The sequence below is a fragment of the Oreochromis aureus genome, linkage group 4 (genome assembly GCF_013358895.1).
Source record: "Oreochromis aureus strain Israel breed Guangdong linkage group 4, ZZ_aureus, whole genome shotgun sequence".
Classification (NCBI taxonomy): Eukaryota; Metazoa; Chordata; class Actinopteri; order Cichliformes; family Cichlidae; genus Oreochromis; species Oreochromis aureus.
Window position 1 is genome coordinate 19,746,969 of NC_052945.1, and position 72,089 is coordinate 19,819,057.

A 72,089-nucleotide genomic window follows, 5' to 3' on the forward strand; every position below is an offset into this window, starting at 1 on the left:
GAGTCAGGTAATTCTGATTTGAGGCCTTAGTTTTCACTGAAGCTACAGTGTCCAAAGTCGTACGTAGTGAGGAGGTAAAATTATTAACAAGATGATCGACCTCTATTGGAGTAGTGTTCAGGTAGCTGCTCTGCTCTGTGTTGGTACAGGGCATTGAAGATGATAACAGTGGGTGGATTTTATTCTTAAACTTAATTACAGCATTTAAACTAACGTAATCATCCTGCTGTAACCACGTTTCTGTAAGGCAAAGTAAATCGATTTGTTGATCAATTATTAAGTCATGTACTAACAGAGACTTGGAGGAGAGAGACCTAAGGTTTAATAATCCACATTTCACTGTTTTACTCTTTGGTTCAGATGTGGATACTGTATTGTTCTTTCTTTGTAATTTTTTATGTTTAAGTTGTTTATTGCTGGTTTTTAGTTTGTTTTTTGTCTGTTTTGGAGCTGACACAGTCTCAATGGAGATGGGGTTTGGGGGGGATAACAGGAGGAGAGAAGCTGCGGAGAACATGTACGACTGCTTCCTGGTCCCAACTCTAGATAGTCATAAAACATTAAACATGTCACTCCTGGTCCGACATTGTTTTGGTGAACACCAAGTGACAGCGCCACCCCTGACGCAAGTGATAAGAAAAGTGAAAGTAGCCAGAACAGTATAAAATTGGCTCTGTCTGCCTGCACTTCAGTCAAACTGTCCAGAGCCACACTGGAGAAGGTAAGGACTTTCAGAATAACTGTGACATTATTCTTTGCATTTTAATGAAGTTACTTCTTTCTATTCTTTCTTATCTGTTGTATAAATCTGCAATTTTTTCCACAACAATGTAGTTTATTATTGTTATTTACATTTGGTGGTGCTACCTAAAAATGCTTCCTTTCTCTCTCAACCTTTTTTGTATTTTCTATTTTCCTGTGAAATTTTAAAGACAAAAGAAAACAATATCAGACTTTCTTTGTAGGTGAGTAATGATTTCATGAAATTACAACATTTCTGTCAGAGATATTTTTTATGTCAGTTTGATATTTGATAGTTGACCTTGTTTTACACATATGGGATCATGTAAGTACTGACTTGTTCCACTTTAATCTAACAGCAAAATGTGTAAAAGCTATAAAAGTGCAACACTGTGTCTTTACATTAAACCCTGAAAACCTGTGCAGCATTTTGAAAGCAGAAAATTGTTTCCTCAACCTCAACATTTTACTGTGAGACTGGAATCTTCATTTCTAACTTCTAATCTGATTTTTCCCACTATTGCAAGTCAAATTTGAATAACCCTAACACTTGATGACACTTTATTAGTGAAAACAAGGGATGGTAAAAGTTGATTAAAAGTTGATTTTGAAATGTTCTGATGTCTATATTTTATTTATGTGTTCATATTATGTTACCATTATGTGAACATATGTTACTTTTTCTTTAGCAACTTTTAGTAAGCCATGGAGGCCTTTTCCAGAGTGAGTATGATGGATATACAGTTATTCATTTAGTTGTTCCTTTAGTGCGCCTCTACTCCTTTACATGATTTATGTGGTTTGCTGCATTAACTAACTGGTGTGTGTAACAGCATAGCATCAGTCACAATGTTGTGCATATATTATAAAAAAAAAAAAAATCAAATATTAGAAAATAAAAGTCAGGCAGTATTTTCACATGTGTTTGTTTTTCATTGATACAGGAATAATGAGGACATCCTGGAATTTCTGAAGAAATATAGACCTCAAAATCAGGAAGCAAATCATCTCAGAATTTTGTTTTTTGGACCAGATGGTGCAGGAAAATCAAGCTTCATCAACTCTGTTGACAGTGTTTTGCAAGGTAGAGTTACTGGTCGAGATTTGGCAGATGCAATCTCTGGAAAAAGTTTCACTCGAGAGGTATCAATCTACCTTATCTATCTACAAACAAATCAAATACTGATTAATTGACTGATTATAGTTGGTTTAAATGAGGATTTGTTACCTCCATATTCTGCTTTCAGTACAAAAGTTACAAATTCTCCGAAGGCAGTCAAGGTCATTACTCGTTTGTTTGCAACAACATCATGGGCATGGAGCAAAAGGATGGTGGCGTTCATGTGGACGACATCAAACTTGCCCTGAGGGGACATGTTACAGATGGTTACGAGGTACACTGTTCTGAACTTTAATATCAAATCAAATCAAATCAGTTTTTCTGTTATTGTCACATCCCATGTGCTGGTACACTGGTACAGCACATGTGAGTGAAATTCTTGTGTGCAAGCTTCATAAGCAACAGAGGTTTGCAAAATACAAGAAACATAAGAACAAGGAAAATATAAAAATGGGAATATAAGAATTATAAGAATAAATATATGTACAAATATAAGAATGTATGCACATTACTGAATATGTATACCAAATATACTGTTGTGTTCGGGTCAAATCTGACCGATTTACAAATTAGTAATAATAATAATGTATGCTTTATTGATCCCCGTGGGGAAATTCCTCTCTGCATTTAACCCATTCACTCAGTGAAGCAGTGGGTAGCCACTGGGCGCCTGGGGAGCAGTGTGTAGGGATGGTACCTTGCTCAGGGGTACCTCAGGGTAGCCGTTCAGTGGATTCGCACTCACGACCTTCCGATCATGGGGCCACCACTCTACCTACTGAGCTATCCCTGCACATAAAAAACTAATAAATATTGTGTTTTACATCTGATTGTCTCAAGGCCTCATGACATCCTCCACACTATGCACTTGAACATATAACAGTAATGAGCACCTCTTGTGTTGAACTTTGAGTGGTTTAATCAACCTTGTTACATCTGTGGTGTTCCCAGTCAAAAGTGATCGGGAACACCACATTCATAGAAAATGAATATGTGTGTGTGTGTGTGTGTGTGTGTGTGTGTGTATATATATATATATATATATATATATATATATATATATATATATATATATATATATATATATATATATATATATATATATGTATATACAGAGGTTAGCAGTTGGATATTGTGCAAAAGAAATGGCATTTATATACATACATACCAAGGGCGTAGATTTGGCATGGACGGAAGGGACATGTCCCCACCAATATACAGCAATTATTGAATTGTCCCCACCAATAATTTGATCTCTTCGAGTGAAACAACCAAAACCCGATAGAAAGAAAAAAACGATCCGTCAACATCTCATTCACCCAGCGGTGCAGAAAGAGTTAAATTACGTTCTCTACTGGAGACCTACCTCATGTGACAAATATGGCCAATGTGATTGGCTGTGCCTTTCAGGGAGCTCTGTTTAGTTTTAGCAGCGGCAAGCCTGCGCTGTGAGGACCTGCAAGGAGGAGAGGAGGATGGGAGCAAAAAGGAAGAACCTGGATATAAGAAAGTATTTTTCAAAGAAACCTGTAAGTCACTTAAAGTCAAGTTCACTCATAAAATGTGTCCGTCCTAATAACGTTACAGGCTATGTTAGACTTTGGCCCACATCAGTCTAAAATTGTATGTAACCATGAATAACATGTTTTGGAAACTAACTGCACAACAGGCAGCACTATTAGTTACCTCAGTCTCCCAGAGCAGCATTTCTAATTTTGATTGAAACTGTCAGAGAAAACAGCAGCCTCGAGCAAGCCAGGATATTAGTTTACAGAGGCTGTTAAAATTATATGTCTAACGTTAAAATGTTGGTGACACAATAATTTCATTGTAACGGTACTGATATTTTCATAGGGTTAATTTTTGAGACAAAATATCATGAGGTAATCATAATTTTGCAAATATTCCACCTTGGAGTGCAGTTTGCACAAATTGTTTTAAAAATCACCCTACAGACATTACTGATGAGTCAAGATCTCCACACATTAACAAAAACACTGAAGCAGCGACCCATTTTATTCTTATTGTCATGTTTGTCCTATTTGTCAGGTGGCTTCAAACTTTCCTTTTTGGTAAAGCATATAGTTAGGGCTGGACCAGGTGACCCTGAATCCTCCCTTAGTTATGCTGCAATAGACGTAGGCTGCCAGGGGATTCCATGATGCATTGAGTTTTTCCTTTCCAGTCACCTTTCTCACTCACTATGTGTTAATAGACCTCTCTGCATTGAATCGTATTTGTTATTAATCTCTGTCTCTCTTCAACAGCATGTCTTTATCCTGTTTTCCTTCTCTCACCCCAACCGGTTGCAGCAGATGGCCGCCCCTCCCTGAGCCTGGTTCTGCCGGAGGTTTCTTCCTGTAAAAAGGGAGTTTTTCCTTCCCACTGTCGCCAAAGTGCTTGCTCATAGGGAGTCATATGATTGTTGGGTTTTTCTCTGTATCTATTATTGTACGATCTACTGTACAATATAAAGCGCCTTGAGGCGACTGTTGTTGTGATTTGGCGCTATGTAAATAAAATTGAATTGAATTGAGACATAGTTGACAGGTGGCATTTTGAGGGACAAGGATTTAAGTGACACTTTGTAGAGCAACTCAGACTCGTCCTTTATTGTCCAAATCCATGCAAGCCATTTTATTTTCAGCAAGCTGCTGGTTCACAGTTGAACTTTCTTCCCCTTAAGCCTTTCACAATAAAACAGGTCACACTAAAACAGATTACACCACATGAACGTTAGGGTTACTGCTTTTGTTACCTGTTGAAGAGCTTCTGAGATGAGGTTGGGATGCAGCCAGTTTTATCATCGCTCTGCGTTCTTTGCCAGCTTTGTGTTAGTATCTGTGTAGGAGCTATAACTAAATGTATTGGATTTTGATGATCACTGGGTTTTCATTTGTTTGGTTGCTATGGTATGTGTAACTGGAGTCACGTGGGTGCTAGCGGTGACATTAAGAGGGCGTTGTGAGTCTGTCATTTACTGATTTGAGTTTGACAGAGAAGAGGGCTGGGTAGCCGTAGTTTTTGTTGACCGCTGCACAACGAGTTCCCCCTTGTTGCATTAGAGCCTGTGATGTTTTAAGTGTCTGGATCGGGAGCCAATCACATTACTTTGTAAACTCTCAAAGCACTTTAATAAACAAGCAAGCAATTCCACCTCTCGCATTATTGTTTAATAAAATAAAAGTAACATCTACATCTCCCCTTCTCAAAGATTATACACCACTCTGTCATTTTCCTTCCTGGACACTCAGGCCTAGGAACCAGTTAGCAACCACTTATGGTCAGTTGCTAGTATGAAACTTGTCAGTGCTGGATTGGAAACCTCTTTGCAGATTGCTATGGTTGCTGAAGATGCCAACTACTTATTGATTGGCAGTGAAACTGTGAAAAGCAGAATAGAATAGAATAGAATAGAATAGAATAGAATAGAATAATTCTTTCATTGTCCCACAAGGGGGAAATTTGGATGTAACAGCAGCAAGAAAGACACATATACAAACAAACAGTACACAAGACACAGTACAGAAACATACACACGTTTTAAATATTTACATCAAGGGCAATAGTTACCAAAACAGAGTACCATTATTAAATAAAATAAAATAAAATACAGATAAGAGGCAAAGCCAGGTTGTAGTGTGAATCGGTTGATAAAATAGTGCAAGTTACACCACTGATGTAAACATCTGTGTTTGTTGGGAGCAGTTTTGATTGTACAGTCTGACAGCTGCAGGGATGAAGGACCTGCAGAAACGCTCCTTCATGCATCAAGGATGCAGCAGTCTGTCACTGCATCCGAGAGCTGCTTTCAACACCATCCAGCCACGACTTCTGAGGGACAAGCTGGAGCTATCGGGAGTGGACCACCACATGTCCCGGTGGACTACCTCACAGGAAGCCCACAGTATGTGAGGACACAGGGCTGTGTCTCTGATACGCTGGTCTACAGTATGGGGGCCCCACAGGGAACTGTGCTGGCACCGTTCCTCTTCACCCTCTACACTGCAGACTTCTCCATCAACTCCCCACGCTGCCACCTACAGAAGTTCTCTGACAACTCTGCCATAGTCGGCCTCATCACAGGTGAGGACGACTCAGAGTACAGACAGTGGACTCTGGACTATGTGGACTGGTGCCAGCAGAACCACCTGCTGATCAATGCCGGGAAAACCAAGGAGTTGGTGGTGGACTACCGGAGATGTACACCCACCACACTGACACCGGTGGACATCCAGGGAGTGGACATTGAGATAGCGGACTCGTATAGGTACCTGGGTGTTCACCTGAATGATAAACTAGACTGGAGCCACAACACTGATGCTCTGTACAGGAAGGTCAGAGCAGACTCTACCTGCTGAGGCGGCTGAGGTCATTTGGAGTTCAGGGAGCGCTTTTAAAGACCTTCAATGACTCTGTGGTGGAATCTGTCATTTTTTACAGTGTTGTATGTTGGAGCAGCAGTCTATCAGCAGCTGAGAGGAAGAGGCTGGATAAACTCATTAGGAAGGCCAGCTCTGTTCTGGGATGTACCCTGGACCCAGTGCAGGTGGTAGGAGACAGAAAGAATAAATAACATCTCTGATGGACAGAGTCTCCCACCCCATGCATGTAAATGTTGCTGAACTGCAGAGCTCCTTCAGTGACAGACTGCTGCATCCTAGATGCATAAAGGAGCGTTACCGCAGGTCCTTCCATCTGCAGCTGTCAGACTGTACAATCAAAACTGCTCCCAACAAACATATGTTTACATAAGTGCTGTAACTTGCACTATTTTATCAACCTTTTCACACTACAACCTGGCTTTGCCTCTTTTATTTTATTTACTTTAAGAACGGTACTTTAAGTACCGTTTTAAGTACTTTAAGTACTCTGTTTTTGGTAACCATTGCCCTTGATGTAAATATGTAAAAATTGTGTATGTTTCTGTTCTGTGTCTTGTGTTCTGTTTGTTTGTATATGTGTCTTTCTTGCTGCTGTTACACCCAAAATTTCCCCTTATGGGACAATTAAACGATTATTCTATTCTATCCATGGCTTGTTGTTAGAAAAACACTGTACCTTTATGATGCTGTTGAGGTCATCCTCCAAAGGGCTACAGAGGTTGTCCCACACAACAGAACGGAAGCAGTCCCTCAGGGCCTCTTCAGTCTCTGCCGACCATTTCCTTACCGTGCGTTTCACGACTGGTTCTCTGTGTACTAGAGGTTTATACACAGGCTGGAGATGAACCAGGTTGTGATCTGAGCCCCCCAGGGGAGGGAGAGGTGATGAGCAATATGCCTCCTTGGTGTTAGCATAGAATAAGTCCAATGTTTTATTGTCTCTGGTGTGGCAGGTGACATGCTGGGTGAAGGTGGGGAGAGTGGAGGACAGGGAGATGTGATTAAAGTCCCCAGAGATCAGGAAAAGGGCCTGAGGGTGCTGTGTTTGGAGTCTGCTGGTTACAGTGTGCAGGACCTCACAGGATGCTGCAGCGTTAGCAGAGGGCGGAACATACAAAGCTATCACAATGACGTGTGTAAACTCTCGCGGTAGATAGTACGGGCACATTCTAACCGCTAGCAGCTCAATGTCCTTACAGCATAGAGTCTCTTTGATAGGTGGTGTAACTCTGGGCATTTATCTATCGTTCACAAACACAGCCAAACCACCTCCTCTCTTCTTACCACTCTCTGTTGTTCTGTCTGCCCAGATCAGATACAGAAACAGATCCTAGCAGACTGGGTACCCAGTGGCTGTCATGACACAGTTGTAAAATTGTGATCTGTTGCAGAGATGTGTTTGTGTCATTTTCATGGGATTCGGGGCCCCATTAAAAAAAGATATCACTTTGGGTCAAACCATCCCAGCCCCTAAAAATATAACACTGTGCAGACATGGATCAATAATGATGATTAGATAAATGTATTTTTTTGATTTTGTGCAAGATTGGTTCATCAACTCTATTGTCAGTAATTTTTATTTATTTTACATTAATTGGCATCTTACACCAAATACAAAAAAAATATGTGTTAAGTTTATGAATGGAAGTAAATACAGAATCTCATCTATAAAATTGTGTTTTATTGTTTCAGTGTGTCTCAGTGCAATCTGCAGCGTGTTTGATTTTTCAGGGCTGCTGTAATATTGCCATCCACTGCAATATCCTTGGACAGCAGTTTATCATTTAAGGATAGCCTATGGTAGGCAGCTAGAAAGATAGATAGATTAAGGCAAGACCTCCGCCCTTGACATTGATTTTCTGGATTAACTTTTCCTTACACTGGTGGTCCAGATGACCAGTCACATGAAGCTCATTATCAGCTTGATAAATTAGATGGTGGCATTTTCAGTATCTAACCAGTCACAGTTATTGATACTGGCAAAATAGTGGCTGATTTTTTAAAAGAAAAGAAAAATATAAGAAAAACTGAAAATAACACAGCTACTGCAGAAAAAGCTGTGGCGTGTGTATGAGAGGAAAAGTATAGTAGAGTAATATAACAGGAAAGGTTTGAGCATTTGGACAGTAAGACTGGAAAAGAGTTGCTAAATATTAATAAAGTTTAGCTTATTTGAAGGCAAGAAGAAGCTGGCAAAAATGAAGACTGTAACACTTAACAGACTTATTAATTTACCAACTCTTTCATTCAAATTCTTTTATTAAAAACAACTGAACCCATGAAATCCCAAACACCAAAATACCAACGGAGGAGATAACATAGAGGGAAACAATGAATGGACTAATCAAATATCATACATACAAACTAGAAGTGAATAATTTGAATAATTTTACAACAAAATGACATAACCCATTAAAAAATTATAGAAAACATAATAAAGATTTTTGCATTTTAAAATAGAAGGATAGCTTTGGCTAAATAGGTTTAAAGTTCTCCATACAGAGTAAAATAACAAGACTATTATGGGCAGACATCTGTGCCATCAGAAACTGAATTTGAATAAGTTAAATTTGAATTTGAATTACTCGGATTGAATCTGAATTGTAACTTGAATGAAAGCTTTTGAAAACTGAATTTGAATTAGTCTAATTTGAAATTGAATTTATGGTTTGAAACTGCATTTTATCCTTTAAAAATTCAGCTCTCAAATAATTTCACATTCACTTCTCACCATTCAGTTTCAGTTCTACAATTCAATTTCAGTTCCAAAATTCAGTTTTTTGGGACTTACATCCGGTTCCGGTTCAAGCGCAGATTAATAGAACTACAGACTGATAGCGTTACTGACGGAATCTACAGCGTCTTGAGCTGAATTAAGACTTCAGAAGTCATTCGTCATGTCGAATGACCAGCGGATAAACTCTCAGGTTGGTAATAAATGTATTACATGTATAAGAACAAGCGTCATGTTAACAAATGATAGCCGTACAGTAACCTTTATGCTTATTGTAGCTGCTAGCTAAAACGCTAATTTAGCCTAGTTTGCCCTGGATTCAGCTTTGACAAACAAATATGATCGACTGTTTCTAGTAGAATTCCAAAGTTGTCATCTTGTACCCTCTCAGAGCCCTGTATGCTTGCAGAGACCCCTACAGTAAGGAAACATGCAAAACGCTGTCCAAACCTTTGTATTTGAGCTTTATTTATGTCTTACACAGCATCCCAACTCTTTAGCGAACTTAATAACTTTAGCTAAAGTGAATAGTTAGTCTTATTCATTAGTGCAGCGTTACTGGATCACCTCTGTTTGAAGTGATATAATATGATATACAACTATCACTGTGTTTAACTATCATAATAATTCTTAGGGTACTGAGTGCATGCTTAATTAGATTTTTTTTTTTTTTAAAACATACTGCTCCATTGCTATGTTTGACAGGCTGAAGTTGTCGGGTCACCTCCTAAATCGACCATCTTTTACAGGTGTTTTGTGCCAGAAATGGAGTGTCCACTGAAGACTGAAGATACTGAATCTCTACGCTGTGCCATTGATCCCTCCTGTGCCTTCATCTAGACAAGAGACATTAACTTAACCACTCTCACATGCTCTGTACCTACATCACCTTCCCTGACAGTCGTAGCTTGGCTCATCTGAGGGTGAAATTATAAGAATGTGTTATTTTGCAAAGTGCTCTCTAGGGTTCCTAAATAAAATATGGCATTGAGGTCATTTCTTTTGAATTAATCCCTTCTTCTGAAATATAAGAACCTCTCCTGGTTTAAATGGCACTTTCTGTTCCTTACTTCCTGTTCCACTCCCAACCCCAAATAGATGCTGACAAGCTGACACAGTAACATGGAAGAGGGAAAGAAGCTGGAAAGGACTACTACAAATAAACCCAATGCCTAACAATGAAAAATGTAAAATAAGAACAATAATAATAATAATAAAGATAAAAGATGAAGTAACAAGTTTTTTGTTTTTTTGTTTATTCCAAATGATCATCCAGATATCTGTGACATGTGATGACAAACACCATAATGGAAGGCCTTAGTCATCACATGCTTAAACTCATCATATTTTTGCATATGCTGAACAGGCAGTCAGACATGCTGTAACTGTGGGGTAGAAAACTGCATGAACACCATACGGCAGGGGTCTCAAACTCCAGTCCTCGAGGGCGCATGGAAAAGTTGCATGACACCGGCCTTCGAGGAATGGAGTTTGAGACCCCTGTCATATTCCATATGACAGGTGTGGTTGAACTTCATGAAGACTCTGAAGTTTCTCTTCTCTTCTGGCAGGACAGGAATGTCGCCTTGTCCTGTGAACCACCGTAAGGATGTACTTAGAGTAGAACTGGACTGTCACCGGCCTCAGGCTCTTCACCTTTTCAAAGACAAAGCAGTCATTTAGATAAAATATTAGATATTGTTTACCTGTAAATGCACAAAGAGAATTTAGAAATGTAATTATTGTCAAGAGTGAACAAGCACTGATAGTGTAATTTACATCTGTGGCCAAACGTTTAGAGAATGAGAAGTGTTGTTTATTTACAAAGTTTGCTGTTTCAGTGATAGTTGTATATCATATTATATCACTTCAAACAGAGGTGATCCAGTAACGCTGCACTAATGAATAAGACTAACTATTCACTTTAGCTAAAGTTATTAAGTTCGCTAAAGAGTTGGGATGCTGTGTAAGACATAAATAAAGCTCAAATACAAAGGTTTGGACAGCGTTTTGCATGTTTCCTTACTGTAGGGGTCTCTGCAAGCATACAGGGCTCTGAGAGGGTACAAGATGACAACTTTGGAATTCTACTAGAAACAGTCGATCATATTTGTTTGTCAAAGCTGAATCCAGGGCAAACTAGGCTAAATTAGCGTTTTTAGCTAGCAGCTACAATAAGCATAAAGGTTACTGTACGGCTATCATTTGTTAACATGACGCTTGTTCTTATACATGTAATACATTTATTACCAACCTGAGAGTTTATCCGCTGGTCATTCGACATGACGAATGACTTCTGAAGTCTTAATTCAGCTCAAGACGCTGTAGATTCCGTCAGTAACGCTATCAGTCTGTAGTTCTATTAATCTGCGCTTGAACCGGAACGGATGTAAGTCCCAAAAACTGAATTTTGGAACTGAAATTGAATTGTAGAACTGAAACTGAATGGTGAGAAGTGAATGTGAAATTATTCGAGAGCTGAATTTTTAAAGGATAAAATGCAGTTTCAAACCATAAATTCAATTTCAAATTAGACTAATTCAAATTCAGTTTTCAAAAGCTTTCATTCAAGTTACAATTCAGATTCAATCCGAGTAATTCAAATTCAAATTTAACTTATTCAAATTCAGTTTCTGATGGCACAGATTTCTGCCCATAGGACTATATTCAACTAAATGTCACTCTACAGGGATTTAATGAAGCCTCACATTTTAATGTATAATGAATACAACTAGGGATGGGTATCGAAACCCGGTTCTTGTTGAAACCCGGTTCTTGTTGAGAACCGGTTCCCACTGTTTCAATTCCTTGGAATTGTTTGCCATTTTTGCAAACGATTCCCTTATCGATTCCAGTCGCCCCGAATGACGTCACCACGTTGCGGAGCGTCATTTACCTGGCAGGTAACGCTCAAAAGTTTGGTTATACTTTACGAGAACGGATGACAACAGGGCAATTTGCAATACTTGCAAAGTATTTATTTCATTTAAAGGAGAAAACACTACGAATATGCAAAAGCATTTGCTCACAAAACACGCAATAACCTTAAATGAATGTCGTGTTTTTAATTCCGCTCCGGACTCGTGAATCTCAACCCAGCAGCAGCGGTAACGTTTGCACGTCCTCTCCCGTTAATACGGCAGGTAAATAATCAACTAACAGTGCATATTATGTTAGCGCGATCTGCCTTATTACAAACCTGCCATTACAGTGCGCTGCATTTAGGTGACCATGATGAGAGAGACAGACAGAGTCTGGCTGGCTCAGATGCTGGCAGTTCTCGCTGCAGTCTACCGTTAGCGTCTCCTTTCAGGCCAGGATAGACGAATGTCACCGAGCAGTGACTAAGTTTGTGGTCAAAGGCTTGCACCCATTTGCCACAGCAGATGCCCCCGATTTTCGGTAAGTGAATGTGTTTAATTGTAGGCAGGGACATTACTGGATATTCTTGTGTAATTGCTACAGAATAATTTATGTTATACTTTGTTAATGCTACAGAAGAATATTTATTTTATTATTTTACATTTACAATTTTTTTTCCTGAGGACCCTGTGACACCCCATTGAAGAGCCGTAGGCTGTGGATCTCTTAAGATCTCACTGTTTGGTTTGTAAGGCCATGTTACTCCTAAATTTCTATCTTGTTCAAAGAGAAGATATAAAACAAAGTTATAAGCTAATCGACCTTAGTGTTCTCCCTTTTAAAAAAGAATCGATAAGAGAATCGATAAAGAATCGAATCGTTAAACAGAATCGAAAATGGAATCGGAATCGTGAAAATCTTATCAATACCCATCCCTAAATACAACATTCAATGTTTTGTTTAAATGAAGGGATGCATATTTCTCTTTAGTCAATATCATTTTTATTTTTTGGTTGTCATTATAGTTGTTACATTTAATACAGACAATGTTAACAGTATGACAGCATGACTGTGTGTCAGCTGACAAATACTGATAAAAAAAATAAAGTCTGGAGACAGGCATTCAAGAACTTCCTTTTTTCAAAAATGAATGCTTCAAATCCAACCACATGTCTTTATCCTAAGTACTTTATCCTAAGTTATTCATGCAGTTTTCAGTCAATTAACATAACAAGACATGATTTATATTTTAGTCAGTACTGCGTTCAGTCTCACATCTAGTCATTCAAGTGGTTGAGGAAGTCGTCTCCATAGACAATCATTTGCTTCAGTGCACACAGGATATGAGCATCAGTGGCGTCATCGATGCTGATTTCTGAACTGTAGTTCTTTACAAGAAAGATGCAGTTCACTGGGAGTCCCAGCAGCTGGCTAAATTTGTCGACCTGAGTGTTAAATCAAATTCAGTTAATTAGTAAGCATAAAATGATTTTGGCGCTGAATTTTAAAAATGTACCTTAACATTTTGTAAAAGGTTTCCAAACTAAAAGCAAAACAAAAATCAAAAACTGCCAACAGAAAAGATTTACCTGTTCTTTCAGGTACTTGCTCTTGTAGATGTTTTTGGGATCCTGTTCCGCCGCAGGACAGGCTTCATCAACTTTGGTGAGAATAGCCAGCTGGGGAATGTCTGTTAACACAAAAACTTAATAAGATGTCATGCATTTGTTGTTGTTGTTATTTTTTTTATTATTACTGTCTATAGACTTACATGTCAAAATTAGTTCACATAATGTATTACAATTTTAAAACTGTTACTGTACCCATTTCACTGGCTGTCAGTCTGATATCTCTCAGCTTTTTCACAACTTCTTCACTTAGTAGAGACACTGAGCCAGCAGGAACAACAGTGACCAGAACATGAACTCTGTCATTCAGGCTGGGACATGAGCGGTATCCCAGATCGCCCTCTCTCAGTTGTTGTTGTGGAATGAACTAAAAAGCAATTCAATAAGTAGAGATTTGAAAGATAATAACACTGTGTGGTTGTGTAAGAATTTGAGTAATGCATTATTTTGTTAAATCAAGTCTAAATTAATGGTGGTTTTAAAGTGGCGACCAAAATGACAGTAGAAAACAGAACGGAGCCCTCAACAAGCGTGAAAGCAGTCTTATCATGCCAGGAAAGTTATATCTTATATAAGATATCATATTTTGACAAATAAGCAGCTACATAAAACTTCTGTTTCATAAAATATGAGTGGAATGGACAGCTATATTTCAATGCTCAGCTCTCTCTTCACTAAAACAGACCAGCGTTTGTATTACTGCAGACAGGACCTCAATCCATCTGTCAATCTTCCCCTCCCCTCAGTCTCTAATATACTTCAACTTCTCCACGTTGGCAGCATCTCATCCCTGACACAGAGTGGGCACTCCTACTTTTGAACTGAGCACCATTGCGTCAGACACGGAGGTGCTAATTCTCATTCCTCCCTTTCAACCACAGCCCTCCAGGTCTCAGTGTCGTGATTTTTTCTATCCTATGTTTCTTTTCTATTGTGAATAAATTAATCATTTATTAGTTTTTCAAATCATTACATTCTTTTTTTTATTTTTTTAATTTGGGTTTGTGTTTCCCAATCATGTGCATTGAAAGTGAAAAAATACAAAGAAAAAAAGTGTTACAGATTATGCATTACATGAAATTAAAGTTCAGAACAGTGTACCTTGTAACCTTCTGTAACATGTCCCCTCAGGGCAAGTTTGACGTCGTCCACATGAACGCCACTATCATTTTGCTCCATGCCCATGATGTCGTTGCAAACAAATGAGTAATGACCTTGACTGCCTTTGGAGAATTTGTAACTTTTGTACTGAAAGCAGAATATGGAGGTAACAAATCCTCATTTAAAACAACTATAATCAGTCAATTAATCAGTATTTGATTTGTTTGTAGATAGATAAGATAGATTGATACCTTCCGAGTGAAACTGGTTCCAGAGATCGTATCAGTCAAATCTCGACCAGTAACTCTACTTTGTAAAACACTGTCAACAGAGTTGATGAAGCTTGATTTTCCTGCACCAACTGGTCCAAAAAACAAAATTCTGAGATGATTTGCTTCCTGATTTTGAGGTTTATATGATTTCAAAAATTTCAGGATATTCTCATTATTCCTGTATCAATGAAAAACAAACACATGTGAAAATACTGCCTGACTTTTATTTTCTAATATTTGGTCATTTATTTTTTTTTTAATAATATATACACAGCATTGTGACTGAGGCTGTGCTGTTACACACACTAGTTAGCTAATGCAGCAAACCATGTAAATGATGTAAAGGAGTAGAGCCGCACTAAAGGAACAACTAAATGAATAACTAAATGAATAACTGTATATCCATCATACTCACTCTGGAAAAGGCCTCCATGGCTTACTAAAAGTTGCTAAAGAGAAAATGACATATGTTCACATAATGGTAACATAATATGAACACATGAATAAAATATGAACATCAGAACATTTCAAAATCAACTTTCAATCAACTTTTACCATCCCTTGTTTTCAATAATTAAGTGTCATCAAGTGTTAGGGTTATTCAAATTTGACTTGCAATAGTGGGAAAAATCTGATTAGAAGTTAGAAATGCAGAGTCCAGTCTCACAGTAAAATGCTGAGGTGAGGAAATAATTTTCTGCATTCAAAATGTTGCAAAGCTTTTCAGTGTTTAATGTAAAGACATTCATAGCTGTTACTCATTTTGCTGTTAGACTAAAGTGGAGCAAGTCAGGACTTACATGATCCCATATCTGTAAACAAGACAATTACATGGACAGGTCAACTATCAAATATCAAACTGACATAAAAAATATCTCTGAAAGAAATGTTGTAATTTCATAAAAGCATTACTCACCTACAAAGAAAGTAATATTGTTTTCTTTTGTATTTAAAGTTTCACTGGAAAATGGAAAATACAAAAAAAGGTTGAGAGAAAGAGAAAGGAAGCATTTTTAGGTAGCACCACCAAATGTAATGAAGTAACAATAATAAATTACATTGTTGTGAAAAAATTGCAGATTTATACAACAGATAAGAAAGAATTGAAAGAAGAAGTGACTTTATTAAAATGCAAAGAATAATGTAATAGTTATTCTGAAAGTCCTTACCTTCTCCTGTGTGGCTCTGGACAGTTTGACTGCAGTGCAGGCAGACAGAGCCTATTTTATACTGTTCTTGCTACTTTCACTTTTCTTATCATGGTGTTATTTTTATTTGGTATTTTCCCACTACTTTTACTTTTACTTTCTTCTTTATTTTTCTTGATTGTTAACTCAGTTTACAGTATACCATATTACTTGACATGACTGGCAGTTTCACTATGTTGACTTACCACATGACAAAGAAATATGACAGAGAAAGTGTGCCAGTCAGTTTGAATCCTGTTCGGTGTGATTTCTTGACATCTATTTTTAAAATTATTATTATTTTCCCCTCCATGAATCGCTACCTTATTGTGGTGGAGAGGTTTATGTGTCCCGGGGATCCCAGAAGCTATGTTTTCAGAGGGCGTTTTCCCCGTGGTAGGGTCTCCCACGGCAAATTGGTCCTGGGTGAGGTACCAGACAAAGAGCGATTTAAAAAGCCCCTATGAGCAGAAGATTGAGGGAACGGTTCGCCCTGTCCAGGATAGGGTTACTGGGGCCCCGCCCTGTAGCCAGGCCCAGGGAGAGTGTCTGAGGGCGAGCGTCTGGTGGTTTGGCCTTAGTCCATGGGACCTGGCTGGGCACAGCCCGAAAAAGGGACATGGGCCCACCCTCCTGTAGGCTCACCACTCGTAGGAGGCGCCGCAGGGGTCGGGTGCAATGTGTTACTGTAATCCGATTACTTTTTTCAAGTAACGAGTAAAGTAAGGGATTACTATTGCAAAAACGGTAATTAGATTACTGTTACTTTCCCGTAAGCACGCTGCGTTACTGCGTTACTAAAACCGTGATTTTTTTGCGAGAGTGTCTCATGACAATGACGTAAGCGAGAGCGACGTTCGTGGCAACAGCTGTGTGCAGATCAACAATGGATAATATATCGAGTGCGGAGAGAGTATGAGCGTGCAGCATTTAAAGCGTAGAAGTACTGACCTTACTTTGAGTCTGATTCCGTAAAAAGTGACAAAAACATTAGCGTCCGCTGTTCACTGCGTGGGAAGAAAACTTCTTTTTACAGCGAAAAAACCCCTTAAATTCTGAGCAAGCGCCGAGTACGCTGCCACGGAATGAGAAATTCACAGAGAAACTCGCGGATTCTTCCACTGACCGCTGCGGCACCTGCACCAGGGCAAACATCCGCCATCCCAGGTGAAAATAGAGCAACAGGACCGCTAGTCTTTGATTTTATTTATTTTCTGCTGTGTTTTACTTTCATCTATTTGAAAGAGTGAGTGTAAACACAAAAAAATATTTTATTTTATGTGCTGGAATGTGCAGAAAATAGGTTTAAATGTTAAATAAATTTCTTCCAGTCAGAGAATGTTGCATATAATGTAATTTTTGCTTGATGCATAAAGTTACAAGATTAAAACTAATAAAACCAAGTTTTAAAAAGAGACTTTTCCATTTGATTACATTTTGTATGATGGATTATGCAGAAAAAGTAGAATTGGGCTGAAAGATCTATCGGTTTATCACCTATTCAGGTTGTAAATCGTGTTTTTAAAAAGTAACTAAGTAACTAGGTAATTAATTACTTTTGAAAATAAGTAATCAGTAAAGTAACGGGATTACTTTTTGGGGGAAGTAATCAGTAATTAGTTACTGATTACTTTTTTCAAGTAACTTGACCAACACTGCTGACAGTTGGTAACTGTGCAGGGGCGGGTCTAGTAAAGTTTTGCCAGGGGGCCAGGTAGGGCATTAACAGGGAAAGGGGGGCACAAAGAAATATGTTTCTTTCTTATTTTAATTTAAAATGTTTAGCTTTTATTAAAACCGGTCAGAGTGGGCACGCTCCATTTTGCGTAACTATTTTTAAATCTCTGTAGAACTGGGACCACGTAAGGTAGTGCAATAATTTTTTTTGCATATGAAACCAGAGGAGTTGTACTTACATCTTATGCATTCAGCTTGTCCTAGGTCACGGTTTCCTTCCACATATAGCTTTGCAAAAATTGCATAAAAAGCACTTGCAGCAACAAAACATAATATTCCAGAAACACGCTTTGCCGATCCGATCAGCTGTTCGCAACACTTCCTACGTTGGAATAGACATCAGTGCAAACTATCGCATGTCCGCCATTACCTGCCCGAAACCGGAAGTGACGTCATTTTCAGGGGCTTATAAGCCTATACTGGTGTTTTTAAAAGTCATGTCTGACTTTATGCTTTTCTGCATAGTTTCTGGGATGCTTAGAACTCAAATTGCACTGCTGGAAATTTTTTATTTTGATGCACATGCTGGTTTTTTTTTTTTTTTGCAAATTTGCATTATAATATTTTTCATTATTTTCATTTTTCCTGCAGTATATAAAAATTGGTGTATCTCAAAAATAAAACTATGAAGACACTCAAAATAAATTTCCTGTGGTTAGAAACTATTTTGTGCAACTTTTTTGGATTTACAGTTTTGAGGGATAAACCTCTTACATTTCTCAAACTAGAAATATATGTAAAAAAAAAACAAAACAAAAACGATTTTCAATTTCTTTGTAGTTTATTGCACTTTTTTGCAATTAATGTAGTTACTATGGACTGTATGCATACATATTATTAAAATTTGGGCTATAACGGTTGTATTGATGTATAGCAACTTGAAATGCTCCCAAAAATGGCACTACAGCATGTAAAAATATAAAGATAAGCTCTGGCGGACTTGGTTCTATGGCAGGTCTTACAGGGTTAAATAATTATCTGAATCTTACAACCAAAGTTTTTATCTGATGTATAGAACTCATACATATACCAACAAGACAGTGTACACCACTGTCACAACAGCGTTTGCTTTCATTCAAAGGCTTTATGACTTTAATACCTGGTGGGCCGGTCTCTAGTGAAAATGCCCGGGCTGATTTTTTGTCCCAGTCCAGCCCTGGGCATGACACGCAGTGAATTAATCTGAGAAGGTGCATTAAAAAATAAATGGCCGGGCCAGCGGTGCACATCGCAAATTAGCTCGCATAGACACATTAGTTGTGCCACTTCTTAATGACGGTATCTTAGCTAACAACCCCAACTACCAGATTCAACTTGTAATTGGCTAAAAATAACTTAGCCTACGGAGAGGGGCGTTGGTAGCTGGCAGGTTTTTTCAAGCGATGTTGAAATTTCCACATTCCGACACTTCAAATGCTTCAGGAGCTGTCCGCTCAGCGCAGCATCAGCACCACGGAAATACATGTATATATCCGTAGACTCGAGACTGATCAAACCAGAAAGCTTTAATGAGCAGCTGGATTTGTCTACATCAAAATGCAGCTGATTGAACTGAAAACCTTGACTCTGTGGGGGTTAAAGTTTGCAGAAATACGAACGCAGCTGGAATCCATAGCTGTGCGTGTTCATGGAGCTTGCATTTTCACCTGCTGGACATCACTACCTGACAAGTGTAACTGTCTTCAGAACATTGCAGAGGCCTTATTGACAGTATTTTGCTCTACATATTTGTGTGAGCAGATTTTCTCTCACATGAAGAGTGTCCTCAGGTAGCCGTCTGAATGCTGGACACTCGGAGACCTGTGTCTCCAAGTGGGAGACCAGAGATCACATTAAAATGTATATCTCTGTATTAACAAACATGCCATATTGGCCCAGTTTATTTTTCTTATCATTGTTGTGAGGAGACCATAAATAGCATTTGCATTTTCTGTTGTACAGTTCATTTGCTGTTATGGAGTTCTTGTTATGGATAAAAAAGTGTTTTGTCGTTTCAAAATAGCTGATAACTACTTGCTGATAGCTGCCAACATCTGTGAACAAATATAATTCTATAAAGTTGTTCTATATAGTGTGTAACTGTTAATATAGACCGTTATTAAATTTATTGCTAATGCAATCATATGGCACATTGACTTCTGAGAAATTTTAGATGGCACTCATCATCAGAAAGGTTGCCTGCCTCTGCATTATTCAAACCTCAGATACAGGAGGAACGATGCAGTTTTCGTTTGGTTTGGCTCATTACTACAGGCCATTGGATCCTTATACAGCTGTTGCAAGAGCTTGGTCCGCATAGCATAAGTCGGGCTCATTTCCGGTAGGTGTTGAACTCCGCCATGGTTGCACTATGTCATGATCCTGTTTATAATTTTTACGGACAGAATTTCTAGGTGTAGTCAAGTGGCAAAGGCTTCCACTTGGGTGGTCTCAGAATCTCATCTCTGCTTTTCGAAGATGATGTGGCTCTGTTTGCTTCATCAGTTGATGGCCTCCAGCTCACACTAGAATGGATTGCAGCCGAGTGTGAAGCGGTAGGAATGAGATTCAGCACTTCTAAATCTGAGGCCATGGCCCTCGGCCGGAAAAGGGTGTGTGCCCACTAACAGATAAGTTCCTGCCCCAAGTGGATGAGTTTAAGTATTTCGGGGCCTTGTTCACGAGTGATAGGAGAGAAGAGCGGGAGATCGACAGATGGATTTGTGCTGCGGCTGCAGTGATGCAGACACTGTACTGGTGCGTCTAGGTGAAGAGAGAGCTGAGTGTAAAAGCGTAGCTCTCAATTTACAGGTCGATCTACATCCCTACCCTAATCTATGGTTGCGAGCTTTGGGTAGCGACCGAAAGAAGAGGGGTTTTTTTTTTTTTTTTTTTTTTTTTTTTTTTTTTTAAACCTGTCCCGTTTGGTTCTTTTGCCATCAGAATTATTGTCTAAAGGCGAAGAAAGATGCCCAACGGATTTACTTTACCAAATTGACCATCCCAGCCTTGCCGTAATGGTCCATTTGATTCACCTTTTATTGTTTATTTTATTTTCGCTTGCTGAATACGGGACAGACTTAACTGGGGAAAGAAAGGGAGAAAGAAAGAGGAAAGAAAAAAACAGCGGGGAAGAGGGACGGGGAAAAAGGGCAAAAAACCAAAAACCAACAAAATAAGCAGACAAAAAAAAAATACATATATTGATCATCTGGTTCACCTGTTGAGAAAGAAAGAGAAAGCAAGCAGAAGAAAACGAGGGTAATAAACAACATCACAATGATCTATGGGAATATGACAGTAAATGCTAAATGTTAGACATTATTGTGCAGCACGTAAGATCGACAGCGCACAGTGTGCTTTGAGGTAAGAGCCAAAAAGGGTGTAGTTTGTGTGTGATCACCTGTGTGTACACCTGTGAGCATGAACGCGCTTGTTTTTAAAAGGTTCCTTCATGTAATGATCTGCTAGAGGGTGTGGGGGGCCACTGCCCCGTCCTCCAGGGCATGAAGCAGGTATGGAGGAGATCAAAACTCCAGACATCCAGAGGCCCCCAGAACACAAGAGACCAAGGAAGACCAACAGAGGGGCAGCCGCGTCACTATCCCAGAAAGAGATGAGGAGAGTCCCAGATGAGGGGTCATTCAGCAGCCGCGGAGCAGAAGCCGGGGGGGTTGCAGTGACGTGCCCGTGAGCTCCGCCGGCAGCCAGCTGTGCCTGAGTGACCGAGCCCCGGGCCGAGAGGCCGAGGGCACCCCGCCTCCGAAGTGGCCCGAGCGAGCCCCAGGCTCCAGGCCCCGATAAGCAGCCGCCAAGTAGTGAGCCGGTGTGTACCTGGGCGCCCACCCCCGGACACAGAGAACCACCAACGCACCGATGTCTGAGGGCGCCCACCACCGGCAGGGGAAGTGGTGGGGGAGATAGGCTCCAAACCTTGGAGGGCCTGAGATGTCCCCAGAGAGGTGGCGTCTGATACCCAACCTGACATATAGACACAGACATACAGGCACACACAGATACAAACATCCATTCCCACCCTCATGCTCTCATAGGCAATTATTCCACACTCAACCAACGCGGAGACAGACATAAAGAGACGCTGTACACACAATCACTCTCCCCAAGCGTACTCTAAGAACCGGGTCCGGGTACCCTTGCCCCTGGAGGGGGAAACTGCACCCAGACCCAGGTGGTGTTACCCTTTTCCCTGCGGTGGGGAGAAGCAGACCGCCCCGACTCCGCAGCAGCAGGGAGGCCCCACATTCCAGACCCCAGTCGGACGGCCAACTCCTCCTCCTAGCCCCCCCGCTCCAGCAGGCCGCAGAGAACGGGGTAGCTGGTACAAGCAGCAAAAATTAGCTTCCTCCAAAGGCTGGTTGGCCTTTCCTTGATCATCTCACACTTCTGTTTAATCATTTTTCTTTTTGACGTTTATTCAGCTGTGTGAAAACTGTAACTTTAATCTCAGCCAAACTGATTTACTCGCGAACAAATAAAACACTGAAAAAAGCCAAACAAAAACATTTTTAAGTTATCTAAGTGACTTATATATCATGCTTAACCTGAATAGCGAAAGCCCGCGGGGGGTTGAAAACGATGTGCCGGGAGTTTGTTTTTCTCACCCTGGCTAGCTATCGAGCTGGTGGGTAACAGAAGTCTCCAAAAATATCGGAGCACCTTTGCAAATATGTGATGTCGATTAGACATTTGAAGTTTACACAGCTACATTCTCACCTGAAAATATTTTAAAAGTTGATTTTGTGACCCAGAAAAGTAATAAGAGTAATATTAAAAATAAGTAAGTTCTGCCATTGTTGGAAACTGGAATTGGCTTAGTCGCGCTATGAATTCTGGGATACGATGGGCTGCGAAGGATACACCTGACCCATCCTTCAAATCTGGGGAAAAGGAGGACGCATTTGTCGGTTGCATTTGGAGTCTACGAATTTGGACAGCCTTCGTCGTGTCGCTGTAACGCGGCCTCAGGAGGATGCAGCCTATGAATTTGGACACCCCCATAGGGTGAGAGGTTCAGCCATCCGGGAGGGGCTCAGAGCTAGCACCACTGCTCCTCCACGTCGAAAGGAGCCAGTTGAGGTGGTTTGGGCATCTGACAGGGATGCCTCCTGGGTGCCTCCTGGGTAAGATGTTCCGGGCATGTCCCACCGGGAGGAGGCCCCTGGGCGGATGCAGGACACACTCGAGGGATATCTCTTGGTTGGCCTTGGTGTTCTCCCAGAAAAGCTGGAGGAGAAGGCCGGGGAGAGGGAAGTCTGGGTTTCTCTGCTCAGGCTACTGCCTTTGAAACCCAGCCCCGGATAGGCGGAAGAAGATGGATGGATGGATGTTATTTTCTCTCTCTACACCTGCAAATTATCAAGCACACACACACGCACACACACACACACACACGCGCAAATCAACAAATATATTTAAATAACAACGATAAGAATACCTAGTTATTGAATTCATATTTTTTGTGAAAATTTCTAAAATTGAATTAGTTATTATTTGCAGTTCATTATTAGACATGCATGAGAGAGCGAACGAGAGAGAGATAAATCCCTAAGCTTCAGCAATAAAGCATGTAGAAAATGTTTGTAGTACTGTATGTAGTATAGTGTAATGTACAATATATAAAAAACAATAAAAAATAATTTCATCTTGCAGCTGTAATGCTTCAGGATAATTAAATCTCTGAGAGCAGAATAAACAACGCTGTGATTGTAACTGACTACACAGTAAACTAATTGTCTTTCTTATTGGTATTGTTACTGAATTTGAGTCGAAGCAGCATAATTGAAAAGGTCTTACCTTCTCCTACGTGGTTTTGGACACAATGATTGCAATGCTAACACGTGGGGCTATTCTATTTGTATAAAAGGCCCCAAAGTTCATAGGACAATTCTATTTGAGTTCTGATCCCAGTGTTTGTAAGTTTATATAAGTTTATGTACTGTTCATTTTTAACTCCGCCTCTGGATAGCTCGCTTCCCAGTGCCGGTCCAAAGCCCGGATAAAGGAGGAGGGTTAGGTCGAGGCTAGCAACCCCTTCCTGTAAAAACCTTCTATGCTACAGAAACGACAAGTGAAAACCAACGAGCAATCAGCGGAGAGGAAGGTCAATCGCTAGTGACGGGGACGGATCAAAGTCTCGTGACCATCCGTCCCTCGATGGATCGACCATTCCTCAACGAAAGGATATCAACTCGCATCGGGACATAGAATGTCAGACCACCCTACCGAACGGGATACCTCATGCAAGTGCTAAAGGTCTTCGATGACTATTGCCTTGAAGTCTTAGGTCTAGCGGAAGTTTGATGGACTGGCGCAGGGAAAATCATGAGCGATGGCAAGATGATTCTCTACTCTGGACATAGCACCGACCATGCACGTGGTGTCGGACTGATTTTGACAAAAGCATTGATCGGCTGGGAACCAGTTTCAGACCGCATCGTCAAGGCTCGATTTTGAACATGGCAAGCAAAGACCACGTTCGTCCAGGTTTATGCTCCCACCGAGGAAGTGGACGATACAATCAAAGACAGCTTCTACAACCAGCTCCAAGAGGTTTTAGCGGCCATTCCCCAGCACGATCACCTATTCATGGTTGGTGACTATAACGCACAACTGGACGGGGACCGGGCTGGATTTGAATCAACCATTGGGCCCCATGAAGTGGGCGTACACACGACTGATAACGGCGACCGGCTCTGTTCATTTTGCACCACGAATGACCTTTGCGTTGGGAATACCTTTTTCCAACACAAGAGAAGCGCACAAGACGACATGGCGGGCTCCGGGACAAAGATACGAAAACAAAATCGATTTCGTTTGTGTACGGAGACGGTGGCGAGAATTGTTACTCAACGTGCGATGCTGGCGGGGCACGGATGCCGGCTTGGATCACCATCTACTCATCGCCAAGTGTCGACTCCGGCTCATGAGAACAGTGTCCAACGGTCAACACCCCAAGCCTTTTGACACGTTTGGCACGTTATGGCACGTTTTGTGAACGATAGATCCACAGAGACACGTGGGACCTTATTGATGAGCGGAACAAGGCAAAGCAAGTACGCGATCGATAGCCACCGGGACAAGTCTTGGATGCAGCGGATATGCGTTATCGGCTGATGGATCGAATGGTCAAACTGAGTTGCCGACAGGACAAACGGGATTGGATCGAACGGAAAGGACAAGAAGCACAAGAGGCAACGAACAAGAATGATACCAAGATGCTTTATCGAATCGTTCAGGAACTGAGTGGTGCTCCAATTGGCAGAGGGGTACCAGTCAAGGGCAAGGATGGCTGCCTCTTAACAACGGTGGAGGAACAAGGACGATGGGTCCAACATTTCGAGGAAATCCTAAATCAACCAGCGCCTATGTCGACGATACCGAAGACGCCTTCCGCCCCGTGGATGACCCTCCAGTTAACTTCGGTCCAAATACCATTGCGTAGACAAAAGCCGCGATTCGGTCAATGAAGGCTGGCTGGGCCCCGGGGTTGGACGAGATGTTAAAAAATGGCGGCGACCATATAGTCGAACAACTTACGGCCCTGCTCAATCGCTGCTGGGAGACGACAACAGCTCTGAACGATTGGAGGAAGGGCGTCATCATGAAACTGCCGAAGAAGGGTGATCTTGCTGATTGTAACAACTGGTGTGGGATAACTCTCCTTTCCGTTCCAGGAAAGGTCCTGTGCTTCGTGCTACTCCGACGTCTTTGCTCGACGGTCGATCAGCTGCTGTGGGAAGAACAAGGCGGGTTCCGGAATGGACAATCCTGTTCAGAGCAGATTTTTGTGCTACGGACAATAATTGAACAAAGTGCCGAACTACAGCAACGACTGTCAATCAACTTCATTGACTTTACAAAAGCGTTCGACAGCGTGCATCGAGAAACGATCTGGAGAATTGCCAGGTCCTACGGCATACTGGAGATGTTAGTTAACCTCCTGAGAAACATCTACCACGAGTCAAGCTGCTGTACAGACAGTGGGATTTCAGACTTGTTTGAGACGGGAGTCCGACAAGGATGCGTTATTTCACCATTCCTGTTTGTGCTGGCTGTGGGATGGCGAGCACAGAATCCAAGGAAATGATGAACGACAAATTGCAGATCTTGATTTCGCGGACAACATTGCGCTGCTCGGGTATACTCAACGCTCCATTTGCGATTTGACCGCCATACTGGAAAATGAAGCGTCAAAAATCGGACTGCGGATCAGCGCTGCCAAAAGCAAAGTCATGCGACTCGGTTATGCTAGAGTGAATACTCCGGTACTCGCTGGCCACCGCCTGCTTGATGAATTTGATCAGTTCACGTATCTGGCAGTGTGATAACACCAGATGGTGGCTCGGACAAGGACATCGCCTGTAGGCTCGGAAAGGCATCATCGGCCATGCGCAACTTGAATTCGGTTTCGAGATTGACCACCATCTCGATATCATCCAAAATCCGTTTGTTCAATACGATAGTCGTACCGATGGCTATCTATGCGAGTGAAACCTGGAAGTCGACAGCAACCATCACCTGACGACTGAATGTTTTCCAACAGCGCGGCCTCCGACGGATTCTCAAGATTTCGTATCGAGATCGTGTTACTAATGAGGAGGTACGCGAATGTGGTATTGGAGCGACGATTTCGTTTCGCCGGTCACATTCTTCACCAACATCCGGAACGATTACCAAAGATAGCCATGTTGTGGAGACCCACCCGGGGGTCACAGAGCCACAGACGACCAAAACAGACGTGGAGACGGTCATTCATTGAGGACCTGAAAGCGGCCGATCTTTCATGGGACGAGGCTGAAGATGTGGCTGCAAACCGAGGTCGTTGGCGATCCTTTGCCGCCCAATGCACCATCCGGCGCAGGAGGAACTAAGTCTAAGTAAGTAGGTACTGTTCATTTAATATTTGACCTTCTATTAGTTTGAGCCAGCCCACCGTCTGGTGACATCATCCTGTTAGTAAGGTAGGCAGTTTAATGTCGGATGAGCAGTGTTGGTCCGGTGGGGGTACACTGATTCCTGTGGGATGTCATGTGTGCGTGAATGATAAGTGAGTATTAACCTGTGTTGCATTTTGCCTTTGTTTGTGTTGATACTGTAATAAGTTTACCATTTAGGTGCTAATGTAGCTCATAGTTGGAGCGGTATAGGCCACAAATGCAACGCATGAGTTCACCCTCATTTCATATGCTAATTGATGTTAGTTAGCTTATCCTGGTTTAGCTTTAATTGTACAGTCTCTCATATGTCCATAACTTCATTCCTGTGTTATCAGAGCTTCCTTGTGTTTTCTATGTGGTGCTCGTGATTGTTTACTTTATAATACAGAGTTTGTTGCGGACAATTTGTTATGAGGATCATTAAAATGCCGATCATAGTTCGACCGGAAGTATCACATTCCCACTTGCCCTTCACAATAAGAGCACTACGGCGGATTATAATGGGGAAGCCTTTATTTTGTATAACTACCGGAAGTGGTTCCTGTGTACTGACTGTACCTGTGTACTGACTTAACCTCGCAGTAATACTCGTTCAGTTTCATAGTTTAAATAGAAGTGTACTATATTGCTCTGATCTTTATACATGGTTATGTTAACTATATTGTATTATGTCTATATCTGAATATGTCACTTGTCTAGTCTCTTATTTATCATTTATTTGTATTGTGTATTTCCTTCGTAGAAAACCACACGCAGCTTTTTTCACAGCCACAGGAATTGAGTTGTGACAATAAAGTGCCTCAAACCAAACCTCAAGCTCCTTCCATACTCTGGGACAATTTGGCCTAAGTGGTGTTCTGGCCGACACACCGGGGTGACAATAGTGCTAAAGACTGAATCAGTGCCACAATCGTACCTATCCCTGATATCTCCACTACACTATTAGTTTCCTTACTGGTTTAACTTTCACATTCATCTATTTGTTTTCAAGTAAGCCATGTGACTTTAAAGAAGTACATTTTTTTGTTCACATTACTTTTTGAATTACTGATGTACAGGTCTGGCCTGGGAACGCCTTGGTGTTCCCCCGGATAAGCTGGAGGAGGTGGCTGGGGAGAGGGAGGTCTGGGCTTCTCTGCTTAGGCTGCTGCCCCCGCGACCCGGCCTCAGATAAAGCGGATGAAGATGGATGGATGGATGGATGGATGATGTACAGGTTAGTTAACTGAGGGGTTAGTTTACGCAGATTTCAAGTTTATTTATTCTTGTATTTAGTCTTGTTCCCAGTTCTTAGATAATATATAGTTTAAGTCTTCCCTCAGTATTCCATCCTCTGGTGTCAAGTTTACTGTATTTAATTCATTCATGTCTGTCTGAGTTCAATTTTATTTATATAGTGCCAAATCATCATAACAGTTGCCTCAATGTGCTTTATGTTGTGAGGTAAAGACTCCACTTTCCTTACCTGCCCTCCTCTGCGTATATATAGTCATCTTTTCCCGTTCCCCTTTGTCAGAATGTCTGTTATCTTAGCCCTGGAGTCTTTTCCTGTTTTTGGTTTGAGTAAGTTTGTAGCTTTCATTTTTTTCATGCTGTTCTTTATTTCTGGCATTTTATATTTTTTACTTGTGTATATTTTTACTTTTTTTGGGGGGGAAACACCTGATGCATCCGAGGTCCACTACTGACGATGTGTCCCAAATTTTAATATGATAATGTAGATCAGATCTCTAATTCCTAAACCTAACCAAGGAAAAATGGCAGAATAGCTTGGGTAAAAGACCGAAAGTTAAGGCACACAACGATGTGTGCCGCTGGTAAAGTTTCTGGGCTGCCTTTCCTCATAACAGCCATCCCCCTCAAGATTTTCTCCATTTAAAGCAATGCATTATCAGGGATTGTAACATCTAGTCCTTTTACTGAATTGTGTATTTTTACTTTACTTGAAGCACCTTCAGAATGTGACAAAAATATTATTTAAACGTAGATCTTTTTCAAAAACCTTCTCAAACTGCAGATGTGGAGCTTATGTCTGTTATTCATACAACTTTACAGGCTATAGTAATCCCTAGTACTAACACAGGTATATCCTGCTGTGGACTGTATTAATGTTACTTCTTTGTCAAATAATGTATAATATCCTTTGTCCACTATATCCTCTCTCCCTGCTCTGCACATGTCCAAATTGTCTCAGACTTGCTTGCCTCTCTAACTTTGTCTCCAAACTGCTCAATCTGGGCTATCCCTCTGATGTACTAATTTCTAATGTTGTCAATTTTAGACACTTACTCACTTACTTCCACTGAAAATCCTAGCATCTTTAACTCTGCCAATTCCAGCTCTGCCTTCGGTCTTTTTGTTATTTCCACAATTCTGAAAACATACATCACAGCAGATCTCGCTACCATTTTGTAAACCTCCTCTTTCACTAGTGGTGCTATCCTTCTGCCACAAATCACCCCTGAAACTAATCTCAGTTAATATCTTTAAGCCATACCAATATCCTAAAGACATGAACTATAATTTCCTGCTTCTAAATTCAGATAAAACTGAGGTTATTGTACTCTGCCCTAAAAATCTCAGAAACTTGGTGTCTAACGAGATAATTGCTCTAGATGGCATTACCATGGCCTCCATTAACACTATTAGGAATCCTGGAGTCATTTTCACCAGAGATTAATTAACACTTCCCTCCACTTGCATCGATGTAACACTGACTGCCTCAGTGAACCTAATTCAGATCAGGAATTACAGTCAGGGATCACAACTTGTGCCACTAGGGCAACACACAACACGTTTAGCAGCACACGTTTTGAACAGCTGATTACCTACTAGGGCTGTTCGATATAACGATATATATTGGATGACGATATAAAAACATCTATCGTTTCATTTTACGCTATCGTTTGTTTCGTGGTGTCGCAAAATAAACTGTTTACGGCAATATTTTTTCATCGTTTTGATGGTCACTGTAGTGGCTATATTAATTTCTTAAAGTTCTCTCTTTCTCTTATATTTTATATAACCACACTACGGATGGACAAGCGCCTGTTTTTATGCATTGTGGTTAGCAACAACGACGGTAACAGCATCGCGTGTCCGCTTGTTTATGTTCCACATAAACCTTTCACAATAAAGCTCAAGATCCTGTTGAGACTTTTCAAAATAAACTGAATCACGTGAAAGAGCAGATTATTTACGGATGAGAAGTAAAAAAGAGCCGTCAGGTGCTAAAAAATAAACCTTAGACTCAAACGTTAGAACAGGCTTTTCCCCTCAGCACACTGTGTAATAAATACTCACAAAGAAAACGGGGGCCGTTACAACTTATGTCTAAAAATATATAGTTTCATGCATCGGTTAAAACACTGGACTCCAGCTACATGACGCGCAGCTGGAAACACTTCCCGCAAGACGAGCTGCCCGAGATTCACAGAATTTACAGAAAATGTTACATTTTTGTGATTTATATCGTTGTCGGGACGATAGAATTCTTATATTGGGATATGAGATTTTTGTCATATCGCACAGCCCTATTACCTACAGTACTCTTTTGAAGGCTGTCTCTCTGCTGAAACACACTGCAAAGTCCTTCAGCCAGGAGTCTCAGGATAACACCAGTCATGGCTGCATAAGTGAAAGATGTATCTCAGTGAAGACATACTTAATCAGGCTGAAGCTGCATACCGTATTACTGAATGGAGTGTGCAGTTGTTGTGAACTCATGTTGTTCCATAAATTATGTAATTACACCGTGATGTTGTAGTTTATTTCCTTATCATTTTCTTTATCTTTTATCTATGTCTGTTTACAGTTTCACAACAAAGGTCCTGGAAACTATCTCAACCGATGCTCCTGTCTCAGATATTTTTAGCTCGCTGTTTAGGCCACGTGTTGTGTATAGCACATGGTGAGAGCAGTAGATTTCTATCATGAGTTCATGTGAATTTAAGTTTATTTTGTCTGTAAAAATGGTTAAAAATATATTTAAATAAGATGTTAAAAACATTTAACAAGGTAATATTGCTTAAAAATATCTATAATGTGTGACCATAAAATAAAATTTTGGTTATAGATAGTTTGTGATCTTTATATCAACTTTATTTAATGCAGCGTGTAAAGGTCACTTTGTAAGAATTTAGTTGAGAGCATGGCCAGGGGTATTGTGGGTCAGAAAAGCATGGATACACCAAACAGGCATGCAGCCACAAAATAACCTCATTCTCCATGTGGTCTAAGAGTTGCACATGTTGATGGTCCTTGTTCATATTTTGTTTAATATTATTTACATCTTTACAAGGTCAAAGAGATCCATTTTCAGTGACTTCATCTGACTTTATGATGTTGGTGTTTATTGATTCATACTAGCATGAGAGGCTTTGAAAGGAGTGAGAGATTTCTATTTTAAACTTTTACATCCCTCCAAGGAGGGAAAGATTAAAATAAATCTTCAATGACATCAGTATGATGCATGGCCATTGCTTCATTGTCTAATTGTAAATTTCTTGTTGAACTTGGGATCATTGTCGTGTTTCATGATTCAAGCCGTAAAAGCTTTAGCTGTTGGGCTGCTACCCCCAAGTGCGCTGTGGAGGTATTACAGGTGGAGCTATGGGAAGCCCTTCTCAGTAGGGATGGGTATAGTTTAGGTTTTATCCGATATCGGTGCCAAACCGGTACTTTTGAAACGGTGCCGGTGCTTAAACGGTGCTCGAACTGGTGCTTGAAGAATGGAGAACACAAGCTTTGTCCAAAAACCTCTCATGTTTAGCTGTTTTTTGGTAAAAAGATAACAATGTTAGCCTTTTCTGCAGCTATAGGGCATATATGGTATCACTCTTGGCTGGAAGCAGTGCTTAAACAATGGAAAAAACACAAACTTTGTCCAAAAACCTCTCATGTTTAGCTGTTTTCCACTTTTTGTTTGTTCATTTTAGCCTTTTTGGCCAGGGTGAAGGGAGTATCTGCCATCAAACAGCCGCATGTAACTACGACGGTGTTTGCTAGTTCACCTTACATGCATTAATTTAATAACGTGTTAGCCTACTCAACGTAAATTACACACGAACAACATTAAGCTACTCACGCAGAGAAGAACGGCTGCTGCTGCCATCATCATCCTCATCATTTCTGTTACACTGGCAGGGCTAGGGGCCAGGACTCTACTCTTCGGGTTCTTGGGGGATGTTGCTAACTCCGGTCCGATAACAGGCAGATAACAGGCACCCGCAGTAGATGTGCTTGGTGTGAGGTGTTGCAGAAAGCTATGAAATACGGTGCATTTCTCAGCTTTTAAAAAAACGCTATGCGTCGCCAGGTGTTTCGTCAGCAGAGATGGGCAGTAACGCGTTACTGTAATCTGATTACTTTTTTCAAGTAACGAGTAATGTAAGGGATTACTATTGCAAAAACGGTAATTAGATTACCGTTACTTTCACGTAGGAACGCTGCGTTACTGCGTTACTAAAACCGTGATTTTTTTGCGAGAACGTCTCATGACAGTGGCGTGGCGAGTGCGACGTTCGTGACAACAGCTGTCTGCAGATCATAATATATCGAAAAGGGACAGAGTGTAGCATGCAGCGTTTAAAGCGTGGAAGTACTGACCTTATTTTGAGTTTGATTCCATAAAAGTGACAAAAACATTAGTGTCCGTTGTGCGTGGAAGAAAACTTCTTTTACAGCGAAAAACCCCTAAACTTCCAAGCAAGCACCGAGTGTACTACGACGTAATGTGAAATTCACAGAGAAACTCGCGGATTCTTCCACTGACCGCTGCGGCACACCTGCACCAGGGTAAACCTCCTCCGCCTACCCCAGTCCTGCTTTACAGGTGAAAATAGAGCAACAGGACCGCTAGTCTTTGATTTTATTTATTTTCTGCTGTGTTTTACTTGCATCTATTTGAAAGAGTGAGTGTAAACACAAAAAACATTTTATTTTATGTGCTGGAATGTGCAGAAAATAGGTTTAAATGTTAAACAAATTTCTTCCAGTCAGAGAATGTTGCATATACTTTAATTTTTGCTTGATGCATAAAGTTAAAAGATTAAAACTAATAAAACAAGTTTTAAAAAGAGACTTTTCCATTTGATTACATTTTGTATGATGAATTATGCAGAAAAAGTAGAATTGGGCTGAAAGATCTATCGCTTTATCACCTATTCAGGTTGTAAATCGTGTTTTTAAAAAGTAACTAAGTAACTAAGTAATCGATTACTTTTGAAAATAAGTAATCAGTAAAGTAACGGGATTACTTTTTGGGGGAAGTAATCAGTAATTAGTAACTGATTACTTTTTTCAAGTAACTTGACCAACACTGTTCGTCAGATTCGAGGTGTTACCTCCTTTGACAGTATCACAGTATCACCTTAAAGCACTTGTTGCAGGCTGCTGAGTTTGCATCTTTTGCTGTGAAGTACAGCAAGACTTTTGACCGCTTCGCCTTGGGCGTTTTTAATCTGTAGCTCTGCTCTAAAAGAACGTACGTACCTGGGCCTGCCTACTATCTTTGGAAAGGTAAAATGATTGGCTAGAATCCAAAGTGTATGACATCTCAGGAAAAAAAAAAAGCACCAAAATAAAGCACCGAAATGTGCGCTGCTTTTCGGTCTGGTTACTAACGTTTATGTCAGAACCGGTGCCATTACTGGTACCCATCCCTACTTCTCAGCATAAAAAAAGACTTTCAGCATTTTTTGCTGTGGCCGAATTACAGGATACATTTACAATCTATACATGTTATGGGTCTTAAAATTAACTAAGAATCTTTATTTAAAATATCTCCACCGAAGGAGATGATTGGCTTATTCTAAAAGAAAATCATGTACAGTGTAGACGGTGGTGTGCTGGCCAGTCAGAAGACAAAACAACACTTGTAAAAATGAAAGTATGTGAACATATTTGCCAACATTGTAGCTTGCACCACAGTGGCAGTCATTAGTTCCACTTCATGGTCTCAAAAGTTGTCGTTCCTTTTTAGTTCGACAGGCACATACAACAGGACAAAGTTTTGTACGTAAAAGTTTTCAAGGTAAGGATTATTTTTTATTCTATCAACAAAATGCTTCAACTAAAAGTAAATCTAAAGCGTGCGGTCTTCTGCATTCATAAATGCAATCAATGATGGATGATCATTGTGACACTATGTGAACTCTGAATATTTTTAGCATGCTAAAACTGTATTACAAGCATAATAAATTTAATATATTTAAAAAAAAAATCATTTTCCATTTAATTCATTTTTTAATCAATAAAAATAAATTAGTGAATTGTATTTCCCTAGTTTGATTAGAGAAATACAATGAAAGCATTGGTACAAGTCTAATACAACACAAAAGATTTTAGGCAAAGAGAGTTATGTTCTAAATGTTTTAATGAATATGTGTGGTTGTTATTATTGTGCTGTAATGTTTTTTTAGCAATGGAAGGACAAAAGTCTCGACCTGTAAACCCTCCAAAGAGTAAGACAAAACATAACACAATAAAGTCAAACAGATCAGAAAAAATTACATATTTTTAATAAATGCTTTCTTAAAAATATATTTTCTGTTTTCTTTGTCAATTCTGTGCAATTTTTCAGCTTTAAGTGAAGAATGGAGGAAAATACAGTTGAAGTGAGTATTTGACCCTTAATGGGCTTTTTGTTGCCACGTAAATGTCATAAATTAACTTGCAAAAATCGGTTGCTGTCAGCTGAATTTCCTGTTCTCATTGGTGTTCGTGGCATAGTCTCACCACTGTGTCTGCACCATAATCGCAACATACCTACACCACTGACTATCACTTTCACTTTCTTGACTTTAACGTCATAAATACTCTTGTTTGAACAGTGGCAAAACCAATGATCTAAAGTACATAAATAATTACCAGCCTCATAACTCTGAGCTCCAGCACCTCAGAATTCTTCTTCATGGACCCATTGGTGCCGGCAAGTCCAGCTTCATCAACTCAGTTGACACTCTTTTACGAGGCAGAACGACCACTCAAGCTTTGGCAGATGCAATTTCTGGAAAGAGCTTCACTAAGAAAGTATGTTTTAATTCAAGTATGGTTTAGTCAAGCTCATGTATTTCGTGCAATTTGTTAAACAAAAGTCATGCAATTTGTAAAAAAACTAGTGAACTGAAACTAAATGGCTTTAAAGCTGCACGCAGAACCAAGCTCACTTGTTTTTCCACTGCAGCACAGTAAGGATTAGCACTACAGAGGTCTTAGGATGGGGTCTGCTCTTGTATGACATATCTTTTCCTTGCTTCTTGAATTTCTGTCTCAAGTTTAGTTTCACTTTACTTTTGTCCATAGTTGTTCTTACAGATATCAGCCTTATACTAAACCAGAAACCAGTTTTGTAGTCTTCAGTGATCAGGTAACCCTGTTATCAGAATCGTTAAAACCTTCTGTTTTACAGTATGAAACTTTCAAAATCCAAAAAGGAGGACCAGGAACTTTTTATCCTTTTGCCTTCACTGACATCATGGGCCTTGAGAAAGACACAGGAGTTAAGGTGGAAGACATCATACTGGCCATGAAGGGGCACGTGAAGGATGGTTACAAGGTATCATGACGTTTAAGGCATTTTTGCAGACACTATTTAATGGTGTATACAATGACACTATTTTATTATGCCGTACACGTACAGTGTATTTAAAAGTTAGATTTAAAAATCAGAGGAGGGGATACATTTGTTCAAACAGGGATAAAAGTCTGGCAGAGGCATGGACATGTAAACCAGAAGATGTGTGAAACGTTTGTATATACTTGTTTAACTGATTTGATTCTTTTGCAGTTCAATCCTGAATCTTCGTTATCCGAACATGATCATGACTACAACAAGGTGCCCACTCTAAATGACAAAGTTCATGTTTTAGTGTCTGTGATCGATGCCAACAAAGCAAAACTTCTGAGTGATGATATATGGAAAAAGATGAGGGATGTCAGACTTGCAGCCAGGGACATGGGTAAGAGCAAAGTTTGGTTATAGGATAAACTCAATTGAATTAAATAAGCTGGCAAACATCACCTCAACTCTGATATTCTGTGTATTGACAGGAATTCCCCAAATGGCAATTCTCACCAAAATTGATGAAGCCTGTCCAGAAGTCAAAGATAATATAAGAAATGTGTACAAGAGCTCCCACTTGAAGGAACAGGTACTTTTATAGTGGTAATTTTTTAAAAACGTTTTAAATTTTTAATATTTTAGCTGGAATATTTTTTTTTTTTTACCAACAGTTTAATTCAAGTAAATTTCAAGTAAAATAAATGCTAACAAATGTTAAACTGTTGAAATTTAGATGGAGACAGTCAGTGTGACATTGGGTATTCCACTGAACTGCATCTTTCCTGTCAAGAACTACCACTATGAGACCCAAACAGATGATGACATTGACACACTGATACTGGCTGCTCTGAAGCAGATGATCGACTTTGGAGAGGACTACGTCAACAAACGGCAGACCTGCTGAACCTTGTTTATTGTTGTGTTAAAATGACTTTTGGGTCTGAACAGGAATGAGTTATTCTTTGCATGCTGATTTTCATTTCCTTGGCTAAAGTATTTACCCTTAGACTAGAAACTCTTCAGGTGTTTTTTTTTTTTTTTTTTTTTTTTTTGCTTGCATGACAAAGTTTCTGTGTTTGCTTTGTAGACTTGGCTTTCAGTTTTTGTATTTTGATCTTGTATCTATCAACCTTTGAACAGACATCTAATTGTGTAAGAACACTATACTGCGTTCATATTATACTAGTTTTTAGTAGAGCGTGAACCTTTGAACAATATAATCCATATCTTTTTCTTGTAATTTCTCAAACAATTTGTGATAGGGGATGACTGGAACTCGGCTACATGGGAGAGAGGTGTAGCACTGTCACACATTTACCAGTAAACAACAGTAATAATACGTATACTACAGTCAAGCACAGACACAAATCCCTCTCCTAATGATGATTTACAAACTTTAAACAGAAAGATGAAAACACAGAGAGACAGTTATCGTCATTGCAATTCTACTGTGTTATCGTCCAAATCCATGCAAGCCATTTTATTCTCAGCAAGCTGCTGGTTCACAGTCGAACTTTCTTCCCCTTAAGCCTCTCACAATAAAACAGGTCACACTAAAACAGATTACACCACATGAACGTTAGGGTTACTGCTTTTGTTACCTGTTGAAGATCACGCTTGAGCTTCTGACCTGAGGTTGGGATGCAGCCAGTTTTATCATCGCTCTGCGTTCTTTGCGAGCTTTGTGTTAGTATCTGCGCAGACAGCATACTATCAATGAGCACAAGTTGTGCTAGCAGTATAGTGCTGTTCTCTTGTCCTTTTGTTTAATAAAAACAAAAGTAACATCTGCATCTCCCAGTCTCAAAGATTATACATGACTCCACCATTTTCCTTCCTGGACACTCAGGCCTTGGAACCAGTTAGCACCACCTGTGGTGAGTGGCTGCTGGGAGTTGCTAGCATGAAACTGGTCAGTGCTGGATTGGAAACCTCCTTGCAGATTGCTATGGTGGTTGTTGGAAGATACCAGCTACTTACTGAGTGGCAGTAAAATTGTGAAAAGCGGAAACAGATCCGAGCACACTGGGTACCCAGTGGCTGTGCTGACACAGTTGTAAAATTGTGAAGTGTTGCAGAGATGTCTTTGTGTCATTTTCATGGGATTTGGGGCCCCATGAAAACAATATCACTTTGGGCCGAGGCATCCCAGCCCCTAAAAATATTGCACTGTGCAGACATGGATCAATAATGATGATTAGATAAATTTATTTTTTGATTTTGTGCAAGATTGGTGAGATATGTGAAAGCCATTTTCTTTTTACATTTGTATGTTTTTAATAATATTTTCTTCTTTTCTTCTCTCTTGCTCTTGACGAAGGCGGTCGCACTTTTCTCCTCTCCTCCCCTCCCTTAGCTTCCCTGCTTAGCCTCTTGTGTCCTTGTCTCGTCTCGTGTTTTTTGTATTACTTTCCCTGGAACACTCTCTCACAGTCTGTTCTCTAAAACCTAAAAGAGGAATTATGGATTTGATCAACTGGTCTCTGAATGCAATTGACACCCTTTTCTCAACGAGAAGTCTGGGCTTGGGTGAGCCTGAGTGCTGAAGATATCTACCTATTCGGAACCATGATAACAGGGTTCTTGCTGATCGGAGCTGGCTTGGCCCTGGCTTATCGAAGAATTAAGAAAGCGGAACCGGCTGTTCAAAACGCCACAAGGCTGCCCGCTGGGATTGAAACGATGGGACGAGGCGTGAGTATCTCAAATGGGCTCATTGAGTGCAGCACGGATAAGATCTTGGAGAAGCTTACGGCTGCCGTGAATACTCAGAATAAGACCTCTGAGCGCAAATTGGATCACATCTTGGAGAAGCTCACTGTGGTCGTGTGTTCTCAGAATTGGCTCTTTGAGCACAAGAATGACAACATCACGGAGCGTAAGTTTGAAATCATCATGGAGAAGCTCACGGCTCTCCAACGGGAGATTGAGAGACCAGTGTCGGACTGTTAGAACAGCTTTGAAATTCATATGAGTTGTTCGCAGTAAAGTAAAAACCACCATCACTTCATGCGGATACCCCTTTGGCGCCATCTGCGGTCTCAAGGCTGGAGCTGAACAACAACACCCTGATAACGACTGTGTTGAGACTGTTCTTCCCATTCTACGCAAGGCCACCTGGGTTGGCTGGAAGACTGTTTACTTAGCTTGGCAGGGCGAAGGACACTGTCTCAGCTGAACTCTGGACACACACACACACACGCACACAGACATATATACATGCAGATGTGCACTCATCCCCCCTCCCCCTCCAAACGCCTTCGACGCTTATTCCCTTCCGATGCTGACGGTGGATCAAGGAGACCAGCGCACAGGCTGCAGGCCCAGATGTACTGTCTACATTGGCTGTCTCTCACCCTTTACCCACCCCTGTTGCTTGTCATGTGTTTCTTTGGTGTATTAAGAGTTTTTTCATGTGCTATGTGCAGAGGTGTTTTTTTTCTTTTCCCAAACTGATCTCCCTGTTGGAGCTCAGTGTGGGGGGAGTTATTTTTTTCTCCTTATCTTTCCTCATGTTGTGCTTTTTCCATGTTATACCCCTCTGACCTGTCTTCCCCATGTGATGTTTGTGTAATGTATGTATGGTCGGAGGGTAAGACGGCGCTGGCACGACTGGCAGCCTTAACCCAATTTCCCTCGGGATGAATAAAGTATTATAAATCAATCAATCAATCAATCAATCAATCAATATTCTTTTATTCAATTCATCAACTCTATTGTCAGTAATTTTTATTAATGGTTTTTTTTTTACATTAATTGGCATCTTACACCAAATACAAATAAATATATGTTAAGTTTATGAATGGAAGTAAATTCAAAATCTCATCTATAAAATTGTGTAAAAGGTTTCTTTTTATTCTTTTTTTTTTTCTTTACAGCTTTTTAATCTATCAGTTAAATATTTTCCAGAGTAAAATGAGTATTTCTGTGGGAGACCTGAGAGGTCAACCAACATAAAGTGATTTAAGGGGGACAGTAATGTGACTAACAGTAAACAAACAATAGTAAACATGTATCTGCAGTAATATATGAATCATGTGATCTGAACACACATTCCCTTAAGTCTTTTTCTCCCTCACATCACCAAAGAATCCTCCGCTTCGTTTCAGTGTGTCTCACTGTGTCTTAGCCTATAAGAAAAAGTTAAAACAACACAGCTGCTGCAGAAAAAGCAGTGGTGTTTATGAGAGGGAAAGAATAGTAGAGTAATATATTATTAAAAATTTGAGCATTTGGTCAGTAAGACTGGAAATAAGTTGCTACACATTAATAAAGTTTATCCTATTTGAAGGCAAGAAGAAAGCTGGCAAAAATGAAGAGTGTAACACTTAACAGACTTATTACTTTACCAACTCTTTCATTAAGACATGGAAGAATGTGATGGATTATGAACCTACAGATTATGATACAATAGTTCATCAAATAAATGCTTGAAAATAACTTTTAGTTTTTATTCTCTTTGCTGGAGACTTGGTGGTTTATCAGTCTTAGAATAAAGATTAAATATTTAGACAAAAAAATGACTTAAAATTTAATGACGCTATGTCCATATTTGATATAAGGGGAGCGAGAACAAAAAGTTGCTGTATTTTGAGTAAATCATGTTAGTATATTTGCAGCCAGCAGGGAAAAAATCTAATTATAAAGTTGTCTGTAATTATGTTCTAGATTACTACATTATCTAATTATCCAATCAGAACAGCAACCAATTAAAAACAAATACTGAAGCCATGAAATACCAAAACACCAACAGAGGGGAAAACTGTCATGGTCCTGGGTCGGTGACCCAGCGCTTTAGATTCTTATCATTTTCTAGCTTATTATGATGATGATTATTATTGTTTGAGTTCTATGTGTTATATTCGGTCTGCCTCTGAGTCTGCGTCTGTGTCTCTGTCTGTCTATGGTGTCACCCTGTCTGTTTGTGAATCTGTCTGTTTAGTTCTGCGTCTTGTTTGGTTCCCCGTGTCTGAGTTTCCTGTTTTATTGTGAAGGTCTCTGTCTGATGTGAGTGTGTTCAGTTTACATTTCTCCTGTCCCGTCAGCTCTGATTTCTCCCAGCTGTGTTGCCCTCCTGTCGCTCATCCCCTGATTACTGGTGTGTGTATTTAAACCCTGTGTGTTCTCCTACCTGTTGCCGATTTGTCTGCGTTACTCCGTGTCAGTCTGCGTTACTCTGTGTTCCACGGTGTCCTGTTCCTCGTCTGCATCTCTCTGCCTCTCACCCTGTTCGTATGTTCTCAGGTTTGTCATTTAGCTTTCCCAGTTTAGGTCTTTAGTTTTGTCTTCCCTCTTGCCTGTTTTGCCATCTCACCTCTGTGTAAATAAAACATCACTAGCATTATCATCTACTGCCTGCGTTTTGGGTCCTTTCCCCCTTCAACATCACACGGCTCGCCTCGGCAGTCGTGACAAAAACATAGAGAGAAACAATGAAGGGACTAAACAAATATCATTCACACAAACTAGAAGTGAAAATACTAAGACATAAATGAAAATGAAAACCTTGCCATAAACAAAACTCTAAACTCTGCTTTGTTTTCTGTCTGTAAAGCTTTATTTTAAATAATTTTACAACAAAATGACACAACCCATTAAAAAATCCACAAACCATAACAAAGATTTTTGCATATTAAAACATAAGAGTAGCTTTGGCTAAATGTTTTTAAAATTTTCCATACAGAGTAAAATAACAAGACTATATCCAACTAAATGTCAGACTTTACTGGGATTTAATGAAGCCTCACATTATAATGTTTAAATGAAAGGATGCATATTTGTCTTTAGTCTATATCATTTGCATTTTTTGGTTGTCATTATAGTTTTTACATTTAATACTGACAATGTTAACAGTATGACTGTGTGTCAGCTGTTAGCTATAGTTCACTGATGAATACTGATAAATATTAAATAAAGTCAGGAGACAGTCATTCAAGAACTTTCTTTTTTTCAAAAATGAATGCATCAAATCCAACACCATGACTTTATCCTAAGTACAAGTTATTCATGCTGTTTTCAGTCAATTAACATAACAAGACGTGATTTATATTTCAGTCAGTACTGCATTCAAACTTCTGATTCATAAAACATGAGTGGAATGGACAGCTACATTTTAATGCTCAGTTCTCTCTTCACTACAACAGGCCAATAAAGCATCTGCAGACTGGACCTCAATCCACGTACAAGACATCTTTGTACCCTAAAACCAGGCCGAACTGAGGGGTTTTTTTTCCTTTTTTTTCCTGTCGACTTCCGATACAGTGAACTGTTGAGCTTGTAAAGAAACATTTAGTTAGCAGCCACGGTACAAGCTCGTAAATATGGCCAAAAAGGAGGCAAGAAGAAAGGACGGACTGATAATGGACTGGGAGCCAGATAAAACCTTTGTAGGCTTATGCAAACCTCTCCCTCAGACCCCTCTTAACGGCCCCAACCCAAGGAAGAGCCGCATCGAAGTTCATGAGGCGAGAGAGGAAGCTGTATCCAATGCTGACATCTTGAAAGCTATTAATGGGCTGAATGACAGATTCTCCAAATTCGAACAAATGGTGAACAAAAACATGGAGGAGATCATTGCCGTACGGGATCACGTGAAAGGTCTTGAAATACAGAGCAAAGAGACAGAGGTTACTGTGAAGAAGCTGAAAGGTCGTATTGCTGCACTTTAGGAGAAACAAGAGGAGACAGAGAGATATAGTCGACGGTGGAACCTGCGTTTGCTGATTCTCCCAGAGCATAGTAACAAAGATGTAAGAAAAGAGGTGATGGATATAATCGCCCTGATCATCCCAGAGGAAAAAAACCAAATTCAGTTCATGATAGATACTGTTCATAGAGTTGGTCGAACAAGAGATGAAAACAGCTCACACAGTCCACCATGCGCACCTGTCGACACAAAGTGTGGAGAGCTTCCCTCAACTCTGATGTGATGAAGAAGAAGAATCTCAGGTTGGCAGAGGATCTCACCTACATGGAGCGACTGTGCAGAAATAAACTGTGGCCATGACAATGGAAAGAAAACTGATAGGTTTGTAGCTTAAACCTATTCGCTGGAACGTTGAAGACAATGTAATTACACAGCAAGCAAGACACGAGTAGGCAACATTCTTTATGTTTCACGTGCACGGGAGAGAACTGGACAGGCGCCGTTCCTTCGCTTGACCCCAGTTGCTCTCGTCCGCTCTCCCGTAACACTGCTCTTTTATTGTGGTTACATGAATATGCATAGGTTCATTAACATATGACCTCTTTACATAGGTATAGATGTGAACAAAGAATACCTTGTGTGTGTGTGTGTGTCTGTGTGTGTGTGTGTGTGGGGTCAAACTGTGACCCCAGGAAGACTCCCCAGAGCCGTTCATCTAAACAAAAGGCACTTAGCCTAAAACAGATATAGATACGTTTATCCTACCATAAAACAATAAGACAAGGTACGACCTCTCCCATGCTCCTAAAATGTGGGTGTGAAAGTCAGAGAGCTCTGGAATGCACACAAAGCTTGCAGACTATTAAGGATCAAACCTCTACCAATCTACACCTAATTATAAAACTCTAAGAATATATGAGTAAATATTTCTAAGCATAAATGACAATCACAATACAAATCTAACATTTCCCCCCTTTTGACAATTATGCTAGAAAAGTACCCAGGTATGAATACCTCATGTCTGTCAGTGTTAATGCAAACATTTTTATACTCAGCATATGTAAACGTACACATTTTCACAAATGTATTAGCAGTTATCCAAGTTCTCATTGATCTCATTCAATGGTAAACTGCATCCTACAAGCAAACAAATGAATTGTTAATGGTCAAAAGAGAAATTAACATTTTCAAGATCACTCCAGCTTGGTTGTGCTCCTCCGCAAGACATGTAAATCACACGTCTCTCTGCAGAGTGGTTTAAGTTCTGCAGGGCATCATAAATGTCTCTTCCAGTTGTTTCCATCACTGTTCATAGGACCAGAGTCCAAATGTATGTAGAATAGACATTCAAACATACCAGTTGAGTTTGTTGTTTGTCAACATGGGTCTCAGCTATTGTGAGAGCTGCAGACCTCTTCAGCACTCTAGTTTTATGGCCTCTACCAACCCCCATCACCTCACTTCAGGCCTCTGTCCTGTGGGGGATATTTATGCCTCCTCCATTGTCCATCCTCTACAGGAAAACCCCTCTGTGGAAAGGGTGCTGGATCCAGTTATCTTACTGCTGTTATGATCCCAGCAGTCTTCAGTGTGCCATCGTATACACAGTACAGTGACACAGCATTAGGTGATGTTCATAGGAAACTGCTGTCATCACCACCATAGCTTCTGGCTCCTGTGCTTCTCACAGAATCATGATGCCATCCTTGGACTCCCCCTGTGCTGTCGATGGAGCTTGGCACGCTCCCCTCATCCTTCAGGTGCCCGTCTGTCGTCCACAATCTCCTCTGTTGGCCTCTGGAAAGCCCCCTTGGCACAGCTCTCATTCCAACGCAGCTTCATGGTCCTTGCTGTGGCTCCAAAGTCTGATCTCATGATGGGCCCCAAACAGCTCGACCTTTGGCCTCAACCCCTGCCTGGAGGCAGCTATGCCTGGAATGGGTTGCTTCTCACTGGGCCTCAGAAGATTTCTCAGGAGATTCCTTTCAGCAATACTCTGACTGCTGCACCTGTATTTCCTTGCTAGGAGGAAAAACTCCTCCTTGGAAAGCATGTCAATCATCATCAAACCACATTCTTTAGTTCAGTGAGCTTCATTTATGGACCATCAAAGCCTCATCTGAACATGGATGCACCACTTTGCATAGGTTTAATACCCGTAAATGAACTGTTAATCACACAAATCACACAAAAATCATAAAAAAACATAGTTTAGAAAACATAGAAAACATAGTTTCATGTAATTCATGTAATTCTGGACCCCTCCTCTTGACGCATGGACACTCTCATGAGTCAACTCATCAAAACCAGATTCCTGTCTTAAAGAAAAAGGTTAGCCAGATCACGTCCCAGGCAACATCAGGGCATCTCCTCTGGAGCAGCTCCATAACCCTGCAATAAAAGATGTTAGTGTGTTTTGCACAGTAAGAGTGCTCAACATCTGGCTCTGCCTGGAGCCATCATACACACCATCATGGCCTGGAAAACAAGATCTGGAAGTGAAATCAAACTCCACACCTATAAACAATTGTATCATAAGAGTAATAAAGCATTCAGCATCAGCAGGACAAGTATCATGTGCAGGTTTTCTCAAATCAGTAAACTACAATTATTGGCATAATTTGCCTCAGACATGGATCATCCCATGTACTCAGTTAACATTAGTGTAATCGGTGACTTCCCTTAAGCAAAGTCACTCCATGTATTTAACACTAGGAGCTCAGTAGTGGCCAGCTAATGAGCCCCATATCAAACTATTCCACAAACACTGCATCTCCTATTTGCTTTCTCATGTTACTTGTCCGTTTCTGCTGAATCCTCTACATGCACTCTTAGAAAAACAAACATTAGCAACACACATGGACAATCCTGGAGGTCAGGCAGAAGTTGACAGGTTCCAGAGGTGCTATAAAAAGACCATAAAGTTAGCCATCCATAGCTGTGGAAAGAAGTGACACTAGTTTCAACACAGGGAATGTCTCACATGTTATTCATATCATCAAAGTAACCTTCACATTTTCCCCAAAACACAGTGTAACAGCATCACCAACTCATAACCTGTAAACACAGTTTTCTTCACACATGAACCCAGAAATCCTGTAGTAGAAAACATCAACCAGCTATCCTGGTATAAATCACATGATCAAATCACATGAAGAACTGTAATGCTGTAGAAAAGTTAGCGCTGCGCAGGTGTATACACACTTTCTCACAGTCACCTCTGTGAGCAACACAAGGTAGTGAATAACACCCCTGGTAGATGCACAGACACAGAAAGTGGCATTTAAAAGGTTAAATCATCACGCAACCTCGATGTTGTTGTCATCTTTCTGCTCCTGTAAAAAGAAACACACATAGATTCATCTTCACCTTTGTCAGGTGGGGGTTAACTTCGCACAGTGATGTCAGTCAGTCTGTCAGCTTCTGTCCGCTTTTACCAGTCAGTCAGTTTTATTTTCTCTCACTCATTCATTCATGTATTCATTCATTTGTTCTTTGCTGATAGTGGAACCTATTGTCGCATTTTCATTTCCACTCTCAGCAAAATGACGTCATTTCAAAAAGAAAAGAAGAACTTTATATTGGATTATCTCGCTTAATCCTTTTTTGGGTAGGGACCTATTTTCTAATTGTCCCATATAAGTGGCTTTCTCCAGAGCCCATTGTAATCTTTTGGAGAAACTCACTTGCAACAATTTTCTCGACATGTCGTATAGCGCTTCAGTTCTAATCGTGCAGATCTGCTCAAACAGAGATCATCAAACAAAACTTTCAGTGCACTGTGAAAGTAACAAAATAAAAAGGCCTCGTTAAGTCATGACACATGCTCCTCATCTCAGGAGGGTAAATCATACCATTAGCATGATTTATCATACCATCATACTAATTGGCAGGCTCAACTTCACAACAAAAGAAAAATCATCAGCTAGATAAACTCCAAACCAACCATCAGCCGCACAACACACAACATAAGCCTCATGTCTCATTAGCTATGAATTTTAATCCCCAGGACTGTACTTTTTACTCATTTAGGCCACAAATTTTATTTAGTTTTCCTTTTTCTCCGTCATCATAAAACATGTGACATGTTGTCATGCATTTCGCAAAAGAAGTTTGTTCTCATGTATTCAGAGTTGTGTATCTGGGTACAGGATTCACTCGCACATCACAACAGGAAACTCAGTGTTTTAGAGTCTCCACTCCAACACATCCCATTCACTCGTGCTAGAATTCAGTCACCTTTCATTAATCCAAGAACCATCAACCAATTTGCATATCAGCTATTAACCCACTAAGATGACAGGACAACAGAAATGCATGTTCAAAATATTATCACAAAAATGGAATTTCCCTCATACAGTAAATTACTTGTGCTGCATCAATCAGGCAGAAAGCATCTCCCAATTTACTATATTAACAACTAAATTTATTGTCTGATCACTGGTTGGTCAAACCAGAATCTTTTTTTTCCCACAAAAGTTAAACTGTTGTCCTGCAACCTAGAGAGTTAACTGTCAGCATTGGATAAATTCAGCATTTGATAACAAGTGTCTGTTAAATTGACACTATTTTAACACTGATGAGAGATAACAAGCTGATTTTCATTGCATGTATGTTTGTGTTATTAGGCAGGTTTAATCGATGTCTGTGGAGCTGCATCTCCAGCAGGGCATGTTCTTAAAGCTGCCTTTCCTACACACTTCTCTGCTATTATTTGATCATTTTGTAACTAATGTGCTATGAGTCCACTGGTCTTTGCATCACACGAGGTGATAAACAGACTCACATGCTCAAGATGCTGCCTAATCTTCATGAGCTCTCTTGTGTTTGTGTTAGTAGGGTTAATGCATATTCTGCTTGTGTGTGTGATTTTGTATATGTTTCTTTTTGCAGTGTTTCAGATTCCTTCACAATTCTCCACTTAAACAGTCAGTTTTCTTTTCCCCAGGTTTGCTAACCCAAATTTTGATTTCCCACATTAAACAACAGCATTCCTCTGTGTCCTTACTTACTCTCACTCTGTTGTCCTCTCCCACTTCAACAGTCCAACAGCCGGCAGTTCTTCTTCAGCTTTGTCCTGTGTTCCACTGTCTCTTCTTGCCATTTTACTCCGAAAGTGGCAAATGTCAACCTCCAACAGTCTCCCCAGTTCTCCTCAAAAGTCCTTTTCACAAGCACAGTGACTTTGCAGCTTGTTGGAAACACAGTGTCATTCATCCGATCAGTCAGGATGATGGTTTGCTCTTCTTCTCCACTGCTGTTTGTCCACACTGCTGCTGCTTGCTGGGACTCTTTGCTCAGGACTTTGCTGCTGTCTCTTTATCTGCCATGTTATTGCTCTTGGAACTGCATTCCTTGTCTTCAGGGAGGAGTGAGAGCTCGCTTGTGAGGATGAGGGACACATGGAGCTGTAAATAAGTTAGCCAGAAATTGGCCTGAATGTTTCCAATGATGTTAAACTATAACTTTCTTCCGACTGCTGCATGTGGAAAATCGATCCAGGTCTGCTTTTCATCTGAAAGTGACAAAACTAAGACATTTTTCATTATTATCATCACTGTTTAACCAACACACAGAACTCTCCTTTCTTAAAAGCAGAAAATGAGATTGTAGTTGTTCTTGGCTAATAAACACAAAACCTTTTTCCTATGATTTTTCCATCTACAATGTAGATTTTGTCTCTTTTTTACTCTTTTTTTTTCTTTACACTAGCTGGTGACCTGCAGAATCACCGCTCTCACAATTTGTGACAATTACGTTTACACAACGCACACACACACTGCGACGTCAGGCACATTCACACTCACTTTTTTCATCTGCATAAATAAATCATATGGCTGATGATATGTGCCATGGAGATCCATAAGTATGATCACAAGTTTATTTAATTATTTTTCAACCCAACAAAGCAAATAAACAAAAACATGATGCTGATGCTATGAACACTCTACACACATGAGTCAAGATCCAGGAAAACTGCTGCGCATCTGAAAGAAGAAGCTGAACTCACGGATACGCTACATACTCGAGTTATCATAGTTCTCTTCCCCTTTCTTTGATGAGTTCTCAGCCAGCTCCCGATCTGATAATGTGTAGCTTGCTCATCAGCTCAGAAGAGACCGCAACACAACCTCACACAGTGGTTGCGTGCTTTGCCCACAGTGGCAAAGACTTACATTTTCATATTCAACTCAGCTTCTCCATCATGTAGTTTTCAGCTGTTTCATACAGAGTTCAGCATATTAGTTTGTTTCATATCTGTGCTCTATATCTCAATAATGGCTCATATTAGGATGACAGTTTTCAAACAGGTCAAGTGCCTCTATGCACTTCATTAGGTAAAATATTTGCCTATTTTACTTCATCTCATATGTCATTGTACTGAATTTGAGCAACCTTAAGCTTAATGCAGATTACCGTTAACAACTGGTTAAAGTAATGGTCTGGAGCACAGGCTGTTGTTGATCAGGGCAATCTAAAGAATCATCTAAACATTTTGTGTCAGCACGGGGTGGGGGAAGCCATTCACCAGAGCATAGCTTAACTGCTGCTGATGTGGACTGGCCTTCTCCACACGCTCTTCAAGGCTGCTGTTTTCCTGAAAACTTAATCTCTTCCATTTATAAGCATGCGATTAACCGCACAGCTCAGGTCTATGAGGTGCCGTAAGGGACATTATTACTGAAACACTCTCACACACACTACTGAAACGCTCTCACACACACTACTGAAACGCTCTCACACACACTACTGAAATTTTACCTCTCACACACACTACTGAAACGCTCTCACACACACTACTGAAACGCTCTCACACACACAACTGAAACGCTCTCACACACACAACTGAAACGCTCTCACACACACTACTGAAATTTTACCTCTCACACACACTACTGAAATGCTCTCACACACACTACTGAAACCCTCTCACACACACTACTGAAACGCTCTCACACACACTACTGAAGCGCGCTCTCACACACACTACTGAAATTTTACCTCTCACACACACTACTGAAACACTCTCACACACACTACTGAAACGCTCTCACACACACTACTGAAACGCTCTCACACACACTACTGAAATTTTACCTCTCACACACACTACTGAAACGCTCTCACACACACAACTGAAAGCGCTCTCACACACACAACTGAAACGCTCACACACACTACTGAAATTTTACCTCTCACACACACTACTGAAATGCTCTCACACACACTACTGAAACCCTCTCACACACACTACTGAAACGCTCTCACACACACTACTGAAACGCTCTCACACACACTACTGAAATTTTACCTCTCACACACACTACTGAAACACTCTCACACACTACTGAAACGCTCTCACACACACTACTGAAGCGCTCTCACACACACTACTGAAATTTTACCTCTCACACACACTACTGAAACGCTCTCACACACACAACTGAAACGCTCTCACACACACAACTGAAACGCTCTCACACACACTACTGAAATTTTACCTCTCACACACACTACTGAAACGCTCTCACACACACTACTGAAACCCTCTCACACACACTACTGAAACCCTCTCACACACACTACTGAAACGCTCTCACACACACTACTGAAATTTTACCTCTCACACACGCTACTGAAACGCTCTCACACACACTACTGAAACCCTCTCACACACACTACTGAAACGCTCTCACACACACTACTGAAATGCTCTCACACACACTACTGAAATTTTACCTCTCACACACACTACTGAAATGCTCTCACACACACTACTGAAATTTTACCTCTCACACACACTACTGAAACGCTCTCACACACACTACTGAAAAACCAAGGCATTTCAGTTGAACAGGAAGGCGTTTCAGTTGAACAGGAAGGCATTTCAGTGAAACAGGAAGGCGTTTCAGTTGAACAGGAAGGCGTTTCAGTTGAACAGGAAGGCATTTCAGTGAAACAGGAAGGCGTTTCAGTTGAACAGGAAGGCGTTTCAGTGAAACAGGAAGGCATTTCAGTTGAACAGGAAGGCGTTTCAGTGAAACAGGAAGGCGTTTCAGTTAAACAGGAAGGCATTTCAGTTAAACAGGAAGGCGTTTCAGTTGAACAGGCAGTTAATTCTTGACAAGGAAACTGAAGGAAAAAGTGGTAGATTTCAAACAAACCACTACACAGATGTCTACTCAGCAACCTGCTAGTTAGGGGTGGGTTTTTATAATCGATTTATGATTCAAATCGATTCTGGCTTGTATAACATGAAATCGATTCATTAAACTACTGAATCGATTTTTTAATATAAATTTATTTTGCCCGAAATGCCAGAATCTCAGGTGAAACCTCACAAAATTTCAACAACCACCAAACAGCTAAGACAGTAAATGAGAGCAGGTACACGGATTCTGCACAAAGACGTAAACACACAGCGCGGACCCGCGGATCAGAATCAGTGAGATGTCGCCTTTCTCACCCGACTGCACGGACACGGTCGGGGCTGAAAGCTCGCTGATTCTGATGTTTCGGCGGGTCCGCGCTTTTCACGCCGTTTTTGCGCCGATTCTAAAGCTGTTAGTTTTATCTCTCTCCAAACAATATTGACCGAACCAGCAGCAAAAGAAGATCCAAACTACGCTTCACATAAACATCGTCATGAATTCCCTCTGACATTTACTGTTTTGCTTCCACCACGATAAAATCACACGTCATGCACAGCTCTCTCTCTCTCTCTCTCTCTCTGTACTTCAAGAACAGTTTCCCGTCTAAAAATCTGTTTTCTGCATTATTCGCTTGCTTGTTATGCACAAGTCTACTGTTGTTTACAGCGCTGTCGGACGCTGTTTTGTTTTTGTTTTTTTCGTTTTACATACTTCCGAAAAGAAAACCTAATTTCTGCCATTCAATACTGAACAAATTTAAACTTTTAAAATTATGCAAAATGCAAAGCGCTTAGCCGTGTCTCTAATAAAACCGCTGGAACATCAGAGGTAACGTTCATATGTTGATTAATGGTTTTCTTTCGTTTTTGATGTACTGCAGAATATTTTTTATAAATTCCCAGGCCAGGAAAAATCACCTTCATGTTTTTCTGTGTTTTATCTTCAGCTACTTTGACACAAAGGCATCTGCTGTGAGGCTTACACCTTTGATAAAGTCTTGTGTGTGTCAGCTTCCTTTTTATAGATACAAAAATATGTAAATGTACTAATCTGAATTATATTTCTGACTGTCAAAATTTCCCAGAATCAAATCGAACTGAATCGAATCAAATCATGGATCAAATCGATTCTGGACCTTGTGAATCGGAATCAAATTGATTCTAGAAATCAGTGATACCCAGCCCTACTGCTAGTAGCCTAAGTGAAACAGCTGCATTACTTAATAATATATTAGCCTCAGCATAAGTCAAAATTTAGAACAGCAGGAGACGGCCATTATCCTGGTTATTTTTTTGGCATATGTGCTTTTCTCTTTTTAGCAAAGAAAAAAAATATCTTAAAATCATCAATAAAACCAGGGAGAGAAGGCTTAGCGTTCCTCCATTTAGCACAATGGATACGATATTTACTCAAAAGTATGATGATGTTAATAATGTCTGAGACACCCAATGCTAGATGATCCATATAAAAAAAATTATGATGTAGTTCAAATAGTGGCACATCATTAATATTTAGGGAAATCCATTTTTTTAAGTTGCACCAAATGCATTGTGTGATAGGGCATAGGAAAAAAAAGATGTTCTAGGGTTACATTTTCATCAGTACAAAAAGAACACTGATCCACCTCAAAGCCAAATCTCTTTCTTTTAGAAATTCTGCCACAGGATTAATTTTGTTTATTACTTTAAAGTTTGTTTCTTTAACTTTAGGTAGAATAGGCTATTTCATAAATTTTTAGTATGCTTTATCCAGTGTATATGAAATAACTAAATTAGAACCATGCAATGTAACCATTCTGTTGTAACTATGAAATATTTTGTCTTTGAAGAAACTACTAATAAATTTCTTATTGCATTTTTATCAAACAGCTGACATTGCCCTAGCAATAAATTTGGGAGCACTGATGAGAAATTATTGTATATCATAAAATTTTTAATCTAATGAAGCAGAGGCAGTGGGACCAGTTCACAAAATTTGTTATATTCTCTTTGAGAACAGTTTAGACAATATTTTTCTGAAAAGTCTGTGTAACTTAGAATGACACCGTTATCATCCAACAAATCTGTTATGAATATAATCTTTTTGTTTAAACCAGTCACTCTTGAAAATTGATTTTTGATTAAGTGTTATTACCCTATTATTCCATAAGGTTGAATTATGGGGAGAAGTTGTGGGTAAATCTCATTTTCCCAAAAATGCAAAGTCTGTTTTGGAAAGTTTGATATCTTTATGGGGATTTTATTTACCGCAAAATCACATTTCAAAATAAAGTCTAATCCTCCTATTTTGTTAAACAAGGATCATGGGATGTGGAGCTAAGTAGAGTCTGGCTGTGACAGACAAGATTTTAACCGTTTAATTCTAAGGGTGCCAACCATAAATTCTAATTCTGGAGTTTTGATACCACCTTTATTGTATTCCTTCACAAGCTGAGATATTTCAATGTAATGGGTTTTATTCCTCCACAAAAATTCGAAAATAACTGTATTAGCCTTATTAAGGCTTTTAGAGGCGATATATAGAGAGTGACAAGGATAAATCAATTTGGAGATGCCTTCAGCTTTCTGCCAATAATAGCGAGGTCTCTGATTAACCAGTGGCTAAGTGATTTCTTCATCTCCATGATACAGTTAGAAATATTGGTGTCTTTTCTGCTAATTGGGTTTTTTAGATATTATCAGCCCTATATATTTAACTTTAGATTCAACTCTAACTAAAGCTATTGAGGAGTCAGAGCTTGTATGAATCGGGAGAAGTTCACATTTTTTGATACTGAGAGATAAGCGAGAAGCTTTAGAAAATTTAGTTTTCTCTACCACGTATTTATCTTTCAAAAAATAGATGTGTCATCTGTGAATTGACTTATTTTGAAGTCTTTATTAAAATTGATATTCCTTGTCGTTAGAATTTTTGATTAACAGTGTTAACAACTGAGTTGCCAATATAAAAGCTTAGGGGAAACAGGACATACTTGCCAAATTCCCTGCTGCACCTTGAATCCATTCCTTGATTCAAGGAAGCTAAAATATTGTTAAGTAATGTGGCTGCTTCACTTAGGCTACAAGCACAGCCGTCCCCAACCCCCAATTCCTGGACCAGTACCGGTCTGTGAGTCGTTTGGTACCGGGTCGCAAGAGTTGAGGCTTGAGTTTGAAATTTATGGTTTTCAGGGTATTTATCATATTTTTATGTTTATATCGTTTACATGGCGCAAAAAAGGTTGGGGACAGCTGTACTAGCAGGTTGCTGAGTAGACATCCCTGTAGTGTTTTGAAATATACCACTTTTTCCATCAGTTTCCTTGTCAGGAAACAACTTCCTGTTCAGCGGAAATGCCTCTGGTTTCAGTGGCGTGCGTGAGTGCATTTCAGTAGTGTGTGTGAGAGTGTTTCAGTAGTGTGTGTGAGAGGTAAAATTTCAGTAGTGTGTGTGAGAGCGTTTCAGTAGTGTGTGTGAGAGCGTTTCAGTAGTGTGTGTGAGAGATAAAATTTCAGTAGTGTGTGTGAGAGCGTTTCAGTAGTGTGTGTGAGAGCGTTTCAGTAGTGTGTGTGAGAGGTAAAATTTCAGTAGTGTGTGTGAGAGCGTTTCAGTAGTGTGTGTGAGAGGTAAAATTTCAGTAGTGTGTGTGAGAGGTAAAATTTCAGTAGTGTGTGTGAGAGCGTTTCAGTAGTGTGTGTGAGAGCGTTTCAGTAGTGTGTGTGAGAGCATTTCAGTAGTGTGTGTGAGAGCGTTTCAGTTGTGTGTGTGAGAGGTAAAATTTCAGTAGTGTGTGTGAGAGCGTTTCAGTAGTGTGTGTGAGAGCGTTTCAGTTGTGTGTGTGAGAGGTAAAATTTCAGTAGTGTGTGTGAGAGCGTTTCAGTAGTGTGTGTGAGAGCGTTTCAGTAGTGTGTGTGAGAGCGTTTCAGTTGTGTGTGTGAGAGGTAAAATTTCAGTAGTGTGTGTGAGAGCGTTTCAGTAGTGTGTGTGAGAGCGTTTCAGTAGTGTGTGTGAGAGGTAAAATTTCAGTAGTGTGTGTGAGAGGTAAAATTTCAGTAGTGTGTGTGAGAGCGTTTCAGTAGTGTGTGTGAGAGCGTTTCAGTAGTGTGTGAGAGGTAAAATTTCAGTAGTGTGTGTGAGAGCGTTTCAGTAATAATGTCCCTTACGGCACCTCATACAGGTCCGCGTGAAACCCGCACGACCGTGCTCGCGTGAACCCGCGCAGCTAAGGAGCCGTCACTTTTTTTTTTTTTTAAAATACTGTGCGCTCCCAGGAGCGAAGTCCAGCATAAACGTCTGTCACGCTCGGACACACTCTTGGTTGCTTAGGAACCAATGATAACAACAACAACCGTGTCCCAGACCACGCCTGCTCCGCAGTCATTAACACGAACACAAACACACTCAACACAACAACAACAACACAAAATAGGCCTATTGTCCAGCACAGTCTGGACTCCGCGGAACTCGCCCCACTAAGACGGCGAACCAAAAAAAGTTCGAACTGCGCAACTCTGCGACTTAATGCTTCTGTACAACAACTTCACTGAGCGGTTTTGTACATCGCCCCACTAAGACGGCGAATTTTAGCCCCACTAAGCGGCCACGAACAACGCCCCACACAGCCGGCGAAGACGTACAGTTATAGAGATGTACTCTAAACTTACTCGGTGTTGCTTAGCGTGTAATATCAGCCTCGGATCCCGCCGATCGTCATTCGTCGAGGAGAGAAAACAGACAGCTAATCCACCGGCCCGATGACAAATTCTCACGTCTCGCTGACGTCAGGGTTCTCTCCTCGGTGAATGCCGACTCCAGGGATCCGGCTCGAAGGACCAATTAATGATAGGTTTGTAGCTTAAACCTATTCGCTGGAACGTTGAAGACAATGTAATTACACAGCAAGCAAGACACGAGTAGGCAACATTCTTTATGTTTCACGTGCACGGGAGAGAACTGGACAGGCGCCGTTCCTTCGCTTGACCCCAGTTGCTCTCGTCCGTTCTCCCGTAACACTGCTCTTTTATTGTGGTTACATGAATATGCATAGGTTCATTAACATATGACCTCTTTATAGGTATACATGTGAACAAAGAATACCTTGTGTGTGTGTGTGTGTGTGTGTGTGTGTGTGTGTATATGTGTGTGTGTGGGGTCAAACTGTGACCCCAGGAAGACTCCCCAGAGCCGTTCATCTAAACAAAAGGCACTTAGCCTAAAACAGATATAGATACGTTTATCCTACCATAAAACAATAAGACAAGGTACGACCTCTCCCATGCTCCTAAAATGTGGGTGTGAAAGTCAGAGAGCTCTGGAATGCACACAAAGCTTGCAGACTATTAAGGATCAAACCTCTACCAATCTACACCTAATTATAAAACTCTAAGAATATATGAGTAAATATTTCTAAGCATAAATGACAATCACAATACAAATCTAACAAAAACCATATGGATTGGTCCTGTGGCCATCATTGATGGTGTAAGACACACTGCATAAATAAGAGATTACTAAAAGATCAGCAAGATGACAGAAATACCTTAAGTTCACTTTGTAGGTTACCTAACATTAACAGGTATTTCAGCTACCTCAGGCTCTCAATGTTACTGTTCAATATTTAGTAATAATTTTGTGACACTTGTACACTATGATTTTTTTTTTCTATTTGAAATACCTTAAGTTCATTAGGTAATATGTCTACAACCAATAATAGCTTCTTTATATTTTCTATAAACCTTTAATACCTCCAAGTTAGTCATACGAATATTTGGCAAAACATTATTATGGTAATATTTCAACTTGTTTGCGTTTTACATTGTGAGTCGTTAAACATCCTGCTTTTATAGGAGTATAAATTTGCTTAAGTATTTGGGCCACTTCACTGGAAAAAACAAACAAAAAACAAAGTCTGAAATCTGAAGAATTTTATTTAGGTTCTCAAACCTTAGTGTTCCCTTTTGAGAGTATCTTCTTTAGGTGTTTATACCTTGGCACCTTTCAAGTTTCTAGTTAATTTAAAAGACATCCGGTTCACTTTATTCGTTCCCCTCTTCCCTTATGGAAGTACACTTACATTTCAGTTCCTTAAAAATACTATCCCTTAATGTTCGAGGTATTCGTGACAGTACCAAAAGAAAGTCCATTTTCATTTTTTGTAGATGGAAAAATGCTGATTTGATTTTTCTACAAGAAACTCGTTCATGTAATAATGATGTAAAATTTTGGAAAGCACAGTGGGGTGATCAGTGTTATTTTTGCTACGCCTCTCAACATTCGGCAGGCGTAGCCATTCTCCTTAACAACTTTAAAGGTAACATTATTGATTCATTGTCTTCAGATGAAGGCAGATGGATTATTCTGGTTTTATGAAAGAATAAAGTTACATTGAAACCAAACACACCATTGTTTTTCTTGTGACATTACCAATAAGTTTGATGTGTCACATGGCCCTCTTCCTATTGAAAAAACAAAAGTTGTATCCAAGATGGCCGACTTCTAAATAGCCACCATGGTCACCACCCATCTTGAGGAGTTTGCCCCATATACTAATGTGCCAGAAACAGGACGTTAATATCACCAACCATTCCCATTTTGTTACGCTGTATCCATATAAATGGCCCACCCTGTATATTGAACTTATGGCTCCAAAGAGACCTATCAGTTTTTGGTAGAACCCTTTTGACTAAAGGTGAAGGTGTTTCCAGATTTGTGTATCCAGCCCTTTCCTTTAATGTGTATGATTCCACATGTAAAAATATTAATAACTTGTTGGTTAACTTTGTATGGAAGAATAAGCACCATCATATGAAAAAATCATTGCTTTGTGGACCTAAAGATAAAGGTGGTTTTGGCCTTCTGGACTTCATGGACCTGAACTATACATTTTAGGTGAAATGACTAAAAGAATGCTTAAAATCTCCTGGATCATTATGACATTTCATTCCACACAACATTTTTAGGAATGATGGAGGTCTACAGTTCTTATTGTCTTGTAATTACAGTATGTCAAAGTTAAAATGTCTGCATTTTATCAACAGGCATTGTTGGCTTGGAAACTATGTTATTCACATACAGTGTTGGGAAGGTTACTTTTAAAATGTATTCCACTACAGAATACTGAATACATGCCCCAAAATGTATTCTGTAACGTATTCCGTTACGTTACTCAATGAGAGTAACGTATTCTGAATACTTTGGAATACTTAATATATTATCATGCTGTTTACAGCTACATGACTGTCCTATTGCTGTGATTTATTACTGTTACTGAAGGTACGTAGTACGAAACGTAGTAAAGGGACCTCTGGCTAATACGTCTGGTTCCCTGTCGGGCTGGTAGCCGAAAACTAGCTTTACTTTGTTGTCTGGGTCAACTTTGCTTGCGGGAGACAGAGAGAGGCGTTGAAAGGCTGCTCCAACGGAACTTATTTTTTCCGGAGGAAAACACGAACACAGTGTACAGTTAAGTCTTAATAGCTTACTTACAAATGGGCTCCTCAGGCACTCTTCTTGGCTGCTGTGGTTATTATTATATTTACATGCTTCCAGCTCCCGTTTTTGCTCCGTGACAGCTCGGACTTTTCCTTTCTCTCCCTCCCTCGCTCACAGACACATAACGGCACGGCAGTCCATTCTCCCTGCAGCACGGACTACACTGCCCATCAGGCTACATTCTTTAGAGCTATGCTTGTAGCATTCTGCCTTTTAGCTTAGCACAACAACAACAACAAAAAAGCGCTCTCTCACCCAGGAATCACGCAGAGAGAGAGCGCGTCACCCTGTAACCATGGCGACCCTAACGCTGCCGCCTGGAACAACAGAACGTAGCTGTCAAACAAACCCAAATAATCCTGACCCGCGACAATATGAAACAGGAAAGTACCGCCGTGTAATCCATTTATTTCAACAAAGTAACTGTATTCTGAATACCACCTTTTTAAACGGTAACTGTAACGGAATACAGTTACTCATATTTTGTATTCTGAATACGTAACGGCGGTACATGTATTCCGTTACTCCCCAACACTGTTCACATAACTTTTCTCCACATAGATCCATTATCTGGAACAACGAATGTATCACTAAAAGGAACAAGTCACTTTATTTGCTGAATTGGATATATATATGTATATATATTGATAAAAATGTAATCTATTTAAAAGACTTATTTGACTGTGAAGGCCAACTACTAAGTTACAATGACTTCCTTATCAAATTTAAAGATTTTAGCTCAGTAATAAAGTCCGTTCCCAGCGGACTGATTGAGTTGATGAAAAGCTACAAGGAACAGAATACACTACATGCATCCGTTAACACTCTTTATATAAATGGTATTGATCTCTTAAGCAAGAAATGCACCAATAAATATATTAGAGAATGTTTGTATAATGCTAAGAAAATAACTCCAAGAGGGAAGTTTTTTTGGAATGCTATTTTTGAAAATATCAAATGGGATAATGCATGGCTTGTTCCTTTTAGATTTTGTATCGCAAGCAAAATAAGAGAATTACATTTGAAAATACTACATAACATATATCCATCCAACACATACATTTCAAGATTCTCTGACATTGATAGAAAATGTACCTTTTGTAAATCTGAACCTGAAAGTCATTTGTTTTATGGCCGTTCATATAGTGCTACATTTTGGAGAGAACTTGAAAATTATATACTGTGCAAAACAACATGCGAAGTCAAAATTGAAGGGAAGAACATTATCACTTATTTTGAAACCAAAGAAAAAAAAATGTACCACTGTCAATCTTACTAGGGAAATTCCACATACATACATGTAAATGTCAAAACCAACCCTATTATTTCATTTGTTTTTAATTGAAATTGAATATTACTTAAACTCTCTTAAATTAACTTCAAATAAAAAAGGTTTATCATTGATTGAAATTCATTCAGAAATTTTCAACAAATGAGCTGTCACAGATATTATTTTCAAGTACAAAGGTATTATTAAGTTTGTCACATCCCTCTTTTTTCCTTTATTTATTTATTTACCCTACTTATTTTCATTGTATTGCTTATTGTTACTCTTATTTGCCCTGTATGTCTACTGTACAAACTGAACTGGAATGACTGACTGTTCACTTTACAATTCAAAAAGCTTTAGCTGTTGGGTTGCTACCCTCAAGTGGGCTGTGGCAGTATTACAGGTGAGCTATGGGAGGCCCTTCTCAGCATAATGAAAGACGTTCAGCATTTTTTGCTGTGGCTTAATTACACAATACATGTATATCCATATATTTTCTAAGTATAAGTATAAGAATCTTTGTTTAAAATATCTCCACAGGAGATGATTGGCTTATTCTGAAAGAAAATGATGTACAGAGTAGAGGGTGCTGTGCTTGCCAGTCAGAAGACAAAACAAGACTTGAAAAAATGAAAGTATGCAAACATATTTGCCAATATCCTAGCTTGCGACAGTGACAGCCATCAGTTCCGCTTCCTGGTCTCAAAAGTTGTCATTTCTTTTTAGTTCGACAGGCACATACAACAGGAAAAAGTTTCGTACGTACAAGTTTTCAAGGTAAGGATTATTTATAATTCTATCAACAAAATGCTTCAACTAAATTCTGCATTCATAAACACGATAAATGATGAATGATCATTGTTACAATATGGGAACTTTCTTTTGCCATGCTAAAACTATATTACAAGCATAAAAACTTTTTATAATCATTTTCCCTTCAATTCATTTTTAATTAATAAAAATAAATTAGTGAATTGTATTTCCCCAGTTTGATTAATGTAGCAATGAAAGTATTGCTACAAGTCTAATACAACACAAAAGATTTTGGGCAAAGAGTGTTATGTTCTAAATGTTTTAATGCATATGTATAGATGTTATTATTGTGCTGTAATGTTTTTTTTAGCAATGGGAGGACAAAAGTCTCGACCTGTAGACCCTCCAAAGAGTAAGATAAAATATAATTAAGGTCAAAGGATCAGAAAAAATTACATATTTTTAATAAATGCTGTCTTAAAAATATATTTTCTGTTTTTTGTCAATTGTGTGCATGTTTTCAGTTTTAAGTGAAGAATGGAGGAAAATGCAGTGGACGTGAGTGTTTGACTCTTAATGGGCTTTTTTTTGCCACGTAAACATCTTAAATCATCTACTTGCAAAAATCGGTTGCTGTCAGCTTAATTTCCTGTTCTTGTTAGTGTTTGTAACATCCTCCATAGTCTCACCACTGTATCTGCACAACTATCAGTTTCACTTTCTTGACTTTGACATCATAAATATTCTTCTTTGAACAGTGGCAAAACCAGTGATCTCCAGTACATAAATAATTACCAGCCTCATAACTCTGAGCTCCAGCACCTCAGAATTCTTCTTCATGGACCTGCTGGTGTCGGCAAGTCCAGCTTCATCAACTCGGTTGACACTCTTTTACAAGGCAGAATGACCTCAAGAGCTTTGGCAGATGCAAATTATGGAGCAAGCTTCACTAAAAAAGTATGTTTTAATTCAAGTATGGTTTAGTCAAGCTCATGTATTTTGTGCTGTTTGTTAAACAAAAGTAATGCAATTTGTAACAAAACTACTGAACTGAAACTGAACAGCTTTAAAGCTACACTGTCTAAAGCTCAGTTCACTTTACTTTTGTCCATAGTTGTTCTTACAGATATCAGCCTTATACTAAACCAGAAACCAGTTTTGTAGTCTTCAGTGATCAGGTAACCCTGTTATCAGAATAGTTAAAACCTTCTGTTTTACAGTACAGAACTTTCAAAATCCAAAAAAGAGGGCCACTGACATCATGGGCCTTGAGAAGACCATGAACCCTCCCAACGAGAAGCACAGAGGAGTTAAGGTGGAAGACATCATACTGGCCATGAAGGGGCACGTGAAGGATGGTTACAAGGTATAATGAAGTTTAAGGCATTTTTGCAGACACTATTTTCTTATGCCTTTAAATAACACATACAGTGTATTTAAAAGTTAGATTTCCAAAAACATGTGTGTGTATATATATATATATATATATATATATATATATATATATATATATATATATATATATATATATATATTTGTGAAACATTTGTATATATTTGTTTAACTGATTTGATTGTTTTCCAGTTCAATCCTGAGTCTTCATTATCCGAACATGATCATGACTACAACAAGGAGCCCACTGTAAATGACAAAGTTCATGTTTTAGTGTGTGTGATCGATGCCAACAAAGTAAAACTCCTGAGTGATGATATAATGAAAAAGATGAGGGATGTCAGACTTGCAGCCAGTGACATGGGTAAGAGCCAAGTTTGGTTATAGGATTAACTCAATTCAATTAAATAAGCTGACAAACATCACCTCAACTCTGATATTCTGTGTATTGACAGGAATTCCCCAAATGGCAATTCTCACCAGAATCGATGAAGCCTGTCCAGATGTTAAAGAAAATATAAAAGATGTGTATAAGAGCTCCTGCTTGAAGGAACAGGTACTTTTATAGTGGTAATTTTAAAAAAAAGTTTTAAATTTTTAGTATTTTAGCTGGAATATTTATTTATTTATTTATTTTTACCAACAGTTTAATTCAAGTAAATTTATGTAAAATAAATGCTAACAAATGTTAAACTGTTGAAATTTAGATGGAGAAAGTGAGTGTGTCACTGGGTATTCCACTGTACTGCATCTTTCCTGTCAAGAACTACCACTCTGAGATCCAAACAGATGATGATGTCGACACACTGATACTGGCTGCTCTGAAGCAGATGATCGACTTTGGAGAGGACTACGTCAACAACCTGCAGACCTGCTGAACCTTGTTTATTGTTGTGTTAAAATGACTTTTGGGTCTGAACAGGAATGTCGGAGTAATTCTTTGCATGCTGATTTTCATTTCCTTGGCTAAAGCATTTACTCTTAGACTAGAAAATTTTCAGGTCTTTTTTTTGCTCTTAGCTTCCATGACAAATTTTCTGTGTTTGCTTTGTAGACTTGGCTTTCAGTTTTTGTGATTTGCTTTTGTATCTGTCAACCTTTGAACAGACATCTAATTGTGTAAGAAAGCTATACTGCTTTCATATTATATTTCTTGTAGTTTTTTATATGAATGCAGAGCGTGTACCTTTAAACATTATAGTCTAGTGGCACTGTTCGCATAAAAATCACAATAAACAGCAAAAATGATGATTTGTTAATTTTTATTCTGTTTCTTCTGCTTCTTGTAATTCCTTAAAATAATTGTGATAGGGGATGACTGGAACTCGGCTACATGGCAAGGGAGTGGAGGAGAGTTATTCAGGTGGTTGTACCCAAATATTGTAAAATGCACTGTCGCATAATTACCAGTAAACAACAATAATAATACTTATACTACAGTCAAGCACAGACACAAATCCTTATCCTAATGATGATTTACAAACTTTGAACAGACAGATGGAAACACAGAGAGACAGTTATCATCACTGCGATTCTACTGTGGAAACATGGTTGACAGGTGGCATTTTGAGGCACAGGGATTCAAGTGACACTTTGTAGAGCAACTCAGACTCGTCCTTTACCGTCCAAATCCATGCAAGCCATTTTATTTTCAGCAAGCTGCTGGTTCACAGTCGAACTTTCTTCCACTTAAGCCTTTCACACTAAAACAGATTACACCACTTGAACGTTAGGGTTACTGCTTTTGAAGATCACGCTTGAGCTTCTGACCTGAGGTTGGGATGCAGCCAGTTTTATCATCGCTCTGCGTTCTTTGCTAGCTTTGTGTTAGTATCTGCACAGACAGCATACTATCAATGAGCACAAGTTGTGCTAGCAGTATAGTGCTGTTCTCTTGTCCTTTTGTTTAATAAAAACAAAAGTAACATCTGCATCTCTCCTTCTCAAAGATTATACACCACTCCATCATTTTCCTTCCTGGACACTCAGGCCTAGGAAACAGTTGGCAACCACCTGTGGTGAGTGGCTGCTGGCAGTTGCTAGTATGAAACTTGTCAGTGCTGGATTGGAAACCTCCTTGGAGATTACTATGGTTGATGAAGACACCAAGTACTTACTAAGTGGCAGTGAAACTGTGTAAAGCAGAAACAGATCCTAGCAGACTGGGTACCCAGTGGCTGTGGTGACAGTAAAATTGTGATCTATTGCTAAGATGTCATTGTGTCATTTTCATAGGTTTGGGGCCCGATGAAAACAATATCACTTTGGGTTGAGCCATCCCAGCCCCTAAAAATATAACACTGTGCAGACAATCATCAATAATGATGATTATATAAATTTATTTTTTTGATTTTGTGCAAGATTGGTGAGATACGTGCAAGCCATTTTCTTTTTACATTTGTATGTTTATAATAATATTCTTGTATTCAGTTCATCAACTCTATTGTCAGTATTTATTATTATTATTATTTTTACATTAATTGGCATCTTACACCAAATACAAATAAATATATGTTAAGTTTATGAATGGAAGTAAATTCAAAATCTCATCTATAAAATAGTATAAAAGGTTTTTTTTTATTCCTTTTTTTTCTTTACAAATTTTTTATTTATCAGTTAAATATTTTCCAGAGTAAAATGAGTATTTCTGTGGCAGACCTGAGAGGTCAACCAACATAAAGTGATTTAGGGGAGACAGTAACATGACTAACAGTAAACAAACAATAGTCAACATGTATCTGCAATAATATATGAATCATGTGATCTGAACACACATTCCCTTGAATCTTTTTCTCCCTCACATCACCAAAGAATCCTCTGCTTAGTTTCAGTGTGTATCAGTGCAATCTGCAGAGTGTTTGATTTTTCAGGGCCGCTGTCTTTGGAGAGCAGTTTATCATTTAAGGATAGCCTATGCTAGGCAGCTAGAAAGATAGATAGATAAGACAAGACCTCCGCCCTTGACATTGATTTTCTGGATTCACTTTTCCTTACATTGGCGGTCCGGATGACCAGTCACATGACGCTCATTATCAGCTTGAATATTTAGATAGTACAGTCACATGAAAGGGGTGGGATTTTCAATATCTAACCAATCACAGTTATTGATACTGGCAAAATAGTGGCTGATTTTTGAAAGGAAAATAACAATGTAGTAGCCTATAAGAAAAACTGAAAACAACACAGCTGCTGCAGAGAAAGCAGTGGTGTTTATGAGAGGGAAAGTATAGTAGAGTAATATAGTATTAAAATTTTGAGCATCTGGTCAGTAAGACTGGAAATGAGTTGCTACATATTAATAAAGTTTAACCTATAAGAGAAGAGAAGATAAGATGACCTTTATTAGTCCCACAGGTGGGAAATTTGTTTCGTAAGAGCAAAAGTGCAAAGTTATGTAGCAGAAATTAGAAAACACTGGAATGCAATAAAATGAAATGAAATAAAATACTATATACAATAGAATAAAATAGAATAATATATAGGAAGGAAAGAAAGCTGGCAAAAATGAAGAGTGTAACACTTAACAGACTTATTACTTTACCAACTCTTTTATTAAGACATGGAAGAATGTGATACATTATGAACCCACAGATTATGATACAATAGTTCATCAAATAAATGCTTGAAAATAACTTTTAGTTTTTATTCTCTTTGCTGCAGACTTGGTGATTTATCAGTCTTTAAATAAAGATTAAACATTTAGACTTAAAATGACTTAAAATGTAAATGAAGCTATGTCCAAATTTGATATAAGGGCAGCGAGAATAAAAGGTTGCTCAATTTTGAGTAAATTATGTTAAAATATTTGCAGTCAGCAGGGAAAAATATCTAATTATAAAGTTGCCTGTAATGATGTTCTAGATTACTACATTATCTAATTAAAAGCAACTAGTGAAGCCATGAAATATCAAAATACCAACAGAGTTGAAAACATAGAGAGAAACAATGAAGGGACTAATCAAATATCATTCACACAAACTAGAAGTGAAAATACTAAGAAATAAATGAAAATGAAAACCTTCCCATAAACAAAAACTCTAAACTCTGCTTTAGTTTCTGTCTGTGAAGCTTTATTTTAAATAATTTTACAACAAAATGACACAGCCCATTAAAAAACTCCACAAACCATAACAAAGATTTTTGCATATTAAAACATAAGAGTAGTTTTGGCTAAATGTTTTTAAAGGTTTCCATACAGAGTAAAATAACAAGACTATATCCAACTAAATGTCAGACTTTACTGGGATTTAATGAAGCCTCACATTATAATGTTTAAATAAAGGGATGCATATTTATCTTTAGTCTATAGTGAAACAAGGTCATTATAATTTTTTCCGTTGTCGTTATATTTTTTACATTTAATACTGACAATGTTAACAGTATGACAGCATGACTGTGTGTGAGCTGTTAGCCATAGTTCGCTGATAAATACTGATAAATATTAAGTCGGAGACAGTCCTTAATGGACTTTTTTTTTCAAAAATGAATGCATCAAATCCAACCAAGTAACATAACAAGATGTGATTTATATTTCAGTCAGTACTGCGTTCAGTCTCACATCTGCTTCCTAAAGTGTAACATACAGACGATTTGTTACATAGTGTCAGTGTGTCACGTTTTGGGACGAGAACGTGTTGGTCTTTCAAGTGGTTGAGGAAGTCGTTTCCATAGACAATCATTTGCTTCAGTGCACACAGGATATGAGCATCAGTGTCGTCATCGGTGCTGATTTCTGAACTGTAGTTCTTTACAAGAAAGATGCAGTTCACTGGGAGTCCCAGCAGCTGGCTAAATTTGTCGACCTGAGTATTAAATTAAATTCCGTTAATTAGTAAGTATAAAATGATTTTGGTGCTGAATTTAAAAAATGTAACTTAACATTTTATAAAAGGTTTCAAAAGTAAAAGCAAAACAAAAATCAAAAACTACCAACAGAAAAGATTTACCTGTTCTTTCAGGTACTTGCTCTTGTAGATGTTTTTGGGATCCTGTTTTGCCGCAGGACAGGCTTCATCAACTTTGGTGAGAATAGCCAGCTGGGGAATGTCTGTTAACACAAAAACTTAATAAGATGTCATGCATTTGTTGTTGTTGTTATTTTTTATTATTACTGTCTATAGACTTACATGTCAAAATTATTCCACATAATGTATTACAAGTTTGAAACTGTTACTGTACCCATTTCCCTGGCTGCCAGTCTGACTTTTCTCAGCTTTTTCACAACTTCTTCACTTAGTAGAGACACTGAGCCAGCAGGAACAACAGTGACCAGAACATGAACTCTGTCATTCAGGCTGGGACATGAGCGGTATCCCAGATCGCCCTCTCTCAGTTGTTGTCATGGAATGAACTGAAAAGCAATTCAATAAGTAGAGATTTGAAAGACAAGAACACTATGTGATTCTGTAAGAATTTGAGTAATACATTATTTGGTAAACAGAGTCTAAATTAATGGTGGTTTTAAAGTGGCGACCAAAATGACAGTAGAAAACAGAACAAGAGTGAAAGCAGTCTTATAATTCCAGGAAAGTTATATCTTATATAAGATATCATATTTTGACAAATAAGCAGCTACATAAAACTTCTGATTCATAAAACATGAGTGGAATGGACAGCTACATTTAATGCTCAGCTCTCTCTTCACTACAACAGACCAATAAAGCATCTGCTTCACTGCAGACTGGACCTCAATCCATGTACAAGACATCTTTGTACCCTAAAATCAGGCCGAACTGAGCTTTTTTTTTTTTTTTTCCTGTCGACTTCCGATACAGTGAACTGTTGAGCTTGTAAAGAAACATTTAGCTAGCAGCCACGGGACAAGCTCGTAAATATGGCCAAAAAGGAGGAAAGAAGAAAGGACGGACTGATAATGGACTGGGAGCCAGATAAAACCTTTGTAGACTTTTGCAAACCTCTCCCTCAGACCCCTCTTAATGGCCCCAACCCAAGGAAGAGCCGCATCGAAGTTCATGAGGCGAGAGAGGAAGCTGTATCCAATGCTGACATCTTGAAAGCTATTAATGGGCTGAATGACAGATTCTCTAAATTTGAACAAATGGTCAACAAAAACACGGAGGAGATCATTGCCGTGCGGGATCACGTGAAAGGTCTTGAAATACAGAGCAAAGAGACAGAGGTTACTGTGAAGAAGCTGAAAGATCGTATTGCTGCACTTTAGGAGAAACAAGAGGAGACGGAGAGATATAGTCGACGGTGGAACCTGCGTTTGCTGAATCTCCCAGAGCATAGTAACAAAGATGTAAGAAAAGAGGTGATGGATATAATCGCCCTGATCATCCAAGAGGAAAAAACCAAATTCAGTTCATGATAGATACTGTTCATAGAGTTGGTCGAACAAGAGATGAAAACAGCTCACACAGTCCACCATGCGCACCTTTCGACACAAAGTGTGGAGAGCTTCCCTCAACTCTGATGTGATGAAGAAGAAGAATCTCAGGTTGGCAGAGGATCTCACCTACATGGAGCGACTGTGCAGAAATAAACTGTGGCCATGACAATGGAACGAAAACCATATGGATTGGTCCTGTGGCCATCATTGATGGTGTAAGACACACTGCGTAAATAAGAGATTACTAAAAGATCAGCAAGATGACAGAAATACCTTAAGTTCACTTTGTAGGTTACCTAACATTAACAGGTATTTCAGCTACCTCAGGCTCCCAATGTTACTGTTCAATATTTAGTAATAATTTTGTGACACTTGTACACTATGATTTTGTTTTTTTTGAAATACCTGAAGTTCATTAGGTAATATGTCTACAACCAATTATAGCTTCTTTATATTTTCTATAAACCTTTAATACCTCCAAGTTAGTAATACGAATATTTGCCAAAACATTATTATGGTAGTATTTCAACTTGTTTGTGTTTTACATTGTGAGTCGTTAAACATCCTTCTTTTATAGGAGTAAATTTGCTTAAGTATTTGGGCCACTTCACTGGAAAAAACAAACAAAAAACAAAGTCTGAAATCTGAAGAATTTTATTTAGGTTCTCAAACCTTAGTGTTCCCTTTTGAGAGTATCTTCTTTAGGTGTTTATACCTTAGCACCTTATAAGTTTCTAGTTAATTTAACAGACATCCGATTCACTTTATTCGTTCCCTTCTTCCCTTATGGAAGTACACTTACATTTCAGTTCCTTAAAAATACTATCCCTTAATGTTCGAGGTATTCATGACAGTACCAAAAGAAAGTCCATTTTCATTTTCTGTAGACGGAAAAATGCTGATTTGATTTTTCTACAAGAAACTCGTTCATGTGATAATGATGTAAAATTCTGGAAAGCACAGTGGGGTGATCAGTGTTATTTTTGCTACGCCTCTCAACATTCGGCAGGCGTAGCCATTCTCCTTAACAACTTTAAAGGTAATATTATTGATTCATTGTCTTCAGATGAAGGCAGACGGATTATTCTGGTTTTCAAATTGGACAACACTTTCTTTATAGTCTGTAATTTATACAGTCATAACAACACAACTCAGGCCAAATCTATGTGGATACAATTATCTGAGAAACTTGATTTTTTAAAATCACAATACTAGGAAGCCCACATGATTCTTGGAGGAGATTATAATGATGCTCCAGATGATCTTATAGATAGAGTACCAATAAGAACATCTCAACACTCAAAATTTAAAAGCACTGCGTTTCTCTGTGAACAAGTTGCAGTTATAGATGTATGGAGATTCTTAAACTCTGATACAAAAGAGTTTACCTGGAGCAATGCAGATAGATCTCTACATTCCAGAATTGACTTGTGGTTAATATCTTCTTCATGTTCATGTTCAGAATGATTTTGCTCCATTAACCGATCACAAATTGATCACAATTCACTTAGTTGGCAATAAACAAAGTCAAAGTAAACTACGTGGTTTTTGGAAGCTAAATAATAATTTATTGAATGATGATACATTTTGTAGTACAGTGGAAAAAACGGCAGAACAGATATTCGGGGATGCCAATATGAATCACACACTAAAATGGGAATTTTTCAAATTCAAGGTAAGAGAAGCGGCAATAAGGCGAAGCAAAGAAATTAAAAAAAGAAATGACACTAAAGAAATCAGTATTATGAATGAATTAAACATATTAATGAAGAAAGATGCTCTATCAGATGATGAAGAAATTAAATTGAAAAGACTAAAGGAAGAAATAGATAATGCATATATTAACATGGCTAAAGGGGCTTTTATAAGGTCCAAAGCAAAATGGCTAGAACTAGGTGAAAGAAATTCTAGTAACTTTTTTGCTCTTGAGAAACGGAACCAAAGAAGAAACAATATATCTGCTCTTAAGATTGATGATGACATAACCACTAATCATTTAGATATCTCAAAACATGTTGGTTCATTCTACAATGATATATACAAATCGAAATGTAATATCAATGATTGTGATAGATTTATTGAGTCAGTTAAAAATTTTGTACCAACTATCTCAGAAAATTTTAAAACTAACTGTGAACGTCCCATAACAAAATCAGAAATTTCAGAGGCAATTCAATCAATGAAAAAGGGCAAATCTCCAGACAACGATGGTTTTTCAGTAGAATTTTATTTACATTTGTTTGATATGTTACAAAATCAGTTTTACCCCAGTTCTTTTATTCGTTGAGGGATCCAGAAAATGGCACCGGAACTCAGTAGTTATTTTTACAAAATCTTTATTCATCTTTATTCATCTTCATTTAAGCATGCATTTCTAGAAGGGAAGACGAGGCCGGTGTCCCTCTGAAACAATCTTCACCCCTTTGTTAGTTCCAGGCAGCTTTATAGAGGCGACCCCATCATAAATTCCCCATGGTGTGCTGGAAACTCTGTCTCTGTGTGTATGCACGAGCACGTGAGTGCCTGTGTGTGCGCGTACCCGCGTGTATGTGTGAGTGCACGTGAGTGAGTGTGCATGTGGATGTGTGAGTGTATCAGTTAAAACACTGTGGGTATGTGTCTCTTCCTAGGGGCCATAAATACCATCTCCCCTCCAGACCACAGTTATCAAGTTAAATGTTGAGACCCCCACACAGGTATCCTCTGGGGAATTTCCACTCAGCATTAACTCCTCTTTGTCTTACTTTCACAGTTCAACTGGGGAGGGTCTCCTAAGATCTACTCCTAAGTTCATGACACAGTCAGGCCTTTATTTATATCCAGGGCAGTGTCAGTGTCTCGACCATAATTCTACATTCTATCTTAACACATTTCTAAACTCTAAAGCAAACTAAACATTCCTACATGTCTAAACTCTAAAATAAGCTAAACATTTCTACAGATATCACTGATGATCCTTTATTTAAGCATTGCCTTGATAGAAAAGAAATGTCCACAAGCATGAAACAGGGTATCATAACTTTAATTCCTAAACCTGATAAAGAGCTTCTTATTATAGAAAATTGGAGACCTATCACGCTTTTGAACATAGATTATAAGATTATCTCTTTAGTTTATGCCAAAAGATTAAAAAAAAATCTTGATGAGATCATAGCTGAAACGCAAACTGGATTTATGACCAACCGCCATATCAATTCAAACATAAGGCTTATTTTTGACCTATTAGACGACTCTAACAATATAGTTGACAATTCCCTTATTGTGTTTCTTGATTTTTATAAGGCTTTCGATACGGTAGAACATTATTTCTTATTTAAAGCACTCAAAACTTTTGGTTTTGGTCCAACTTTGTGTCAACTATCGAAATCTTTTATAAAAATATTGACAGTTGTGTTATACTATATCCAAATTCTACTAAAAGATTTCCAGTCATGAGATCTGTTCGCCAGGGTTGCCCAATTTCGCCTGTTTTATTTTTAATTGTGGCTGAACCACTTTCATTACACATTTTGAATAGCCCAGTTATTAAAGGTTTATCTATTTTTGGTAAAAAAAAAAAAAAATCAGACTGACTCAACTAGCAGACAACATCGCTTTATTCTTAAAAAACAAAGATTAGATTGAAAATGCTATCACATTAGTAGACGAAGTCTCAACTGCCTCTGGATTAAAACTAATAAATCTAAATGTGAAATTTTATGTTTGTACCAATCAAATGTCAAATCTTTATATGATATTCCTGTCAAAAACTGTGTTAGATACCTTGGTATTCATGTCTGTAAGAATGACACGGAGCGTCAACAACTCAACTTCTCTCCCAGGATGGAAAAAACTAAAACTATATTGAACTTATGGCTCCAAAGAGACCTATCAATTTTTGATAGAATCCTTTTGACTAAAGCTGAAGGTGTTTCCAGATTTGTGTATCCAGCCCTTTCCCTTAATGTGTATGATTCCAAATGTAAAAATATTAATAACTTGTTGGTTAACTTTGTATGGAAGAATAAGCACTATCATCTGAAAAAATCATTGCTTTGTGGACCTAAAGATAAAGGTGGTTTTGGCCTTCTGGACTTCATGGACTTGAACTATACATTTAAGGTGAAATGGCTAAAAGAATGCTTAAAATCTCCTGGATCATTATGGCATTTCATTCCACACAACATTTTTAGGAATGATGGAGGTTTACAGTTCTTATTGTCTTGTAATTACAGTATGTCAAAGTTAAAATGTCTGCATTTTATCAACAAGCATTGTTGGCTTGGAAATTATGTTATTCAGATAACTTTTCTCCACATAGATCCATTATCTGGAACAATGAATGTATCACTAAAAGGAACAAGTCACTTTATTTACTGAATTGGATATATATATATATGTATATATATTGATAAAAATGTAATCTATTTAAAAGACTTATTTGACTGTGAGGGCCAACTACTAAGTTACAATGACTTCCTTGTCAATTTTAAAGATTTTAGCTCAGTAATAAAGTCCGTTCCCAGCGGACTGATTGAGTTGATGAAAAGCTACAAAAAACAGAACACACCACATGCATCCGTTAACACTCTTTATATAAATGGTATTGATCTCTTAAGCATGTATAGTTAAGTTTGTATAATGCTAAGAAAATAACTCCAAGAGGGAAGTTTTTTTGGAACGCTATTTTTGAAAATATCAAATGGGATAAAGCATGACTTGTTCCTTTTAGATTTTGTATCTCAAACAAAATAAGAGAATTACATTTGAGAATACTACATAACATATATCCATCCAACACATACATT

The 72,089-nt window shown here is 39.1% G+C and overlaps 3 protein-coding genes and 2 pseudogenes across 3 annotated transcripts; 3 read left to right on the forward strand and 2 right to left on the reverse strand.

The window, feature by feature from the left end:
- Positions 1 to 12,830: 12,830 nt before the first annotated feature.
- Positions 12,831 to 15,799, reverse strand: LOC116322170 (interferon-induced protein 44-like). The gene is made up of 8 exons (XM_039611513.1): positions 15,760 to 15,799; positions 15,644 to 15,655; positions 15,259 to 15,292; positions 14,823 to 15,021; positions 14,572 to 14,718; positions 13,666 to 13,837; positions 13,432 to 13,532; positions 12,831 to 13,287 (listed from the first exon to the last, which is right to left on the reverse strand). The coding sequence occupies exons 2-8, from the start codon at positions 15,651 to 15,653 to the stop codon at positions 13,120 to 13,122; spliced, it is 831 nt and encodes a 276-aa protein (XP_039467447.1). The 5' UTR covers positions 15,654 to 15,655; positions 15,760 to 15,799; the 3' UTR covers positions 12,831 to 13,119.
- A 7,104-nt stretch (positions 15,800 to 22,903) lies between these two features.
- LOC116322171 lies at positions 22,904 to 24,761 on the forward strand (annotated as a pseudogene).
- An 8,907-nt stretch (positions 24,762 to 33,668) lies between these two features.
- On the forward strand, positions 33,669 to 36,212 carry LOC116322173 (interferon-induced protein 44-like). The gene is made up of 8 exons (XM_031742180.2): positions 33,669 to 33,736; positions 34,125 to 34,166; positions 34,286 to 34,319; positions 34,536 to 34,734; positions 35,114 to 35,260; positions 35,492 to 35,663; positions 35,755 to 35,855; positions 36,000 to 36,212. Exons 2-8 carry the CDS (start codon positions 34,127 to 34,129, stop codon positions 36,168 to 36,170), a joined length of 864 nt encoding a protein of 287 aa, XP_031598040.1. The 5' UTR covers positions 33,669 to 33,736; positions 34,125 to 34,126; the 3' UTR covers positions 36,171 to 36,212.
- A 23,297-nt stretch (positions 36,213 to 59,509) lies between these two features.
- LOC116322176 lies at positions 59,510 to 62,181 on the forward strand (annotated as a pseudogene).
- Positions 62,182 to 64,255: 2,074 nt separating this feature from the next.
- Positions 64,256 to 66,250, reverse strand: LOC120439845 (interferon-induced protein 44-like). The gene is made up of 4 exons (XM_039611123.1): positions 66,129 to 66,250; positions 65,897 to 65,997; positions 65,566 to 65,752; positions 64,256 to 64,260 (listed from the first exon to the last, which is right to left on the reverse strand). The coding sequence occupies exons 1-4, from the start codon at positions 66,130 to 66,132 to the stop codon at positions 64,256 to 64,258; spliced, it is 297 nt and encodes a 98-aa protein (XP_039467057.1). The 5' UTR covers positions 66,133 to 66,250.
- Positions 66,251 to 72,089: the final 5,839 nt, after the last annotated feature.

Excerpts from the sequence above, each read along its gene's own strand:
- LOC116322170 (XM_039611513.1), bottom strand. Across the intron at positions 14,719-14,822 it reads GAACCAGTTTCACTCGGAAG|TACAAAAGTTACAAATTCTC; the intron begins GTATCAATCTAT and ends TTCTGCTTTCAG. Across the intron at positions 13,288-13,431 it reads GCAAGTACCTGAAAGAACAG|GTCGACAAATTTAGCCAGCT; the intron begins GTAAATCTTTTC and ends TTTAACACTCAG.
- LOC120439845 (XM_039611123.1), bottom strand. Across the intron at positions 65,753-65,896 it reads GCAAGTACCTGAAAGAACAG|GTCGACAAATTTAGCCAGCT; the intron begins GTAAATCTTTTC and ends TTTAATACTCAG.
- LOC116322173 (XM_031742180.2), top strand. The coding sequence starts at position 34,127 with ATGGAAGGACAAAAGTCTCGACCTGTAAACCCTCCAAAGA. Across the intron at positions 34,167-34,285 it reads ACCTGTAAACCCTCCAAAGA|CTTTAAGTGAAGAATGGAGG; the intron begins GTAAGACAAAAC and ends GCAATTTTTCAG. Across the intron at positions 35,664-35,754 it reads ACTTGCAGCCAGGGACATGG|GAATTCCCCAAATGGCAATT; the intron begins GTAAGAGCAAAG and ends GTGTATTGACAG.